A 72,089-nucleotide genomic window follows, 5' to 3' on the forward strand; every position below is an offset into this window, starting at 1 on the left:
GAGCTCATTAACCCCAGGAACCACCAGCCTGGCCCCGCCCCTGTCTTGCCCATCCCCCACTCCTCCCCCCCTATCTTTCTGGCCCAGACCCTGTATCTTCCTTGCAGCCTCAAATAGCTGCGTTTCTGAAATGTAAAGTGCAGTTTCTCTTCTAATTACAAAAATAACAGCTGACAAACACGTGCCAAAGGCCCCCTCTTTTCCTCCTGAGCTAACAGCCCCATTAGGACAGATCCTGTTATCTTCTGTGCCCTCTCCATATATTTTATGGAACAGCCTCAAAAGTGCTCTGCAGCTCGTTCTCCCTCCCCACCCCCCTCTCTTTTTCAAGGCGATGGCTTTGTGAAAGCTGAGGGGAAAAATAAAGCCTTTTACTAAAATGTCACTCTGGGAAAAGGGGGGGAAATTTTCTAATAGGGCCATCGAAGGCTTGCCTTTTTTTTTTTTTAAGTGTGATAAATTTGGCCTGTCTTTAAAAGACAGCTCAGTGTTGCTTATCAACCGTGATTTGACCAGATAGCCGTTTCAAAAAAAAACAGACACTGGTCTTTTTATAATAAATGAAAGCAATAAAACCAAGAGCTGGGCCAGAACTATAATTAAGAATCAGGAGCTGAAAACAGTGGGTGTGTCCACGGAGGGCCGAGTCCAGTCTTCGGGAGGAATGGGCTAGACCCCACGGGAAGGGGAGGGTGACTCCTCTTGCTCCCGGTCAGGATGGTGCCCCTGATGTCCCCGCCCTCCCCTTCTTTCTCTCTCTCATTTTGGGAGAGCTCCTTCCCTGGACAGATGGGCCTGAGTGCAGGGAGGAGGGGACCAGGGAGGGGCTCATCACCAACCCCCAAAGCCAAATCGAATGCCTATTTGAAATTCAGCCAGAAATCCCCCTCCTTGCTCTGTCTGTGCACAATAAACATCCCAGACTCGGCTACTCCTAAAGAGCTATCTGTTTAACACAATCTCCATCTCAAGCGGCTGTTTTGCATTTCCTTTTGGCTTTATTAAAACTGATTTTCTATTTGCACTATAAAAACTGATCTGATTAAATTTCCATTTTTCCCCAAAGAAAAGACTCTCTTCTCTCTCCCTCTCCTTCTCTCTCTCTGCTGCTTCTCTCTCCTCTGTCTCTACTTGCCTTCCTGTCTTTTCTCCCTCCCACTCTCCCTCTCCACTCCTTTTTGCTTTTCCCAAACAAATACTTCTTGATGATTCTCCTTCATCCCTCTCTTATCCCCCCCCCCCAACTGGGTCCCCATGGCAGTTGCCATGGGGACAGCCATGGATAGTGTTCCTTGGGAAGGGAGCAGGAGGGAGCATCACCCTGGGACTCTGGAGAGAGGAGAATGAGGAGGCCTCTTTGGAGGGTAGGGGGTCATCTGTGAGACTTCAGCCACCTCCCACATACCCCTTATGAGGGGCCTCATACTCAGGGGGGGCCCGTGTGGCTGGATGGTGTCAGGGCTGCGTACCAGCTCTGTGTGCCACGATTCTAACAAAGCCAAGGTTGTGGGTTCGATTTCCCATTGGCCACTTAGCTCCTTCATTGTGCTCAGGGCCCCAGTGTGAATTTCTCACCCTGACTAAGCTGTGTGTGACAAAGGCCACTGGAGGATGGGCCAAGAAGAGTACAGCAGACAGTATGCAAACCTACCTGCGCTATATGAATAACAGACAGCACCCTTCCTTTCGCTTGTGTACTTATCTCTCCTTCTTGACAACAGAGAACCCCATGTCTTTTGCATCTCTGTGTAATTATAATGACAGCTATCACTCATTAAAGACTCACTATGGTATGCACTGGGCCCTAGCAGGTCACACACAATCTTTGTCATTCTTCCACCTGTCCCCTGAGGGAGATGCCATCTAAGAGAGCTTAAGTAATTGGCTAATGGGTAGAGGCAAACCTCAGAGCCTGTGCGGGTTTTTTTTTTTTTATTTTTTTTTTTAGTTTGAGAGAGAGAGAGAGAGAGAGAGAGAGAGAGAGAGAGAGAATCCCAAGCAGGCTCTAAACTGTCAGTGTAGAGCCCAATGTGGGGCTTGAACCCACAAACCATGAGATCATGACCTGAGCCAAAATCAAGAATTGGATGCTTAACCAACTGAGCCACCCATGTGCCCCACTCAGAGCCTGTATTTGAACCACTGCATGACACTGTCTCATGAAAAGAAAGGACCCCTTATTAAAAACAAACCCAAAGTGCCCAGGGGTTGGCAGAGAAGAGCTCAGGAAGCAGCATCTTGGACTAGAGGGTAGGCTAACAAAGTAGTTCACCTTGCCCCTTCTAAGGGCCCTCCCCCCCCCCCCCCCCCGCTGTGCCCTGCCTCACTGGGATTCCCCTGCCTCCGTGCTTGTAAAACTCCAGCCAAAGCTTGGACACACATCCCTTCTTCATGACACAGCTGAGGCAGGGCACAGCAAATATAAGTGACAAGTACCACCTGATTTCCCACTGCCCCTGAGCATCTGTGCATGCATTATCATTAATCAATGGTTAGATGGATGAGTGAATGAATGAATGAATGAATGAAGAGCTTGTTTACTCATTAGACAAAATCAAGAGGCACGGATTAAGTTTCCTACAAGGCTGGGGCGATCCACTCGGTGCCAGATTCCAGTCTAAGAGGCCACCACTGTACCTACTCCAGTTGGATGGCAGGTACTGACTTGCGCACAAAGAAAGCCCTCACCTATCAGATGAGACCCTGTTTCCCCACACTCAAAGGTGGCTTTGCTCGCCAGAGCTGCCCAGTGTAGTATCTTCTCCATACATTAACTACACCATGCATATGAGAGTACATACATGTTTGTAACAGTTAATCCATGGTTACCTCCCTCTCTGGATCTGAGCCAAAAGATTCAGACCCACCACATCCCCCCATGCTAGGCTCAGCTCCCGTCTCCACACTGTGGCTCACTGTGGCCTCCAGCATCAGGCGTTCTCTCTCTCTTTCCACCACCACGGGCTACCCACGGACTTCATGCCAGGCCCAGAGAGCCACTGGGATGACTGGCAAAAGACCTGCCCTGCAGTGCAGCAGAAGAGGTGAGTTAAGCTCTAAAGCACCATGATATAGGTAATATGGAGGAGATGCAGAGAAGAACCCCAGCTATCAGGGAAAAGTGCTGGGGACACACAGGGGAAAGAGAGAGACCGTCTGTTGAGAGGCAGGGGTAAGTCTTCGTGGAAAAAGAGGCCTGTGAATCCCCAATCTTGAAGGATGGTTATGATCTTGACATTCAGAAACACAGAGAAGGCTCTTCCAAGATGCTGCTGGAAAGCATGGGAGTTGCAGGCCATCCCGTTTGCCCAGGGCACAGTATGAGCAGTGGGGCACCGGGAAAGAAAGCCAGAGGTTGGCTGGGACCAGAATGTGAGGGGTTTGCCTACCACAGTGCAATGGGAGCCCCTGAAAGCTCAGTGCCTTTCTCTTTCGTCCCCATAGTGCAAATCCTCCTTTCCCCTTCAGTGTGCCTTTAAAGGCACACTTCCTCCAGAAAGCCTTCGCTGATCTCTCCAGGAGAGCTCTCTCTGCAGCTGAATGAACCTGCCCTTACACTCACTACCACTTGCTTGACATTTAAGCCTTCCTAAGTACCAGCCATGCTGAGCTGCTCAGTCACCAATGCTCATTACACATGTGCTGTTCCCTCTGAACTGCCCTCCCTGCCTCACCGACCACCGGCTCCTGCTTGTTGATCCTGTGTGCCCATCCTGAGGCCAGAGCGGCCATCCCCTTCTCCAGGAAGCCCTCCCTAACCTTGGCCCCTCATCAATGCCACCCACCCCCCCGCGCGTCTCATGCTTCTTGCCTCCATTGCCCCTCTCTGCACTGATCCTTGTTTATGCATATTTCCCCTCCATCAGAGTATGGGTTCCTTGAGGGCAGGGACTATTTCTTTTCTTTAATTTTTTTTTAATGTTTATTTATTTTTGAGAGAGACAGAGCGTGAGTGGGGGAGGGGCAGAGAGAGAGGGAGACAGAATCCAATGCAGGCTCCAGGCTCTGAGCTATCCTCACAGAGCCTGACGTGGGGCTCAAACCCATGAACCGTGTGATCATGGCCTGAGCTGGAGTCAGCCGCTTAACCAACTGAGACACCCAGGCACCCCTGGACTACTTCTTTTTTCTTTTCATTCACTACAATCAGCACGGTGCCTGGCACATTTACAGTCTTTTTTTAGGCAGGGGAAGAGGGACAGAATGAGAGCAAGAGAGAGAGAGAGGGAGGGAGAGAGAGAGAGAGAGAGAGAGAGAGAGAGGAAGAGAGAGAGAATCATAAGCAGGCTCCACACTCAGCATGAGCTTGAGGCAGGGATCATGACCATGACCTGAACCGAAATCAAGAGTCTGAGGCTCAAATGACTGAGCCACCCTGGCGCCCCCATTTTGGGTCTTTAATAATTATCTGTTAAATGAATGGGTGGACCCCTGAATGAATAGAACACTCCCTTGTGAATATCCTACATAGTGTTTTGGTTTGCTTCTTTAAAAAAAAAAAGTTTATTTATTTTGAGAGAGAGAGAGAGTAAGCATGCATAGGAGCAGGGGAGGTGCAGAGACGGAGAGAGAATCCTAAGCAGCCTCCACGCCCTCTGTGCAGAATTCGACGCAGGGTTCGAACTGTGAGACCATGACCTGAGCCAAAATCAAGAGGTGATGCTTAATGAACTGAGCCACCCAGATGTCCCTGTTTTGGTTTGTTTCTTGAGTCTCTGTGGATACATTGTTCCTCCAGTTTGCAAGTTCCCTAAGGACTGGGACCCTATTTTCACACCCTCAGCAATTAGTACAGTGGTATGCTTAGAAAAAATGCCTCCCATATTTTGACCAAAAAAAAATATATATATATATAATATATATATGTTATATATATTATATATGTATGTATAATATATATATTATATATATGTATGTATAATATAGATAATATATATTATATATTATACATTATATATTATATATATAATGTATAATATATATAACGTATAATATATAATATATATTATTATGTATTATGTATATGTATGTATATGTATGTATATGTATGTATTATATTATTATATTATATTATATATTTTATATATATTTATATATATAATATAATATATAATTATATTATTATATATATTATTATGTTTTATGTATATGTATGTATATGTATTATGTATATATATTATATAATATATAATATATATTATGTATTATAATATAATACATATTATATATGTATATCTGTATCATGTGCCTTGAACCAAAATCTGTGCTTGAAGTCTCTGGAAGCTTCCCAAGACAAGCAAAGCATGGTTTCTGTGCCCATGAACAAGCCACCCAGTCAGAGGCCTGGGGCGAAGAGAAACCACTGGAACTTAAGTCTCATGAGGGCAGGGAGCCGTGCCTGCTTTGCTCATTCCTTTATCCTGCGCCTGGCAGATAATAGCTGTAAGAAATATAACCATGCACAGAAAGGTGCCTTAAAAACTGTAAACACCACACAAAGGTTTCTTCTGATAACTGCCTGCATATAGGAAACCACAGTGAGGAGAATGCAAAGGAGGAGGAGGAGGAGGAGGAGGAGGAGGAGGAGGAGGAGGAGGAGGAGGAGGAGGGGGAGGAGGAGGAGGAGGAGGAGGAGGAGGAGGAGGAGGAGGAGGAGGAGGAGGAGGAGAGAAGAAGAAGAAGAAGAAGAAGAAGAAGAAGAAGAAGAAGAAGAAGAAGAAGAAGAAGAAGAAGAAGAAGAAGAAGAAGAAGAAGAAAAAGAAGAAAGGGGAGGAGGAGGAAGAGGAGGATGGGGGGAGGGGGAGGAGGAGGGAGCAGTGGTGGTGGCCAGGGTCACAGGGGAAGCAGCGGTTTGTTAGAAAAGACGCGGGATGTGGTTTTGGACATTTTGTGGTGACAGCAAGACATTTAAGGAGAGATGTCCTACAGCCTGCTGGATTTATGAGACTAGAGTTCTGGGAAGAGGTCAAGACTGGAAATGAAAATCTGAGCATCTTGGAAAAAGAGAGGATAGCTGCAAAATGAGCTCATGCAGGAAGTAAATCTAGCAGCAGGAAAAGGCAGCATGGTGAGGCGGGGGCGGGGGGGGAACCCTTGGGGGACAGCCCCAAGGATGGAGACAGAGGAGGCAAAACCAGGGAGATAAAGCAACCAGAGAACAGTAGTGGATAAAAGGACAAGAAGGTTGAGTGCTATCTGACTTGCCTTTGGAGATTTGGGCCTTTTTTCTGACAGCTTTCATCTCTGTCTTTTCTCAGGGGCAATACAATCATGTCCTGCTCTGAATTCTGGCTTGGTCCCGACCGCCTTCTGAAGGTTGTCCCCTCCCACCACACACGCACTCACCTTCCCCTCACACCCTCTCTCCAATCAGACCATCAGTGGGGACCACAGAGTATCATGGGTCCCCACCAAATCATAGATAAAAAGGGAAGAAAACAAAGGCATTCACAAAACATCACATCCTTTGCTCTCATGCCACAGATGAGGCCCAGAGAGGGAATGTAACCTGCTTGAAGTCACACAGCTAGGAAGTGGCCAGTAGGACAAGATACCAGGCCTCCAGTGTCCCAGGTTAGTGCCCCTGGATTTCTGGCACAGTGCACCCTACAGAGAAAGCAGAAACCCAGGGGGAGAACACAGCCTGCCTAAGATTCACAGCTGGGCTAGGCTGTACCAGAATCCAGAGACTGAATTTTCTGTCCACACACTTCCCACTCCACAAGCTGCCTGCTGGTCTCCCAGATCTTCAGGCCAGCCTTCGGGCCCACAATGCTCCCTAGAGCAAGCAGACACAACCTCGAAAGTTGAGACTGCAGGGCAAAGATCGGAGGCTCAAGCCCTCACTGCACCCTGCCTCTATATATCCCCTCTGCTCAGCAAAGTTCCCCAAAGATGGGCTGCCTTTAAGGGCTAGGGACTTTTGCTCCCAGAGCAGCAACTGTTAACCTCCCTTCATCCACACCTAGAATCTGGGCCATTCCAAAGACACAATTACACAGCCTTTACCATCCCAGCACCCAGAGCTGCTGGCTGCTTAGAAACCCCTGGCCCTCCTTGTCCTGAAGCTGCCAATTTCCTCATCAGTATTTTATTTGTCTGTTTTGCTCATTTTTAAGCTGGTGGCAATTGCTATTTAAATTGTTTTGTAAAGTGTCTTTGCATTTACAATGCCGGCTGTCAGCAGCCCCACAATAGGAAATGAGATTTGGCATCAAAGGCAAAGGCGCTACTAAAATACATTTTAATAAATATGTAAATCAATTAATCAATCACCCATCCAGGGAAGGAGCTTCAGGAACACAGGCCGGCTGAGAGAGGAGTTGGAGAGAATGTGGGGTCCAAGGTGATAGAGGATATTCAGTGGTCAACGAGCCTGGAAATTATGGGCACATGTGGTCCTGGGGCCCTGGCCTGGCTTCCCACCCTCCCAACTCTGCCTAAATGGGGCCCCACAGGGTGTGGCACAGCAGCCCCACTAAAAAAGATAGGGTCCCATCAAGATAAAGAAAAAAATCAGCTCCGGGGCTGACTGAAAAACCCCCACCACCCCCAGTATCTTCCCTATTGATGCTGTTTCCTAGGAAGTCAAAGATGAGAAAGTTCTCGCAAGGCTTATGTCTGTAAAGAGGACCAGCCTAGGAGATTAGCATCAGAAAACATCAGGAAAAAATGACCAGCTGTTCTTTTCCTGAGATGCCACCAAAAAGAGAGGAGCTTAGCTGTAACAAGAAGCTTGAGTAGTTAGGGAGAGAGGGTTGCTGTCCCCCAGGAGAGGGTCCTGCCTAAGGAAAGTAAACAGGACGCAAGGGACAGTATTGAGGGGACAGAGAAGATGCCTACGAGTAAAGAGCTTTTAAAGCAGGAACCCAAATACACACTGTAGCTGATGAGCAAGGCAGGGGTGTCTGGTGGCAAGGGCCTGGCCACATAGTCACAGAGCCTCCGCTTGTACTAAGGTGTGTTATCAGAGGCATCCTTCTGGCCAATAAGATCTGAGCTTGAGCTGGCATGCATCTCCAAACCTTGGCCGGACAAACCCTATAGAGCCTCTCCCAGCCCATGGTGTGGGGTTTACTAAAGAGAGCATCTCAGACTTATGGGGAGGTATACCCTCATGTAGCTTCGGTATGACCTGGGGCAAGTCACTTGTCCCCTCTGGGCCTCTGTCCACTCATCTAAACAGTGTAAGAGCTGAGCAAAATGAACTCGAGACTCAAAAACTCTCTGACCCGATTTCCCCATCACTGTGGAGGTGGAACCAGTATCCTCCCATTACAGCTGCCAGACCTTTGCGACCATCAGCGAAGACTGGCCTGACCCAGACAGGGAAGGGACTGACAATCTGGGGTCTGAAGACCAGGGTGGACCCGTCTGAAGGGCCAAAATATGCCTACCCCCCGCCAAGTGACCAGGATATGGGAAGAGTGATGTACACCCCCAGAGGAAGCTAAAGAACCCCACGCAGCTTCTGTACTCGCTCCCTACCCCACCCCCACTGCCTCCCCTGGAAGAGGTAAGCCCTCTGATTGAAGACCTGTCTGGCTCCCAAATTACCTCGTTTTTTAAACTGATGCCACCTGAACCAGAGGGCAAACATTCCCATTAGGGCTGAGAGTGTGCACACATATCCACCCTGAGTGCCCGGCTATGTATGCAAATGGCATACACGTGGGTGGTGTTTCAGTGAGCACACACAGATGCGTGACTTCGGGCACGTCTGCATATACTGCTGTGCCTATACATGTTGCTCAGTGTGTCCACATTCAGGCAGGCATGTGTGTTTGTTACATACACGTTCATTCCATTCACACGTGTGTACCTTTCAGCCGGTCTGCATGTGCGAACGGTGCTTAAGAGCCATGCTTTCAAAATACCCCTGTGGTCAAGACAGGCTGCAGGCTAGGCAGGGACTGGTGGACATTTCTTGCTTATCCTGCTCTCTTCTCCCGGACAGTCCACTTCACAGTGCTGCCCGACACTGCTACCAGGCAGGCTGCCACCAACCTGTGCCTGCTTCTTCCCAAACCCACGGAAGCAGAGGCTTGAAATAAGGCAGTTTTGAGTACGGAGCTGTGGGGATCATTTGGCCACGGACCAGACTCTGCTCAACTGCCAGTGACCTGCTACATGCGACCAAACACAAGAGTGGGGACAGCAAGTGTCCAAGGAATCCCTTCGGCCTTTCCAGAAAGATCCAGGAATCATTCTAAAAGGTGCCAGGCAGTGTGTCTCTGAGCCCTCAGGGCCACACCAGGCTCCACCGTGCCACCCACACACAACTGTTAGAATGAGCTCTCTCAAAAGCCAACTTGACATCTTCCATGGTACCCCTTCCGTGGCTTTCCACTCCCCACCTCCAGGTTGCTTTGCACGACCCAAACACCCTGATGTGATGTCTCCCTCTCCAAACTCTTCTCTCGCACCCCCTCTATACTCCAGTGGCCCCCAAAACATGCCACAATGCTTCACACGTCCATGACGTTGCTCACACTGAGCTCCTCTGCCTGAGTGGGACCCTTCCAACTTCAACTTGTTCAACATCTACTCAGCCTTAAAGAGCAGCTTGCAGGAACCCCTCGCTCACCCATCCAGGCTCTTCTTCAGTGTTCCTGTAAGTCAGCATGGCTATGTTATAACACTGTGCTATACTTCCTTATTATCTGCTCACCACTTTTTCTTCCCTGCTGGTCTATAAAGATCCTGAGGCAGGGACCGCATCCTAGTCATTGTGGAGATGCAGGTAGGAATGCCCACTGAATGACCTGATGGCTCTCTCTAGACGGCTTTGCAATGAGCTGGTTGAGGTTGGGGGCTCCTCATGGCTTTCAGAAGCTATAATGCTGGGCAGCTGGCATGCCCAGCCTCTGGTATGCATTCCCTCAAGAGCAGATGGCACCATGCTTAGATTGTTTTGCAAAGTTGCTCTCAATTTCTCCCTATAAAACAGTAGAACAACAGCAATGCATGGCAGTCCTCTCCTAGAGCACAACCCATATGCATCTAGCATGCCCAGCCCGAGCATGTATTAAGCATGCTTTTTTTATTCTGATGCTTTGACATCTGATTCTTATTGCCTTGTTAACACTGGAGGGACTGCCCCTCGTGAGACAAGCTAATTCCTAGAAACAGCAAACACATAGAGGGCACCTGTCATATGCAAACAAACCAATCCAGAGCCCAGACCCCAACTGCCTCCTTTATCGGGCCCTCACAGGGCTCTTACACTGCAGGCTGCTATCACTCTGCCCTAATAACCCCAAGGCCAGGCATCAGACGACTAGGAACACCCCTATGCCCCAGAGCCCACTGAAACTATTCAAACTAGCCAAGGCCAAGCTTGTTCACCCCACCTTGTCCATTCCTTCCCTCGAAGACCACTCAGAGTGTCAAACTGGTTACACCTGATGACTGCCTCAACTGGTCACTCCACAGTCCCAAATATGCTGTCCCCCTTGCTCCCCATGACTCCATCAATCCCACCCTGAAGGTGACACCATTTCTGGGGACACTTCTGAAGTGCCAACTTCATTAAGATTGATTTGGCCTGCCCACCATTCTGACAGGTCCAAAAGCAAACACGGCGGGGCCATGGGGGAGATTTGGTCATAATTACCATCTTTAATTACTGCTAAAACATCAATTGCTCTTGTTCAATTAGCAGTGCGGTTTCAGGCATGAGAAACTTTGCAACACAAAATAAGCTGAAAATTGATTTCTGAACACTTAATGCAGATCTGAAATTGCTAACCTGATAAGGTTGTCATAGAAGAGCCAATGTGTCCGAGGAGGAACTTTGCGGGCTGTAATTGCCTCGCTAGGAAGATTAATAACTTGTATACTTACATCTTGTTCATCAAGTAGGAGGCACTGGTTGGGGGGAGCCAGAGCGGTGGGTGGGTGTGAGGCATGAAGGCAGAGGGAGGGTGTTAACAAGGACAACGGCAATTAGGCAGGAGAGAGCGGCAGCCTGCACCCAATGGTCCGTGAACGAGGACATGGCCCTCTGGGATGGCGCGCGGGAGGGGCCAGCTGCCTGGGATGGCTGCCAGGGAGAGCCGACCTCTGCAAAAATGGCAGGTATCGTTGCAGGCTGGTGGGGAGAGGGCGCCCGGGTCCCAGACATCTCCACTTTCTCTCCGAGCCGTGGAAAAAGACCTCAAGGTCAAACACCCAAGAAAGCTCAACTGGCTTATGAAAGAGCTTTGTCTGTTCAGGCCTCCAGGCAAGGAAAACAGTCCAATGTAACAGACAAGAGGAACCACAGCTGGGCCCGGTATGCAAAACTGCTGCCCCAACTGCTCTCATCATCTTCTCTCATTCAGATGCGAGGGTTTTCCTGCCGTGGAACTGAGTGCATTTCTTGGTGCCTATCACATAATGGCTTGGTGCATATCATCTGTGAGCTACCAGGTGCTCCACAGACTGTGCAATTGCTGTCGTCATCATCGTCATCATCATCATCACCATTATTATTCCTCTGGGCTTGTGGTTGATGTAATGGCAAAGGTCAAACATCTGAACAGTCTTAGGAAAGTCCCCTCTCTCTCCAAACCCTGTCATTGAAGCTGAGGAAAATGTCCCTTCTCGTCTTATGGAACTAACATCTACTGTGCACTGGTATGTGCCAGGAACCGGACAAAGCACTAGACAGAGAGTTGGGTCAATGGATCAAGAGATGGATGGATAAATGGGTAAATTGATAGATGTTGGTAAGTAGAGCAGATTGGTAGGTAGGTAAACGATAGAGACAGGTTATTGCATTTAATCCTCTAAACACACTAGGGGGTAGGTGTTACTATCCCTATTTGATGGATGAGAAAAAATAGGACTTAGGGAGATGAAGTAACTTACCCTAAAGTCACATACCTACTAAGTGGTAGAGCTGAGATTCAAAGCTATACCTGTCTGAGGTAAGACACAATACTCTCAATCTTTACTCTCTGCCCCTGAAGTGTCCTTTAAACTGGTGCTTTCCCCAAACTGTGCTGGCTCCCCTGACAGATATGACTGGGAACCAGAAACGTCCTTGCCCAAGTCAGTCTACATGTAAACTTGGAGACAGACATTCATCCGACCAGCTGTGCTATGTATGCAGTCAACAAATACCCAGTCCTGAGCAGCAAACCAAACACTCTCAGGAGACACACCTGCTAATGCTAGGCTTAGCTGGAGCCAGATTGTAACCAGTCCCCTCTCTTTAATTTTCTTAGAGCACAAGCCCATGACCCCTGTAGATCCAAAATTCAACTCAATTCAACAAATGTTTATTGAAGACCTCTTGCCTACACCCAGAGATAGAAAGAAGAGTAGACTTTCCAAACACTCACTCTCTGGAAGAGGGATAGGAAAAGGGACGATTGTATCCATGTGATCTGTGCAGAACAGATGAATGAGGTGCCAAGTGCACAGGAGAGGGGGGGAGCAGTTGAAAAAGTCTTCCTAGGGGAGGTGATGTCTGAGCCGGCTTTACAGCTGGCCAGGAGTTAGCCAGGCAGACAAAAGAGCCAAAGGGATCTCCAGACAGAAACATAGCGATGTGAATGGCCATGGTCTGTTGGAGGAATGAGAATCTGCTTGACGTCTCTGGCCTTAATGCCTGAGGTTGGGTGTGGAGTATCACGGAGAGATGAGGCTGGAGAGGAGGAACCAGGTGATGAAAGGGCTGTAGGCCACACTAGACTTTATCCAGTAGGTGTGAGGGGTCAGCATTGCATGGCAGAAGGCTCTCTCTGGCTGGAGGGGAAAGGTGGTATATTAGTTTGCCAGGGCTTCCACAACAAAGAACCACAAACTGGGTGGCTTAAACAACAAAGACTTATTTCCTGGAGGCTAGAAGTCCAAGATCAAGGTGTCAGCAGGGGTTGGCTTCTTCTGAGGCCTCCCTCCTCAGTTTCAGTTTGTTTCCCTGTGTCCTCATGCGGTCTTCCCTCTGTGCATGTCTATGTCCTAATATCTTCTTCTCATAAGGAGATTGGTCATATTGGATTAGGGTCCACCCACATGACCTCATTTTTACTTAATTGCCACTTTAAAGACCCTGTCTCCAGATAAGGTCATTCTGAAGCACTGGAGGTTAATACTTCAACAAATAAATCTTGGGGAAACACAATTTGGTTCGTAATAGAGAGACAAGAGATAACTAGACCAATGGGAGCCTGTTGACACAAACAGGACAAGGAGGGGTGAGGCCTGAATCCCCCAAAGCAAGAGGGGGGAACTATGGTGTAGAGAGAAAATAAATAGGCTGTGTGGGTAACCAGATGGAAGGACTCCCTTAAAGTTGCAGATGCTCATAGGGTTAGAGGCTATGTCATGGGGCCACCTGCTCCAGGGAAGTCTCTCTAAAATGTTCATTTTCAGGACTCCTTGGGACAATATGGTGTGCAAATCTGCAAAGCAAACCTACACTCAGTGCAAACCATTGACACTGAGAAAACTATTACATGCTGGTTAGAGAGGTGGCCTACTCTTGGACAGGACCCCAGACCAAAAGTCAGGAGGCCTGGGTTCTGGGACCCATTCTCTTTAAGAAAGTCATTTCTGTTGGGGACTCAGTTTTCTCCTCTGTAAAAGGAAAGGGTTGAACTAGATTGTCTTTTACGTTAACCTTGCATCTTATTATTAAACTTACTGACCTTGCAGCTTATTATTGTAGAAGGAACAGAGTGGGAATGAGTCACAGGAGTAAAGAGAGGCCAGAAGAATAGGGCAAAGTGGGAAAGAAGGAGCAAGCCCCCCACTCATCACACTGACCACACTCCAGGGACAGTCTTCATATGCTCAGATCCAAAGACCAAGCCAAATCAGTGCCACCTTAGCCTGGAATGAGTGTTTCTACCAGTCACTTAAGAGAAAATATTAATTGTAATAAGTAAACACTGGTACAACAAACCAAAATGCTTTATAACCTAAACTACTTCAATGCTGATGACCCTAAAAGTACTCCCCGACCCTCTCCCCCTGACCCCAGACTCCATATCTCCCTCTTGCTCCACGTCTCCCTCCCACTTCCTGGTTTCAGTCAGTGGTACCATCTTTGACCGCCCTCCATCTTGCCCACATTACCAGTTAGCTCCTGAGTTCTATGGCTCTGTCTGTCTCAGCAGAGGATCTTCGCTCTATCCCTCCTCTTTCTTCCCTTCCAACACTACCCCAGTCTTGGAATTTTCCAGGTGCACAATTGTTCCAGTTTGTTCTCAGTTCCCAGGACTTGCTCCCTCATGCTGAGAGGCAAGAGCCTCCTAACTGGGTTCTTCCTCCAGCCTCACTTCCCTTGGTGCTTCTTGCATATTCTTACTACCAAGCCCCATCCCTCCTAGGGCCTGCCCAGGTGCTGACTCATGTGAATGCCACCCAGGTCCTGAGCCAATGAGAGCCACTGCTCTGTGGGGGAGTTCCCAGGTCAGTGGGGAAAGGAAAGGGAGAAGGGTGGGGGACCAAGTGCAACTGCCACCCACTCTGCATATCCAGTCTCATGTGGTACTATTCCTCAGCATGCCCCACTCCATCCAGGCGTGGTTTAGGGGCTTCCCCCCAAGCTCTACAAACTCAACCCCAACCACAAGTCATTGCCTAGGTTATGCTTGCCCATATAAACCCTCATGCCCACAGTCCCCTGCAAAGGAGACAGTCCAAGATTGTAAATACTCTAGTGTGTTACTGAAGAGCCTTCAACCATAGCTACTTGACCAGTGAAAGGAACTGATCCAAGGTTTCATAAAGAGAAAAAAGTTCTATCCAAATAAGGACAATGGTTATTGGCTGGACTAACCAAATTGTCTCAGAAGTTTGAATAGGAAACTATAGTGAGAGCATCAGTCAACTGGTAGCAAAAGTAAAAACTGAAAAGACATAGAAAAAGGCATTAAGGCAATAGAGTTATTAGTGTGTTTTGAGTAAACAGAGACTACGAGCAAATAGAAGCTATATGCTAATTAGACCACCAAAATAAAGAATGGTATGGAACGTCTGGTTGCTGTTTCTTCCTTGAAAAAAAAAAAAAAAAAAAACACTTCTCTTGAAAATCACCTAAAAGCAACAAGAAGAATAAGAAATGAACTCTCTTTGACAAAGCTAGCAGAGACCTATCAATATAGACACAACACATAACTGGGATGCAGAAAGATGCTAAGAGAAAACAGTGTGGCACAGCGCTCGGGTAAAGCTGGCCAAAAATACCCTCCAAGGTAAGTGCCACTCTCCAGGGGAGGGAAGGATGGAAGGAAGGTCTCTTTCTTTACTATTTACTTTATTATTACTAACTCTCTTGTTAGTAATAATAAGGACAGGTATGTGGGCTGAACAGTGGGAGCTTTCTTGAACCTATTTTCACAAGCAAAGGTGGAGTCAATGATGAACCATATAGAAAAGTCGCATTTGCAGAAAGCAGTCTCTTAGTGAAGTGGGTTAGAGGAGAGAGGCTCCACATTATGAGCATATCTGTAGTTGTCATTGCCAGTTGGCTAGACAGAAGGAAAGCTTAAAAGATCTTATACTCATGTCCCTGTAGGAAAGTGCTGGTAGCCTACAACATGGCCATGCTCTCCCTCCTCCACTCCAGAAGCTGATGCAAACAGCTGGTCCAGGAAAAAGTTACTTCATTAAAAGAGGAATTAATAACCAGAAAGAAACTACCATAGAATTTATAATGTAAAGATATTATAACACAAAAGTAGAGAAGAGAGGAAAATTAAACAGTAGACAACTCTCACCAGAAAAATGAACATATTATGATAGGAATTTTTAAAACTCAATGAAGCAATTACTTCTACAAACCAAGAACACAAAGAAGAGATACAAATGTTTAGGGGAAAAAGTATGGCAAGGCAAGCAAAGGATGTAAGTCATGAGACGGTAGAGCTCAGAAAGAAAGTAGAAGACAATGTAAAGCCAATTACAGTCACTGATGAAAGCATAGGAAAGTGATATGGAGGACAGAATTGAAAAAAAGAGAAAAATCGGTAGAAAGTTATAAGAGGCTTAAAAAAGATGACAGATAAATGGTAGGTCTGAAAGGTAGACATATATATAATTCATATCATTATGAAGAGAACATATATTTAAAGATATTTATAAGAATTTTCCAAAAAAGATAGAAGTAAATCTACCAATTAAAAAGTTCTCTTATGTCCCAGGAAAATACCAGCAAAGAATGATCAAATCTAATAAATATTCTGGACTTCAAAGATAAATACTCCTCTGGAACATTCAGCCCAAAAGATCGAGTTGCTTTTAAGGGTGAAGGAAAACAACCAGGGTAACCTCAGACATCTCCACAACATTATTCAAACAAAGAAATAACAGAATAACTGAAGATGCTATATCCAAGCAAGCTATCAATCAAGTGTAAAGGTAACATTACGAACATGCTGGGGAGCCTGGGTGGCTCAGTCAGTTGGGTGTCCGACTTCGGCTCAGGTCATGATCTCACAGTCCGTGAGTTCGAGCCCCGCATCAGGCTCTGTGCTGACAGCGTGGAGCCTGGAGCCTGGAGCCTGCTTTGGATTCTGTGTCTCCCTCTCTCTCTGCTCCTCCCCTGCTCATGCTGTCTCTCTCTGTCTCAAAAAAAATAAAAATAAAAACATTTTAAAAAATTAAAAAAACAAACAAACAACATTTACAAACATGCAAGAACACAAGAACATCAATCTTGTGAGCTTGAGGAATCCACAAGAGGGAAATCTCAAGCCAATCAAAAGATGAGTGGAAGAAAACAGAAAGCACAGCAGCAGAACTGAAGTGACATGAAATCATGTAACTGAGACTAAGACCAACACTAAAGCAATGTGCCAATTGTGGTTCTAGAACCAAGGATAAAGGTCTTAAACCCTGATAATATAGAAATTGCATAACCAACAAAACCTGGCTCAGGGAAAGGAAGAGAAGGTAGAAAATAGTGTAAATATGTTGATAACATTTTGCTTACAACTGGCTATCAAAGACATCATTAAAGCTAATAAAATAATAGACATGTATGAATATTTAATAAGAATATTTACACGGTATAAGAGGAAAACATTCAGAAAAACAGTAATAATATGATCAACTAAAGTGGTGGGGGGAGATAGGATTTAGTGGAAATATAGCAATTTTATCATTCTTGAGAAAGCATTCAATAAATACTAGGGAATACACACACACACACACACACACACACACACACACACACAGACACACACACAAAAGGTAACCACTTGGGGGGAAATAAAAGCCTTTCAAATTATTAGAAGAAATATACACATAAAAAACAAGCAAAACACAATATGGAGTAAAGGATTCAAAAAATAAATGAAGCAGCAATAAAACCAGAACGTAGAACATAAAACATGATTTAAAAGGGGGAAAAAAAAAGGGCACCTGGGTGGCTCAGTCAGTTGCAAGTCTGACTTCAGCTCAGGTCATGATCTTACAGCTTGTGGGTTTGAGGCCTGCATCGGGCTCTGTGCTGACAGCTCGGAGCCTGGAGCCTGCTTCAGATCCTGTGTCTCCCTCCCTCTCTGCCCCTCCCCTGCTCATGCTCTCTCTTTCCCTCACAAATAAATAAACATTAAAAAACTTTTACAAGGAAACAAAAACCTAAAAGCAAACATGTCTGTTATATTAATTTATGTGAATGCGATCATTTTACTTATTAAAATATTTTTATTCTCAGACTGGATCACAAAAGTGAGGTCCAAATTTCTTAAGTCTCTTAAAGCACGATTGCCTAGAGGCTCCTGGGTGGCTTGGTCGGTGAACCATCTGACTTCAAGTCAGGTCATGATCTCATGGTTCGTGGGTTCGAGCCCCGCATCAGGCTCTGTGCTGACAGCTCAGAGCCTGGAGCCTGCTTCGGATTCTGTGCCTCCCTCGTTCTCGGACCCCCCCCACCCCCGACTCATGCTCTGTCTAAATATTAAAAAAAACAACAACAACATGCGATTATGTGATTGCCTAGAGAGGTTGAAAACAAAGGGGTGAATATAGAACACGCAAGCACAAACTAAAAGGAAGAAAGGAGCACAATTTTAGGGGCTGATTAGATTGAAGTTGGGGACATGGAGTAAGACACAGAGGGACATTAAACTAAAAAGACAGAAACGTTCTAACAATAAAGACCACCATCCCCAGTGATGACTGAACAGTTATGAATACTTATATTTCAAACATCACCACGTCATCCTTCTTTAAGTAAAACTACGCGATACACAAGAAGAACAAAGAGCATTTTAGTAGTCAGAGATGACACTTGGCCACCCAGCCCATGCCAGAGGAAGTAAACAAAAACTAACAGGATACAGGGGAGAAAATAATCAAAGTACTAAAGTTATCCTGATACCCTGAACATAATACCTTCCATACCCTGAAAACAGAAAATTTAAAAACTGAAAACCTTAGGCTTCAAAGACAACCTCAATATACTCGCCAAAATAGAAACCATTCATACCATATGCCGGGATTATAATGAAATAAAATTAGAAGTTTTTCAATAAAATTCTTACCACTCTGAAATTTTTATTCTTTCTCTTAAAGAGCACTTGGGACAAAGAGGAAGTCAAAGCTGAAATTGGAAAATACCTTTAAATGATCCTAATGAATATGTTATGTCAGAACTGTGCTAAAAGCATGTTCATAGGTAAAAATGAAAATAAATTAATTAGGCATGCAACTCAAGAAGTTAAAACACAGACAACAAATTCAACCTAAGGAAAGCAGAAAGAAGACATTAGTTATGTAAAAGCAGAATACAATGCATGAAATTAAAGAACTGTAGAATTAATATATATATCTCCAAGAGGAAATTTTTATTAAAAAAAAAGCTCATAAAAGAGATAAGCCATTAGCTAACATTATCAAGCCAAAGGGAGAAAACAGAAATACCCAAAATAAATAATTATAATGGGAAAATAACCATAGAAACTGATAAAATTTAAAACATAATGACACTATTTTGCTCATTGTTATGCAAAATAATTTGAGAATATGGAGAAAAGGATAAGTTTATAGGAAAATATAAATTGTTAAAATTAACTGTAGTCAAGTGACATAATCTAAGGGATCAATTGTTACAGAAAACCAGAGACAAATGTCAAAGCTGTCCCTCCTCCCCCCCCCCCCCCCCCCACCCCGCCAAAAGAGCACCAAGCCCGGGGACTGTCACTGAAGAATTCTAACCAACCTCCAAGAAATGGATCATTCTGATGCTCTGTAAATTCCTTCCCCACATACAAGTGCATACAATTTTTTTGGAAATGGTATAACACTGACATCAAAATCTGACAAAAAACACAAAAAGAAACTATAGCCCACTGTCACTTATGAATATCATAACAAAATAAGTTATATAAAACATTAGACAACAGAAAATATATATACGTGAAAGCACCAGTTAGACAATATAGAAGAAAAAAAAAACATCTAGAAGAGACAGAAGAGAATCAGATACACAAAACAAAACCAGGACATATGGAAGATCAAGAAGGAAAACAAACCTGGATAACACATATGACTTGCAGGTGAAGACTTAACGTCAAAAATATGAAACCTCCCTTTATGTTAAGATACAGATTCAATGTGATCCTGCTCCCCCAAATATCAACAGAGTTGGGATTTATTTTTTAAATTTTGTTTCTTTGTTTTTGTTTGCTTGGGCTTTGGGGGGCAGAACTCAAAAGATGATTCTGAAATAAATAATGACTTCTAGAAACAAGTAAGAGAGAATTGCTAGAAAAAATATTTTTTAAGGGGTAGTGGGCGGAAGAAGAGGACTAACTAGCCTTACCAGGTATTAAAACAAATTACAAAGCAACAAAGCTATAATAATTAAAACACCATAGTATGAACATGAACACATGGACAAATCAATGGAACAGAAGAAGCCCAAAGACATCTTTCAAAAGGGAGGAAGATAGAGGTTTGTTTGTTTTTTTAAATAAAAAGCATTTGGGGGCACCTGGGTGACTCAGTCAGTTAAGTGGCTGAGTCTTGATTTTGGCTCAGGTCATGATCTCACAGTCATGAGATGGAGCCCCGTGTCGGGCTCCAGGCTCAGTGTTCAGCCTGCTTAAGATCCTCTCTCTTTCTCTCTCTCTCTCTCCTTCTGCCCCTCTGTCCAGCTCTCTCTCTCTCTCTCTCTCTCAATCAATCATTAATTAATTAATTAATTAATGGCATTTAGCCATTGGAGAGAAACATTAAAAAGTAAACTTGGGTTCCTTTTTTCCTTTCTTAAAATCTTTAAGTAATCTCTAGACCCAATGTGAGGCTCAGACTCACAACCCCAGAAGCAAGAGTTGTGTGTTCCACCAACTGAGCCAGCCAGGTGCCCCTAAAGTTGGATTCCTATCTCACACCTCACACCAACATTAACTCGAGAAGAATCATATATTTACATTTTTTACAAAATAAAACCAGAAAATTCTGGAAAAAAAAAAGGAACAATCTTACAAATATAATCTTAGATTAGGGTAGATCACTCTAAATATGACCCAAAACCCAGACCCCATTTCATAAAGTTGTTTCACTTGACCTTATAGAAATCAAATTCACCAAGTCTGGGGGCTGGTGAGGTGGGAAGCAGCAAAAACAAAGCCAGGAAACCAATGATAAAATGGAAAAAAAATTGTGAAAACCATATTACAGTTAATTTTCTGAAAAGAGAAAGAGCATCTTATAAATCAATGCAAAACTGGGCAAATGTTACAAACTAATGTTCATCTAAAAGGGGATGGCTCGGGGCACCTGGGTGGCTCAGTCGGTTGAACGTCTGACTTTGGCTCAGGTCATGATCTCACAGTTTATGGGTTCAAGCCCTGCGTCAGACTCTGTGCTGACAGCTCGGAACCTGGAGTCTGCTTCGGATTCTGTGTCTCCCTCTCTCTCTGCCCCTCCTCCACTCATGCTCTGTCTCCCTCTCCCTCTCAAAAATAAATAGAATTTTAAATAAATAAATAAATAAAATAAAAGGGGATGGTCCCAAACACAAGAAAAGACGCTTGCCCTCACCTGTAATAGGAGAAATGTTAACATTGTGACACCTTTTTTTACCTACTAGATGGCCAAAGGTGAAAAACATTTCAAAACCCCTTTGTAAGAAAGGGTGTAAAGACACAGTTGGCTTTTCGTGGCTTTGTTTTTTGTTTTTTGCTGGTAGAAGTGTAATTTGATATAGCCTAGATGAGGTTGTTCCTAGCGAGATCGTTGACCCTAGGCAAGTTTCATACCTTGAGCTTCAATAGCACCACCTCTTAGGACTTTCAGGATGAGAAGGCATACGGATGCCAGCACAGCACTCCATAGAGATACTGGTACCTCACAGCTTGCTCAGGCTACACACTCTGCCCCCGTTAACTCGAAGTGAATATTCTTTCCACAGCTTAGCTTGTTCAGAGGCTCCGCTCTTTGGCGGGGAAGGGGTCCTCTTCCCAGAGCTAGAGGAGGGAACTGGTATATCCCAGATGCCCAGCTGTGCCTTAGAAAGGGCAGAGGTCAAGCCCGCAATCCTGGGAGCCCCACGTTTGCCTCCAGAGCAAGCCTCAGCCCAATCTGGCCAGCTGCTAGGGTAGAGAAGAACAGCTTAGAGACTTGGGCCTGAGAGCCACAGGCAATGGGCATGCATACAAAGCCTGGGGCAGCACAGTCCTCAGACTGTATTTTGAGGCTGCTGACGCCCTCTCACTGAGCATCCCCAAATGCTCAGTTCTAGCCCCACCACCAGCCCCATATGCCAAGGGTTGACTGAACTCTCTGGCTTCCTCCCAAGCGAGGGAATGAAGGGAAGTGCAGTTGGATGCCATGGCAACCAGCTGCTGGAGGCCAGCCTCCCCATGGCCCTCCCAACCCTCCAGCACACACTCTGCTGGGGGTAGGAAAGCTGGCGTCTACTTGAATTAAGAGTCTGCTGGTACCAGAGAAAGGAGGCATGTACCTGGAATCTCTTCCAGCCTTGGCTGGAAACTCACAATATCTGTATGACCAGATTGCTTCCCTTCTCTGGGCTCAGCTTCCTCATTATAAAATGAAGGAGTAGGACCAGCAAGCCCTGCACCACCTTCCAGCTCTGTCATTGTGTGGCTCTGGGATCTCCCCAAGAGCCAGCCTGGAGACCAACAAGACTGCTCTTTCTGGTAAACTCTCCAGGGAAAGGGAAGGGCAGGAGGCCCTGCATTCTGACCTTGCAAGGCCTGGTTAGGGGGATGGACCTCTTCCTCTGCAAGCATCTCCATCTAGGAGGAGGCCTTCATCCATTCATAACAGGGTGTTACATGGAAATGCTTCCACCATGACACAACAAATGCCTGTCTAGTAGTAGAAATGGCAAAGTAGATGTTCAAGAACCAGTTGGAAAGCTCTGATCCACAGAGAGGGGGCAAAGGTTGGAGAAAGTGGGAATGAAGAGATGCGTCTGGACAGTAGTTTTATCTCAGCACAGGGGAGAACTGCGCTAAGTGGTCCTGATTCTTCCCCAGGCAGGAGCAGTGAAGAGAGGCACCCAATCTGGGGGGCTTCCAAATATGACTCCAAGAGCTTGATAAAGGTCCCTTGCACCTTGAAGAGCCCCAGGGCCTGGTGTCTAGCTTTTGCCAGGATATCTAAAGAGCAAGAGAGCCAGGCCCAGGCTTAGCTTTCATGGCAGAGGAAGAACCGCTCCTGGGGTAGAAAGCCCTGCACCACCAGGATCTGTCAGGGACACAAGATGCTTCTGCATTTCCTTGAACCGTAAGTGGGAGGGAGGGAGCCATCAGGAAGCCATTTTGTATCCTCCACGACAGGCGCACCTGGTTGGGCTAAGGGACTCATGCAAAGAATAAACACCCACTGGATGCAAAGGGGAAGCTCTGGGGAGGGGGGAGGGTGTGCAGCTGGAGGGTGACCCATGGAAGGGAGCCGCAGTCAGAGAGGAGCCTTTGAGAAACAGCACAAGAGAATGAGTCGGCTTCAAACATCTGCTAGGTCCAGAGAGCACAGAGCCATTGCGTCTGTTGACGGCTTCATCGGGAAAGTGGAACGGCTACTGGAGACAAGAAATAGGGACTTAGTACAGCAATCAGACATTACACAGTTGTGTGAGCTGGTGCAGGGGTCCGCGAGGGCTGCCGCCTCTGTCTGACGGCGGGCCTGACGTCACGATAGATCAGGAAGCAGGGGAGATCCTGCCTCTACTGCCCCAACCTCGACGGGCTGCAGAAGGAGTAGGGGCCTCTGGCTGTACAGCTGCACGCGCGCCTGGCCCAGGACTCAGAGCGGTGCCAGGGAAGATGCGGTGGGAGCTGTCTGTGGTGACCTCGTGGAGGTGAGCCTCGAGACCGTTGGTCACATGTAGGAACGACACTGGTACATGGGTCCCTGCACTGACCTTCACAGCTGTGGGCTTTCCACCCGCCTCTCTTGTGGTCAATCCTAATCCAGAATCATTCAGGGAAGGGGATGCTGGGACACTTCATTCCAGTTGAGTTATGTCGCCTAGCACAAAACCACCACAGCCACCCTCTGACAGCGTCATTCAGGTCAGAGCTTTCTCCCTTCCTCCGCCTCCGTCCCGGCCTCCCAATACCTGAGGGGGCAGGAACAGCAGCTGGCAACTGGGACAGAGCCAACTGAAAAGGAAAAGAAGCCCAACCCATCTTCTCCAGGACAGTCAGTTGGACCTGCTGCCCTCAACATTCAACTAGAAATCAGGAGCTGTTACAGCACCAACCAAAAATATAAAGTATTTGGAAATTAATCTACCTGAACATTCAAGGGGCTTTTACAAAGAAAAGTTGTAAAACTATTACAGGGTGGGGCACTAGGGTGGCCCAGTCAGTTAAGAGTCCAACTCTTGGGGCGCCTGGGTGGCGCAGTCGGTTAAGCGTCCGACTTCAGCCAGGTCACCATCTCGCGGTCCGTGAGTTCGAGCCCCGCGTCAGGCTCTGGGCTGATGGCTCGGAGCCTGGAGCCTGTTTCCGATTCTGTGTCTCCCTCTCTCTCTGCCCCTCCCCCGTTCATGTTCTGTCTCTCTCTGTCCCAAAAATAAATAAAAAACGTTGAAAAAAAAAAAAAAGAGTCCAACTCTTGGCTTCAGCTCAGGTCATGATCTCAGTTGGTGAGTTCAAGTCCCGTGTCAGGCTCTGCAATGGCAGTACAGAGCCTGCTTGGGATTCTCTCTCTCCGTGTCTCTCACCCCTCTCTGTCAAAACAAATAAAATAAACTTTTAAAAAACTTATTAAAGGGTAAAACAGAAAATTCTAAAAAGTAAGAAGAGAACATTATCTCCAAAGTAATTCATACATTCAATACAATTCTGAATAAAATTCTGGCAGGCTTACTAAGTATTTGTTTTTAGTTTGTTATGAATGAATATGAATATCTTTTCTGTATGTCAGTTCTTTGATATTTCATTTCCTCTTTAGGGAATTACCTGTTTCTATGATCACCTTCTTTCTTAAGGGTGTTACTTTACTGGGTTTTCTTGATTGAATGAACACTCTACGGAAATGACAAATATTTTCCTGTCATGTTTATAGAAAATGCCTCCAAGTATGTTGATTGCCCTTAAATTCTGCTTACCCTGTTTGGACATCAGGAGTTTTACATTTTTATGTGGTTAAGTCTGCTGGTGTGTATATGATTTCTTCCATTAGTTTTAAGGTTAGACACAGAAATCAGATATGTATTCTAGGGTTTTTTTTTTTTCATTTAACTTTTATAGTTAACTTCTTTAAAAACAAAAAAAAATAGAGATGGGGCGCCTGGGTGGCTCAGGTGGTTAAGTGTCTGACTCTTGATTTCAGCTCAAGTCATGATCTCACGATTCATGGGTTCGAGCCCCACATCAGGCTCTGCCCTGACAGTGTGGAACCTGCTTGGGATTCTCTCTCTCCCTCTCTCTCTCTGCCTCTCCCCTGCTCATGCTCACTCTCTCTCTCTCTCAAAATAAATACATAAACATTAAAAAATGACTTAAAAAATTGAGACATAATTGACATCTAGCGTTAGGTTAGTTTCAGGTGTACAACATAATGATTTCTTAAGTGTATATATTGCAAAATGATCACCTGTTAACATCTGTCACCATACACAATTACAAAGTTTTTTCCTATGCTGAGAACTTTTAAGATCTACTCTCCTAGCAACTTTCAAATATGCAATAGAGTAGTAGTAACTATACTTGCCCCCGTCATACATTAAATCTCCATGACTTACTTATTTTACAACTGAAAGTTTGTACTTTTGGCACCTTTCACCCATTTGTCCCGTGCCCCCCCCCCCCACTGTTAGCCTCTTTATCCATATGAAATATATCCTCTGATGATATAAACTGTGCATCTGAATGTCTGTCTGTCTTCCTCTCGCCACCCCCACTGGCTGTATAATTTTTCCCAGCATCTTTTGTTTGTAACAAAGTGGATAATTTTGTGTTACCTTAACACCTGGCATCAGACTTCCTCTTCAGGGACAACACTCACTGTTTAGAAGGTTCTCTTGATAAATGTGGAATAAAAGGTGAGCCCTTTCAACGTCCAAAGGGACAGCGGCACCAAAACTTTGGATAAGGGAGAAAGCCACTCTGAATGAGATTCAGAAGGACTTCATGGTTATTCACATAAAAGAGAGATGAAAGGGAAGGAAAAACACACAGGGAAGGTGGTGAAAAACGTGCTGGAAGATGGGCAAGATGCAGTGAGCCAGGGTCAGTGAAGCATATTGAAGATGAGGCAGCCATATTTGCACTTTAGAAGCTGATGCTTGTTGGGGAAATGGAATCTCCTTGTATTTCAGCAGTACAAACCCTCCCTCTTACACACCCTCAGGCTCAAGATTCCTTGTGTGGGTGAATTTTTCCAGCTGGAATCCCCTAGTAGATTGACAAATTCTAAATGGAAGAACAAAGAGCTATGTAGTTTTCTAAAAGAACAAAGAGGAGGGACACACCTTATCAGCCACTGGAAATAGTCCACCCATGGTAACTGTTTCAGTCAGGACGGGCAAGATTTTGCTGCAGAAACAAAAACCTCCTGGTGCAATCACTTACAACAGCCAAGGTCTGTTCCTCACTAATGTTACATGTCCATCGAAGGTCATGTGGAGGATCTGCTCTGTCTCATCCGGGCTGACAGTGTCTACCTGACTGGAGCATTACAGTTTGTCACGGCAGGGGGAAGGGAGCGTGGGGAATTACACACTGGCTCGAAAGCTTCCTTCCAGAAGTGACATGTGTCACTTCTGCTCATATTCCATTGTCCAAATCAAGTCATAGAGCCACAGCAAGCTCCAAGTGGACAGGAAAGTGCCACCCTACCATTTTCCTGAAAGACAGGAGAGCTACACTATTTGTGAATAGTGCTAACGACAATGACAATCATTTTTTTAAAAAGAAAACCAGAGGGAATAATGCAAGGACTAACAAATGAATAAAACAGAAGAGAGAATACACCAAAAAATGTGTGTGTGTGTGTGTGTGTGTGTGTGTGTGTGTGTGTGTGTGTGTCTATTAGATCGGGCATATGACACAGGTGAAATCATAAAGACTGGGGGAAAGGTGGCTTGTTTAGTGGGTTCGGCTCACCATACAGATGAAAACCGAGTTTAAACCTCTTCTACTACATGAAAACTTGTACTCCAGGAAATTAGACCCCTAAATGTGACCTGCAAAACTATAACACTAGCAGAGAGTAGATGAAAAGAATATCTCTGTGACCTTGGTGAGGGAAGATTTCTTTAATAAGACCCCAAAAGGCTCAAACCATCAGGCAAAAAAGAAATGATGCATTTGACCAGAATAAAATTGAGGCTTTCTGTTCCCTGACAAAACCAAACATCACAGTTACCAGGCAGGTGGCCGGCCAGGAGAAGACACTGCAACAACCAAAATGAAGAACATGCATATATCTAGCATATATCTAGCAAATATCCAGCAAATACCTAGCATATATCTAGTAAACATCACATATTCGAACTCCTTCGAATCAAATCAACAAGAAAGAACAAAAAACAGACACAACTGAGAAGGGAAAAAATATGACCAGGCAATTCACGTATGGTGAAATCGGCGAAGTCCCTCACTGCCACAGGTACACTGGGAGGCATGTAAATGCATGGTCATCAGAGAAACTCAAGAACCAGCGGAGCATCCCTGTAAAACCTGGGGACAATTAGAAAAGCAGATGACACTAAGTGTTGGAAAAGATGTGGGAAAACTGGGCACCAGTGGCACTGCCAGAGGTCTGCTGAGAGCGCTGATTGCCAGAGCCATCTGGCAGTTCTGGGTGGAAGCGACTGTGGTCAGCCAAGCCCTCTCCTGGGGGTGTGCTGAACAGAGACCCACAAACTCCCACAGAGACCCACAAGAGGACGTGTTTGATACTATCTGTCACGGCAAGGAACTGACGCAGCCTGGGTGTCTGTCACTAGGAAATCAAAGCAACTTTCAGTGGGTGCATAGGCAAAATACTATGCACCATCCAGAAGCAGTGAAACAGACGTATATACAGCAGCATGAACTAATGTGAAAAACAGACGCGAACAGAAAAAGTAAGGAACAGACTAAAATCTATCTGTGTATGAGACACGGCAGAGATAGGGAAGTAAGGATGGGGGTGAGATGCAAAGAAATAATGAACCAAAACAAAATAGCGGCCTTTCACAGATGAATGATGATGGGTGCCATGTACTGCAGAATATGATGAACTCAGTCCCGTGCGTCTCTGATCTGGTAAATGGAAGGAAGGAGAAAGCAGCCACTCGGAATTACCACGCTGGCCAGCAGTGCTGCTTCCACTCCTACTCCGTGGGTTGGAATGGCTTCTCATGCTTCACCTGCAGATCCCTGGGCTTGGCTCCCAGGCCTGATGTGGGGCCTGAGGGTCTGTGTTCCCTGCCAGCTCCCGGGTGATACTGGTGCTGCTGTCCAAGGAACCATATGCTGACCAGCAAGGAGTCAGAAAACCATCCCTCCTGCCTGGGAGACTGGGAAATGTAGTCTAACTCTGCCCCAGGAAGGACAGGAAAGTGGTCTAGTAAACAGATGGCCAGTGTCTCCCACACGGTCACACCCTCACTTTCAGCCAGGCTTCTGGAGCACCTGCACGTCTCGCTCGCTGGCTCCTTCCACACGGGCTTCCCGGCTATACCATAAGCTCTGTGAGGGCAGGGGTCATGCCTGGCTGTGTCCCCTTCCCCCAACCCCTCACACCTAGCTAAATGCCTGGCACATAGCAGAAACTCAATAAATGGCTGTTGATTCTACATTGGACATTTAAAATTTCTGAGCACAAAAATGGCCAGCAAGAGTCAGAATAGGGATCTCACCAGCAACTGGGGAAGAGTGGCTCAGAGTGGGAGTAAGTAAGTATCAGCAGACGCACGTGTAGACTAGGGAGGCTGGAATGGAAAGGAAGTCTCCTGAGGGCCTCCACCTGCTGCCAACTGCCTGAACAACTAAGTTTCTCTCATCTGATCCTTCCCCCTGCCTCCCTCCTCCCTCCGCCCACACCCTCTCCTCCAGCTAAAGTCAGAAAGGACAGCAGGGGCAAGAGCAACTTGGACCCCACGGACTATCCTGAAATGGCTGGGAGCTGGGAGCTGGGAGCTGGGAGCTGGGAGAGGGGGCAGGAATCTAGTCCTGCAAGTCCAGAGTGGATTAATCAGGTACAGCTACGGATGAACATCAGGTTGTCTGGATGCAAGGCCATCTGCCACCCCTCCCCCAAAGGGTCAGGGCAAGACGGGTATCTGGGGAGGAGGAGCTCGGTGGCTCTTTCTGCCCTCGTGCCCCCTTCTCTTCTTTCTGAGCCCTGCCCTCCGTGCTTCTGCTTGGAGAACAGCTCTGAAGCAGAAGCCTGTTCTATGGCCAAGTCAACACATCGGCTTTGATCACAGTCCCCATACTGCAGTGAGAAGCGTGAACTCTCTAAGACACAATTAAATGCTGAGATTCTAGAACGTTATTGACACCTTCGTATGATTTGTTTTGTTCCCCTTCCCTAGTGTTTTTTTTTTCCCCTAAGGGGACTGGGGAAATAAGTGATTTTAATGGTGATATTTCACTCTGGCACAGCGCATGTGCAGGGAAGATTATAAGACACAGTCTTCCGATGTGACTTGGTGAGCTGGCCGTGGGAGGGCTGCTCTCCTGTCTGCCCAATTCGAAGTGACTTCCTTCCACCTGTATGAAGCCCAGACTCTCCCAGACCCTGGGAGCTGGGCACAGAGGAGATAGCACATCTAGAACATTGTTCAAATTTTCCAATCATCACCTAGGATTCGGGCCACAGGGAAAAGACATCCTTTATTATGCCCGAGGCGCTGGGGAAGCAGGGTCTGGACCTGGGGTGAGAGTAGGTCTGTGGCCCATCAGCTAGTCCATCCCTGAGGCTGCTGGCTCCCACAGCCCCCAGGCTGAGATTGCTTGAGCACCCCGCCAGGGAGGCCCGTTCCCAACCCCAGACTGACCTCTCCTGGCCAGACCCTGCCAAGCAGCTTGGAAAAGAGAAAGGATGAGGAGTCATCCATGTGTTCATTGTTTTCTTACCACCTTCCCCCCAAAGAGAGGGAAGAAAGGGGACAAAGAGGAAATCAGAAGGAGTAAGTTGGCCCTCCCACCCTCCAGCCTCCCCCTCTCCCCCAGACTCCCAGCTGTCGGCCTAAAATCACAAAGCCTTTTCGCTCAAAATCCAGAGAAAAAAAAGAGAGGAAAGCGGAGGGAAGAGAAGAAGCAGCAGTGAATTTCAAAAGGAGGGCTAATTTGTGCAGAGCCGGACAGCTGCATTTGCATAATGAAATGTGCAGAGGATGTTTGGCTCATGTATTTTTTAGAAGGTTTAACTTTAATTTTATTTAGCCTAAGAAGGGCATGTCACTCAAACTCCGCTGGTCATTTATAAAAATATTTCAATTGCGTTTCCAAGGAGCTGTCTTTCTGGCCTAAGTGGCTGGTGCCGGAGGTTGTGAATGCTAATGCAGAGGTCGGGAGATCGATGGGGAGGGAGAGCAGGAGAGAAAAAACTGGGAGGGGCAGAGACACCCAGAAAGAGACACCGAAGACGCAAAGAAGAAAGGACAAGCAGGGAGACAAAGAAAGAAAGAGTGTGGAGTGGGACAAGGACCACCGGACTCAGAAGAAGCAGGTCAGGTAAGTATCCACGGCAGGTGTGGAGATGGGTATTCCTAGTGGACCACACCTCGCTCATGCAGGTCAGCCCAGCTCTCCCAGCCCATGGTGTTCAGGTTTGTAGTTCAGGTAGAGCATTGCTACTCTAATCTCAAAACAAAACAAAAAAACCCCACAACTGTTTGCAAGAAGAGCACACTAGGACCAAGCTGACTTCCTTCCACCCCTGGGTCCTGCACTGGAGGTGTTTTCTCCCATCTGTAATTCTGAACTTTAATGAAGAAGCTTGATCGTGGGCTGTTTGCATCGGAAACGGGCAACGGAGGGCTGAGCTGAGCATAGCTGTTACACTTCTTCCCTCTTGCCTTTCCGGCAACAATTACCCTTCAACTCCCCTCCCTAGTTTCCACACAAACACCCCAGCCTCCTAAATAAAGTGCTCTCAGACTTTTCACAGCACATGGAGGAGATGAGGAGTGGGGAGGAAGGGGAAGCTGTATTTGCAGAACATCTTTCTCTCGCTGCCACTGGCTTCAAAGTGCTTCAGAGAGACGCTAGAATCTCAGACCCAAGCCAATCTCTCATTCCCTGATGTGCAACTGAGAGCTAGGGGAGGGAGGAAATCCATCCCGGAGGCAGCCAGGCCCTCGAGTTAGAGCTCCGGAGGCCTCATCTCACCGCCTCCCACCTTCCCTTGCCAACATGCTGCCCAAAGCCTGGCCTCCCTCTGCCTCCTCTCCTGGCCTCAAGGACTGGAAGGGAGATCCCCAGAAACCTGCTCAGGAAACGGCTACCTCACACCTCCTCGCAGGCTTTGTCAGGTTGTCTAATCTGAGTGTTTGGTTCTCGACTGGATCTGGGGACACAGTCTGGGAACCAGGCATTCTGGCCCGGGAATACCTCCGATGGTCCCTGTCTTGGAGATCACAGTGGCTGATCCAGAATGTGGGGCAGGGGCATACACTGGAACTCGCCCCTCAGGAGGCACCCCAGTCCCTACTGCAGAAAAATAACAATCATACACAGCCCAGGTAGTCTGGGGCTGGAGCCCAATTCCCGGAGCTCATGGGGGTGGCAGGGGGTGCAGGGTACAGAGGATGGCCTGAGAGGCAGGGGTTTTGGAGTTGGGCCATCGGGGATCAAATCTGCTTGAATTAATCACTTGAGCAAGTCACCTAACCTCTCTGATCCCCCATTTCTTCCTCTGTAAAGACTATCCACCTATCAGATTACCATGAGGCTTTGACATCATGCATTACGACCGGCCTGAGGTGGTAACAAGGTTTGAGGGACATTCTTCCAGGCACCTAGTTGGAAAGGCCCAACAGCAAAGCTACCACACTAGTCCTGGGCACCTCGAGAGGCAGAAAGAGAGCAGGAGAGGAAGGCCAGCTCCAGCCCTTGAAGAATGTCTCATAACAACTACCATGGACTACTCATTATTGTGGTGGTCCTTGTTAACAAAAGAGCTGGGCAACGAGTGGGGAATCAGACACTGCTGGAAAGCAGAAGAGGTAGAAATCATCTAATAGTCTCCTGATATTTTCCTTTTTCTTTTAATTCTTTTTAACATTTATTTATTTTTGAGAGAGAGAAAGAGCATGAGCTGGGGAGGGGCAGAGAGAGAGGGAGACACAGAATCCGAAGCAGGCTCCAGGCTCCGAGCTGTCAGCACAGAGCCCGACGCGGGGCTCAAACTCACGAACCACAAGATCATGGCCTAAGCTGAAGTGGGATGCTCAACCGAGACCCCCAGGCACCCCAATACTTTTCTCACACTTTCAATTCGAAGATAAGAAGTCTAAAGTCCAGATAGGGGGACAAATAGCCAACTGTAGGTCACAAAGCTGGTCCACGCAGAGCCAAGACCTGAAGCCACCTGTCCAGGTCCTGGTTTCCTCTCATCTTTGATGACAAGACTAACAGCTTCTGGTCTGTGAAACCCCTTCCCCCTCCCCCCCTCACCCCCACACACATGCACACAGCAGCCGGGGCCAGAAAGGGCTTGAGTAGGCTTCCAGCACACCAGTCCCAACATGCAGAGGGAGGAGGGAGCTGAGGTGAGATTGGGGTGGGAGAAGCACCAGGGGAGGGGGCTGGCGCTGGCCGCCGCAGCCCCTCGGGAGACGCCTGCATATGGCCAGGCGGGCCTGGCAGCCGCGCACACTAATCCTGCTGTCAGCCAGGCCGGGCGCCGGATTAGGAAATGTCACGTTTCAAAGGAAATTATTTCCATTTTCTCCCTAGGAAAGGAAAAGGCAGAAAGACAAGCAAACTCCCAGGGTCGTGTGTTGGGAGACAGGCCAGCATATGGACCTTAGACAGGCGCCCCCACCTCCTTCTCCTCCGGCCCCTCTGCGGACACCCAGAAGTGACAGCCATCGCCTCGCTGAGTTCATCCCAGCCAAGGACAAATGGATTTCACAGTTTATCAAGGGAGGAAGGGGCGTGTCACAGACTCATCAACCGTGACCCACCTTTGGTCCCTGCTTTCCTGCCTGGTCTCAGCCACAGCTCTCTGGCCAGAGCTTCCTCACTGGGCTGGCTCCCAGGCCCTGCCTCCGGGGATCAGCAAGGCTGAGAGAGATGTCACCCTCGATCTTCTGTGCTGTTCGGTGCCTGCCAGAGCCTCTGCCCCACGGGGCCATGAGACCCTGCCTCTTATCTGGGGCTCTCCACTGCACAGGCAAGACAAAACCCCAGGACGCGGCGGATGAAATAATACATGCTCCCTCTCCAGATTTCGCTCTCTGCTATTAACTTTTTCTGCTTCTCTACCTTCTCCAGCCTCATTTGAGACAATAATAAACGCTTCTCATCCTCACCGCCACTGAAAGTTATGGGGCTTCTTAATTACAAAAGTAATGTCACAATATTAGCAATTAATTAATTCTAATCTGGCCCGGAAGAGAGGTCGGGCGTACAATTGCCCCGTCCGCCTCTGGAGCCGAGGACCACCCCAGCGGATATTGTGATTGAAATATATTTGTATGGAGTTATTAGATACTATCTGCAATCAATCCATTACCATAAACTTAAGCTTCCACGTTCTTTCATATTAAATGAATTTTCATATCACATTTCCCAATAAGCACTGCCTCAAGTCAACCCTTATTTATCTAATAACGCCATGCAAATATTTTATTATATTTCAATGAAATGTGTCGAAAACTATTACCTTGTGCTGCCTTTGGGGTGGGGAGGGAGCAGCACTGAGTGGAGGTGGGGAGACTTCCCTCAGCATCTGCTCAGTAAGGAAGCAGCCCCCTCCCCTCACCGACACCCATATTCATTCCTCCGTCCCCACTCCAGGCCCCCAGCCCCTTTGGGGAGGTAGGTCTGCAAGCAAAGTGTTTCCTAGCCCCAGACAAACTAAGGACTTGCAGGGCAAATCGAAGCCCCTCAAGAAAAGAGGGGGCCCCTCCTCAGCTCCAAGGAGTGTCACCCAACGCCCCCCTATCCTTCTGGCCTCGGCTGGAGACCGGTGCTGGATGGTTGACGGTGACTCACACGGAGCCCCCACGCTCACAGGGTCCCATGCTTTGTTGACTTGTCTGCTGTCACCGTGTTGAAATTCTCAATCATTTTTTGAACAAGGGGCTCCACATGTTCATTTTCCACCGAGGGATCCCACAGATGATGTAGCTGGTCCTGTCGAGGATACACTTTACCTCCACCAGGACTGCATTTTGTACTTCTCAGACACACTGCCCACTCTGGGCTGTTCAGCCAGACTTCTGGTCGAAAGAAGCCCTTTCCAGTCCTGCCTTTTCCGCCCGTCCAGACTCCCTTCCTGACAGGGAACCTCTCCCAGAGATCCTGGCATCCTGCAAACGGGGACCCAGATGCGTGAGCCCAAAGCCCCACACCCAACAAGCAGAGAGTATACACTGTTTCCCAGATCCTGGACCCCTGGGTCGGGATGACTCCTACTGCATTGCTGGGGACACAGTCATGAGGCCATTCTGGATTTGGGGACAGGTGGACCTGGTGACAGTCCTAACAGCATCTGGCTCCAGCCCTGCTCACCGTCTCCTAGGATCCTGCCCCTGCCCCACACCAATCTGTTGCTCCCCCCACTGTGGCTGCCAGAGTTCAGGGTGAGCCTGAACCCCTGTGTCCCTGTCCCTACTGTTCACAGTCTTTCTAACTGATCTAGAAGGACTGGCCTCTTGGTGACCACAGCTCCCAAATGGCCATTTGGTTTTTTAGCTTTATGGTCCCTTCAGCTGGGAAACACATTTCCCAGGGACTGGAGGGCATCAAACTTACACATCTCCTTCCCTGCTCTGGTCTTCAGTTTTATCAGCTGCAAAATGGGAAAGTAGTATCTTCCATGGAAATCTCTCAGAGATTTCTAGCTCAAGCAAATGTGTCTGGGGTAAGATGGGTCCTCAGTGATCTGTGCATTTCCCCAGGCTTGTGGTACCCTGTGTAAGCTCCTCACAGGTCATCTCTACTCCACCACATAATTCTCCTTTCTCCTGGACACTTCATGAAAACTCCCGTCCCCAGTCAGAAAGTCAAGGATGCTCTTGCAAACTCCTGAACGGGCAGAGAGATCTGACTAATAACAGGGAAGAGGAAACAGTTCCCATTAAGGGGTCACTGGTGAACATCAGACCCCCCACTATTGCGTGACTGAGACCTCAGAACTGGCTTTGGCCCCCCAAGCCAGCCAGGGGTGGAAAGTTCAGCCCAGCTAGCCGCAAGCGTTTACTGAGATTAAGCTTCCTTCTGCCCAGTCCCACCTCTGTTTAGGTTTCTCATGTGCCTCCTTCTCTCTCCCAACTGACTCGTTTGAATCTATACCAGTAGTCTGGAAGGCCATTTTACAGGTGAGGAGACTGAGGCACACACAGTCTTCGGCAAAACTGAGATTCTCACCAGGATCCATCTGGCCACTCTCCATGACTCAGTGCCCCGCCTTTCACTTGAGCATCTGCATTTTAAAAGAGCCTGTTCACAGGGGTGCCTGGGGGGCTCAGTCAGTTATTAAGCATCCGACTTCCGCTCAGGTCATGATCTCACAGTCTGTGGGTTCAAGCCCCACATTGGGCTCTGTGTTGACAGCTTGGAGCCTGGAGCCTGCTTTGGGTTCTCTCTCTCTCTCTCTCTCTCTCTGACCCTCCCCCACTCACACACTGTCTCTCTTAAAAATAAATAGAAACATTAAAAAAATAAATAAATAAAAGAGCCTGTTCACAAAGTGAAACCTCAACTCTGGAATCCTGAAAGGGCTTCATTCCCTCAGTCATCCAACAAATATTTACTCTCTGCTGACAATATGCCAGGCATGATTCTGGGCACTAAACTCACCAGATACAAGCCTGTGCCTCCAGGAGCTTATGTTCTGACCTTTGGATGCAGCCCTCTGAGAGATCTAGAAGCTGTACTGAGCTGGCTCCTAGCTTAGAGGGGCTGCCGCTCAGCACCAAAGCACTTAAGTCATGAACCAAAGAGAGAGGAGCCCAGGGCCAGAGGCCTGCCCTCCTCCCAGATTGGGCAGTGTGCCCTGTCAGTGCTTGCCATGGCCTCTAAGGAGCTGACCTAAGATCTGAGGAAAGTCACTGCTTACAGGAAAAGGAATTCCAGGTAATAAGATAGAGGCGAGGTGCCATGATGGAGAATCTTCTGGAAATGCCTGAAGTGGTGCCCTGTAGGAAAACCACTGGCGGGTAAGGCTAGCTTGCACCCAAGCCTTGTGTGTGTGTGTGTGTATGTGTGTGTGTGTGTGTGTGTATGTGTGTGTGTGTGTGTGTGTGTGTGTGTGTGTGTGTGTGTGTCAGAGAGAGTGAGACCTGTCATTCAATCCTAAACACCCCGAAGGCAAAATCACCAACCACTCTTCTTCAGGCACCCCCATCCAGCTGTATTCAGGGAGCGTAAGGGCTCTGAGTCCAGCGGGGGGACTGACCGCCAGACAATCTGCCTGACTGGCGGGCAGTGCACAGACCTCCCTCAGGAGGATGCAGGCTCCTCCTCCTCTCGATCTGCTCCCTCCCTCTCCTCCCTGCTTCCTCTAATCATTCATGGTGACAGATTGACAGAAGTGCCCCTACCACATAAAACTGCCTCTGGGCACAAGTACAAAACATAAAACATTTAGGGAAAATCATCCAAGAGGAGTTGGCACCACAAAAAAACTGCTTTAAACACTCGACTATAAGCCACCAGTTTAAAACTCTGGCAGAGCTGAGTCCTGGCATAAGCTTGGCCGGCTTCACAGGTCTCCATCCTCTGTGTCCCCCTACCCAGGGCTCTCCAAATCATAGTCACCTTTTCCTGGACTCCCTTCTCTTCTCTCCCTCCCTCTTGAAACTAGCCAGGGGCCCCTCGTCCCTCACAGGCACATCCAAAAAGTCCCAACACCGAAGGACACAAGAGGGGGACAATTCCCTTTTGGGGGATACTCTCTCACCAACCCCCACCACATGTACCTGCTGACGGTACACAGGTCTGACCAGGACTCACCTTTTGACCAGTGCACTAGCTCCACAGAGGCTTTCACAAAGCCTGGCCTCTCTCACCAACCTTACTACTTGCGTTGCATGTACAACCCACAGCGTAAGCAGTTTCGCACCTTTTACCCCACTGGCCCCCACAGCAGCCCATGTGGCGGGTTTCTTGGGAAGCACGAAAGGCCCAGAAGCAACTGTCAAGAGTTGGCAGGTGGCAACGTTGGGACAAGCCTCTTCTTCACAGCCTTCCCATCATACCCAGCGGCCTCTCGGCCCCCACTCAAGCACCGTTTGAGGCTCAGAGGTGGTCTCCTTGGGGCCTGGGTACAGGATCAAGGGAAGACAGGTGTGGCTCCAGGAAGAAGCAGTGCTGGGGAGGGAATTGAGAGCCTGCCTGGCTCAGAGGGGTAGGTAGGACCTGCCACCGAGGCCTGGCTGTCCTGCTCCCCAGTCACCTTGGGCCAAGTCCTCCTTCCAAGGGACCCAGGTAGGTGTCTGCTCCCAGGCAGCAGCTGAGTCCAGGCCGCCCCCTCCCTGCTGTGGTGCTCCCAGGAGCTTTTTGAGAAAAAGGACCTCTAAATGTATTACCTGAGCTATGAAGGTTCACAGACAAAGATGGGGAGACAGGGCATTCCAGGAAGAGGAGACAGCATGGCACGACTGGGGCCACATGTATTTCATGGCGGGTGCAGTATAGACCAGGGTAGGGCAAACCACAAGAGATGAGGTTGCAGAAACCAACAGAGGCCATACCACACAAAGGCAGGTGAGTATTCAGGTGCCTGGGAGCCTGAGAGCAAAGGGAATCTACTACAGGGTTTGGAGCAATGGAGTGCCAAGAATTCTCTAGTCTTAACAGAGGCAGAGCCTTGGAGTGGGCAGGACTGGAAAGCGGCATACAGATTTGGGAGCTAAGGTAGCAATCCAGGAGGCAGCAGGGATGGAGGGAAAGCAAGCACTGATGAGTGTCTGCAGATGTAGATTTGGCAGGATCCAGTGTTTTAGGGGATGCAGTGAAAGCTGACTTCAGGGTTTCTGGCACGGGCAGCAGGGGAGAGGGTGCCCAGAGCCTAGAGCACTGCCTGGCACACAGCAGGCATGCAGAAAGTACGTGCTGAATGAACGGATTCACCAGGTGAGGGATACAGGAGGGGAGCGTGTTTGTTGGGAAGGGAGGGGGTATGGTGAGTTAAGTCCGGAAGATCAGCTACAGAGTCTGACCCACAGGGACCAGGGTAGAAGGTGCCAGAGCCACCAGCTGATAGACCAAAGTGGAAGCCTTGGGATGGGCCTCAAGCACCCAGAGAGAACTTATCAAGTAAAAGTGAAGGAGGCAGAAAACTCAACACTGAGAAATAGCAAAATTTAAGGAAACAGGCAGGAAAAGGAGTTTACAACTCAGACCACGAAGAAGCAGGCAGTCAGAGTGGTAGAAAGGGAATCAAAGAAAATTGCACCACGGAAAGAGAGCATTTCCAGAAGGTGTGGCCAGCTAGGTGGGATGATGGAGACAAGTCAAGCAGAGTAAGAGCTAAACCTGCCCGTCGCATTTAGTGACACGAGCAGGTCACAGGTGGCCTCAGAGGACTGATGGAGGAAATTGATGCCAACACAATGAATGGAATACAAATAGAAAATTATGACAGTGTTTCAAAAAGTCTGGCTCCATAGGAGAAAGGAGAGATGGGCAATAAACAGGGAGGTGGGCGAAGTCAGAGAGGGCGGTATGTTGTTTGTGTATGAGAGATGAATATGCTTAAATGCTGCTTGGGATGGGGCGCCTGGCCCCATCAGTTGAGCTTCTGACTTCGGCTCAGGTCATGATCTCGCGTTTCGTGAGTTTGGGCCCCGTGTCGGGCTCTGTGCTGACAGCTCGGAGCCTGGAGCCTGCCTCAGATTCTGTCTCCCTCTCTCTCTGCCCCTTCCCTGTTCACACTCTGTCTCTCTCAAAAATAAATGTTAAAAAATAAAAGTATGAATATGGTACTTTCCAACAACAACAACAAAAAGAACTTAAATGATACATGATAGATCCAGACAGGGACAGGGTGCTTGTAGTTTTAGCAGAGAAAGTTGCTCACTGATGGCGAGATAGAGTCCTGGCAGGACACAGAAAAGTTGGTCCCCAGTCCGCAGGGACAGAAAGACCCAGGAAAAGCTCAGATACAGATGGACGACACCGGGATGGGGGAGGGAGAAGTTTGTTGAAGGCACCACAGTGGAGGGAGGGGCTGCTGCTGTCTCAGTGGCACCAGAGGTGGGATGGGAAGGGAAAAGAGGATGTGGTGTTGGGGAAGTTCAAGAACAGTGAAGGAAGCCGGAGACAGCTTCTTGGAGAAATGGAAAGAGGGCTGGCTACCTGAGGAATCAGAGGAAGATTGCTGAGAGAACCAGAGACAGCCAAGGTGAAGTGCCAGTGTGCTCAGCAACGTGTGTGTGTGTGTGTACACGTGTGTGCACATGCGTGTGCATGTGTGCATGTGTGCATGTGACCAGGGGCACTCGTCACCCCAGACTGAGGAATGGAGAAAGTAGACCATTGGATTGATCCAGGGTTTAGAGTTTTTCCAGGTCATGAGACAGAAACAATGGAGCAAAGGATCTGAGGATATTGCAAAAGGGTGGTCGAGTTGTTTAATTCTACATGTAAAATTGACTGGGTCACAGAGTGCCCTGACATTTGGTTAAACATTATTCTGGGTGTGTCCACAAGGGTGTTTGTAGATGAGATTAACATCTGCATGAGCAGTGTGAGTAAAGCAGGTTGCCCCCCTCAACGAGGGTGGGCCTCGTCCAATCAGTTGAAGGCCTGAATGGAACATAAAGACTGACCCTCCCAAGAGTAGAGGGAAACTCCTACCTGACGATCTTCAAGGCAGGGCCATGGTTCTTTCCTTCTTTCAGACTGGAACTTAAGCATCAGCTCTCCCTCGGTCTTGAGCCTGTTGGCTTTCAGGCTACAACTATACCATCGTCTCTCCTGGGTCTCCAGCCTCCTGACTGCAGATTTGGGGATTTCTCAGCCTCCATAATTGCATAAGCCAATTCCTTATAAATCTCTTACATAAATATGGATATAGATATACAGATACAGTGTCCCATTGGGTATGTTCCTCTGCAGAACCCTAATACAGTGGTTAAATAGTGGGCCAGAGAATTTAAGCTGGATAGGAAAGGAAATGAGGGCAGGGAAGTTAAAGAAATCAAGGGACCCTCAAAGAGTGAAGAAAACAAAATAAAACAAAACAAACACACTGTAAAAAAAAAAAAAAGAGAGAGAGCACAAGAGAGAACTCAGTTGATGGGAAGTTGTGGTCAAAGCACAGATGTACAATGTAGGATTTCAAGGTAGGGGGCAATTCTGGGCAATGAGATCCAGAGGTCACTATGGGGGTGACTGCCATAAGTAGAGCAAGGACAAAGGCCAGTAGAGATGTGAGGAAGGAGAGGCCAGGAGTTTGAAGGATTCTCCTGTGTGGGCACTGACGGTCCCAGCAACCGGGGAGCCCTCGGCACGAGGACGAAGATGGAGGCAGATGCCACATGTTCCATGCAGGAGGGACAGTCACCATTACTGGGACAAGCCGCTGGGATTGGGGGGCTCTTGCTACTGCAGCATTACCACTCCCAGGTGGCAGCCAAGGATGGAGTGAACGAGAGCTTTGGCGGGGTATGGCTGGCCACTCGGTCTCCGTCAGAATTCGTCACAATGTTTCCCTGGCAGATTGGATTGGCACAGGAGAGGAAGATGGCTGAGGAAGAGAGAGAAAGTGGGGAGGGAGGAAGACAGACTTTTCTAGAAGGACGCAGCCACAGCCTAGACTGATCAGGGCTCCACCCTCACCTACCCGTTTGTAAACAGGGGTGTGGCCCAAAGTCTCCTCCAGGCTCCAGACATTGTTACTGAGGAGCAGGGCCTGGGGGTCCTGGGTCTGTCACAAACGTGCTGTGGGCAGGGTCATTTAACCTCTCTACATCTCTGATGTCCCCTTCATTGACATGGTTCCTTTACTCCTTCGTTCATTCTGGAACAATGCATCGACCCCCTAATACATTCCAGCGCTTCACCAGGGACTGGAATTGGAGAAAGGAGCACAATACTCCCTTGTCAGCTCTCCAGAGGGAGGCTGGAGACTGAAAGCATTGTTGTGAAACAAGATGCCCTTGGAAGTCCTTCCTGGAACTGTCAGCAGCCAGGGGGACAAGGGGGCCAGCCCCTCCCAGGGGACGAGTCCTCCACTCCAGTCCCTCCCCAGCAGGACTTCCTCAGCCCGGCTGCTGGGCTGTGTGGATGTGTGGCTTCCCCCACAGACGGCTCGGGCAGTTTGGGATGACTTTGAACCCACACAGCCCTGACCTCCCTGCCTCCCCCAAAGCCCAGAGGAAAAACTCTGTGCCCTTAGAAGGAAGCAGGCAGTCGGGAGACAAGGGGATTAGAAGGACTGAGGTGTGCAAATAAGAAGGTCTCACCCTCTGGGGCCCTGGCCTGTCTAGCACTGTTGCTGTTGCCCTCTGGGGTGTCCGGCTGGCCCCCATGCCCTGTCTCTGCCCCTCCCTCCCTCCCTGGCCCCCTCACCAAGCCCCCTGCTCCCCTGGCAACTCCAGCTCGGGTCACCGTCTCTCACATCCATGTCTGTCTTTTCCATTGCCCTCTCCCTGCCTTCCCCTGCTCCCTCGGTCTCTCTCCATCTGTACCTCCTCCTCTCCTCCCCTCCGCAGTCTCTAACTCTCTCAGGCTCTGCCTCCACCTCTCTGTCCTTCCTTTCCTCCCTTTTTCAAATCAAATCAACAAGTATTTATGGAGTCTGACCCTCTTGCTCTCTCCCCTCCCCTGACTCTGTCTCCCCTCGGCCTCTATTCCCACCCACGTCTGCTGCCCTGTGGTCCGGTCCACTCACCCGGGAGGCCCCCGCAGGAGGCTGTCAGCGGCAAGCCCGGGGGATGAGGAACTAAAACCAAACCAGCGTCCCCACTCTCTCCCCCAGCTCCTCCTCCCTGCAGGCAGCCCAGGGAGCCTACATTATTTAGAGAAATTATTTAGCATTCTGCTTCTGTCATTCCTTGCCATGGCGCCAGGCCCTGATATGTGATAAAAATATCAACGTTAAATCGACTCTGACAACTGCTGTTTACTTGCAGTGTCACTAGAGCCTAGAGCTGGGGGCAGAGTCGACAGCTCCCTGCAGGACCTGAGGCGCCACCAGCAGCAGCAGCAGCTCCGAAGAGTCTCCAGCTCTCGGCCCCCCGGCAGGCCAGGCTGCAACAAAGACCAGGGAGGACAGCCGCGAAAGGGCAGCCCCTTGGGATAGACACCGTGCAGTGACCACCCTCCCCCCAGTCCTTCCCACGTTGCCCAAGCTTCTCCCCCTGGAAAGCGTTCATTTCACCACTAGTAGCAAAAAGCCAATAAAAACCCAGTTGTGGCTTTGAAACACATCCGGCACTATGTGAGCAGATCACATGGTATCTTCTTAAAGTTTCACGTCAGTTGTGGCGGAGGGAAATCACACCCCTGTATTCCGGACTTTGACGCTGAGGTTGGGAGATGTCAAGCAGCTTTCCTGAGGGCACACAGCTAACAAGCCTAGAGCCTGGGTTAGGACCCGCACAAGCCCTGTGCCCTGGCAGCGGGCATCCAGTGTGCAGCGATCAGAATCCAGTGTGGGTCATGGACCAACAGACGACCATCCTCTGAAGGCCAATAGGACAGACCCCTCTCCCCAGCATGTGACCACCAACTTGATTTGAACTACTTCAACCTACCTGGATGGTGGGGCGGGAGGGGAGATGGATGACGACCTGCCTTGAGGATGTTGGACAAGAGTTGGTTAGACCTTTGCACCTTCCCTGTTCTTCCCCCGTGCGTCACCCCCAGGGCTAAGCCATGATGCATGGGCAGTGTGACAGAGAAAAGAGAGAGTACAGAACTCCAGGGAGTAAGAGGCAGAACACCAAGGACAGCAGGAAGAAGGAAGGACAGAATCTGAGCAGGAACCCAAGGCAGAGAGACCTCTGCCATCACAGGACACTCACATGACCAACATCACTCTTATGGGTCTCTCTTCATGGGAGCAGACGCCATGCTGCTTCCTTTTTTTTCTGAATTAGCAAAAGGCTGAGCCCATAGCAACTGCACAGAAGATGTTTGCTGGTTAGGTTTTCTCTATTAAGGGCACAGAGTGGAGGGTGGTAACGGCCTCTGTGGGCATCTCAAGGATAATGGTCCTAGAAGAAGGTCTCACCTACTCCTTGTAGAGAGGACTTCCAGACAGCACAGAGTCAGCATTGTGAAGGGGTCGCCAGCCAAGCTAGCGGATGTGGGCTGCCTTCATGGAGACACAAGGTCCAAAATGAGGGAGATGATATGTGATAAAAATATCAATGTTAAATCGACTCTGATGACTGCTGTTTACTTGCAGTGTCACTAGAGCCTAGAGCTCTGCAGAGCCCAGTCTCTGAAGAGAAAGCCCTCCCCTGGGAACTGCGTTCAGTGGTGAGTGCTCTAGAGAGATCTGGACAGGGGAGGGTGACCAGGATGCAGACGGGCTTCAAATGATGGTAGAGAGGGATTGAAGGAATTGGGTGCATTTACCTATAGAAGAGTCACAAGGACAAAGTATCCAATATTTAAAGAGCTGTTAGAGAATGGACTTGACCGTTTGACCCAAAACGTGTGGAATTCATTCTGTTGTTGAGAACTGTAGGGAAAAAAAGATGTTTTTGGCCCCAGGTGAGGACCCAGAAGTTGGGGCTGACAAACATGTCACACAGCAGTGTTTTTTGTTCACATCGTGACTCACCTAGAAACTGAACATACCTGTACCACCCACAGGGGGAAAGGAATGGATGAGGTTGCCCAAGTAGGAAACCGGCAACAGGACTCTGACCACCCTCATGGCAGCCCGTGGCAGGGGCAGAACTTACAAACACACTAATGGGAAAGTTCTGCTGTAGCAATAGTGAGCTTCCTATCCCTGGAGGTGTGCAAGGAAAGACCGGCTCAGGGCCTGGGGGAGAAAGGGAGCTGCAGAAAGGGTCTGAACATTAGAAAGCAAGTTCAACCCTTTCAGCTCAGAGCCTCCCGGCTCTAGGCCTCCGGGAGGGCCGGAGGGCGAGGCACAGCTGCTCCAGGCACACGCACTGGCCCAGAGCAGGTCAATGTCTTCCTGCTCCTCGGAGAGCGGAGGATTTCTACGTCAGCCAGCCCCTCACCATGGTGACCTGTGTCGGTCACTCGCCGCGCCGTGGGAGACCCAGGTGACCCTGGGATACGACCATCCCATTTGCCTCCCAGCCCTGTGTGGGATAAGACCTCCAGATGGACTAATGAAAATCACCCCAATTGAGTTCAGTTGAGCAGAAGAGAGGAGGATAGAGCCCATTAATTATCCCTAGGCCGGCCCTCATGCATTATCCCAAACACAGAGAGGGGCCACCTCAGACAGACAGTAGCAATTAGTGATGTTGTCAAAATAAAGATCCATGCTCTGCTCACAGAGCGTGAGATGACGAGATGGCCCCAGGGTGGCCCGGCAAGACTGTCTCAATACATCTGGTGGGAGGCCAGGGACTGCAAAGCCAGACAGTCCTGGGCTTCTCTGCTTACTGGCTGTGTGACCTTGAAACGGTGACTTGGCTTCTCTGAGCCTCTACCTCCACAGCCATAAAACAGGTTGAATAGAGCCCACTTGATAGGCTTATGAAGAGGAGTTCATGAGATAGTGTTGCGGCATTGCTGTGGACACCCTGTGTGACCTTGGGAAAGTCATTGCTTTCAGAAAGCCCCCGTGTCTCCCCCTGTAAAATGAGGGATTTTGTCCATAGATTGTTAAGTCTCTTCACACTCTAAAGTCCTGCCCTCTGTGATTGAGGAACTCACAGCCAAGCCTGGGGTGGGCCAAGAAAAGCCATCAGTCCCTGCAACCTGAGGCCTGTCTCCCTCCCTCAATTCTTAAACTCACTCCCTTAGGACAAGGGTCTCAGTTTGCCTCCCCTCCCAATCCCGACCCCTAAGCACACCCAGATACCAACTCTCCATACATCCATCAATGTCACAAGACCTAGAAGTCACTTGCTTTTGACTTATGATTGTCCCCAGCCAGGTGCCTTCCACCTCTGCCCTGCACAAAAGACAGCCCACTCCTTGGAAGATAAAAAGCCACTAACGGTTTCCCTCTCCACTCCAGTATTGATTAGAAGAGTACGAGGCTATTGGTGTTTTATCGACAGGCAGCTGTCTCTCTCGCCTGGGGTAGACGGCCTTTAATAAGACAGAGAGAAAGAGAAAAACTCTGCTGGGTCATGGAGTCAGAGACCGGGAAGGCCAGGTGAGGGGTGGGCTGGGAGCTGGATGATTTGGGTTACAGTTCTGCACTCCTGGGACAGGGTCTCAAGGGCCACACGTGCCCATCTCCAGCCTAGCCCAGCCAGCATATGAGGTGAGGCCAGCGGACCCACACATCTCCCCAAGCTGGACACTCTCAACTCACCCTGTACCCTGTGTTGGACATCACCAATTCCCTCCCTGATCCTAGAGCCTCCTTATTCCCACCACATGTGACCCAAGAGGCTCACCTCCATGGACTGTACCCCTCTAAACTCCCTCATTCACCAGAGGAAACACTGGGAAGGGGCTGGAAGGTAGAAGGAAAGAGTGGTTGGGCTATCTACTCGTGGCTGCCTCCCTGGTAGGCTCTACCTAAGACCCAGCTCCTACAGCTACAGCTGCCTCTATAGCTACAGCTGCCTCTCAGGCCCAGGTGTTGGTTCCATGCCCCACTGGAACCCTGACCTGACCCACTCCTCAGTCTAGACCAGTCAGGGACCCTGTCCTCAGCTCTAAGCTGCTGTGAGAACCAGAGGAGCACAGTGGGCAGCAGAGTATATGAGGCACCCTGGGAAGGACAAGCAACAAAGAGGGTCACCAGACAGACATAGGAGCCAATGCCTACCTAACTTACAGAGTCAAGGATCTCTCGCCTGCTCCCCTTCTCCAACCGAACCGTGTCCCCCAACCCACCCATTCTTTCTCTCATTCAATAAATCTTTAGTGAGCCCAATCAACAATGTAGGCACAGCGTTAGGTACTGAATTATAAAAATAAATTAGACACAGTTCCCGCTCCAAAGGGCTCACACTCTGGTGGGAATCAGATAAGCATATAGAATTAGGGACACAGAGTCCTGAAGGTGCTGTGAGAAGGGACATCACAGGGCACAGTGAGCAATGTCCACCTCTTTCCAAGAACTGGACGCCAGATGGGTGTCTTTTATCCAATCCATCAATATCCCTGGAGACAAATTTTCTTTATTAGGGGCCGTTTGGATTTGGACCTCTGTGGAAGCTGGAGAATGACTGGGATGATATATCTGAGCCCTCACACAGCCAAAACCCTGGGAGTCCCAGCCCAAGGCACCAAGCCTCTCAAAGCGCTTGACCTTGCCCTTGGCTTCATTTCCTCTGAGTGGTAAGTATGATAACCAGTAGCTTCACCATTTCTCCCAGAGGGTCACTGGCTTAGAGGAGGGGGCAGGGAGCAGGGCCTCAGAGAATATCCCACGGCTCCCTCAGCTCCCAGATAGGGCAGGTGTTAGCTCAGGAGTCCAAAATCACCGATTCTCCTCACAAGGATGGGATTCATTCCAAAGCCTCCCTCCTGGAATGTATTCCATCAAGGAAGGGGCCTGTTTGAGGGATCACTGCAGCTCAGAGAGGAATTTACAGGATTAATCTTTAATACTTGCCAGCATCAGTAATTTGGTTATTAAAAGAAGAAATAATAAAATAACAAGCTGATCCCATACCACTGGATGAGGTTCCCTCCTCCCAAACACAAATGCTCACACACATACACACACACACACACACACACACACACACACACACACACACACACCAGCTGTCACAGAAAAGCCTATGCTGGCTGCAAGGGACACCAGGACTCCTGATCTCAATGGGCAAAGGTGGGGTTGGTGGGGGTGAGGGCACAGGAGGATGTTTCTTTAGGCTTCAAAGACAACTATTTACCACAGATGGACAAAACTAAATTAAGCAATTCTAGAGCCTGAATATAGAGTTTGGGGAAGACAGTCTCCCAATGCTACTGACAATAAATATTAAATAAGTTAAAATCACCCAAAATAATAGAAAATCAAATTTAATTGAATGTTGTCATGTAGATCTATTCAAATATAATCAGACTGTAAATTATACTCCAAAGACTTGAAAACCTACAGTGTGCCATCAAGAGACTTCACTTCCAGCAGGAAACGTCATTCTCACATTCAACAAACATTTATAAGGAAGCTACCATGGGCCAAGCACTGTGCCAGACACTGGGATATAGCAATGAGCAGGAGACTACCCCTGCCCTCTGCATACTCACAGGCTATAGAGGAGAAGCAAACGTGGGAGAAGAAGATACTGGATTTGGTAGGCAAGTATGGTGGGCTAGCCCAGGCAAAAACAGAGCACAAGAGAAGGACAGAGGAGGGACAGATCCTCTGCCAGGAGGAATCAGAGAGGGGTTAATAGACAACACCTTGTGTTGACCACCGACATGGTCATGCCACACACACACACATGTGACCACCGACATGGGTCATAAAGGGCGGTGCCTGCCAGACAGAGAAGGGATAAAGGCATTCCATCCAGAGGGAACAGCATATGTAAAGGTGCAGGTGTCCAAAGAGCAAGCAAATAATTCCCTCGAGTGAAGCACAGAGTGTGAAGGACCCTGACAGGAGTGAAGGCTAGAAGGGTAAGCTGAGGCCACATCATGAAGGACTTTGAATGCCAGGCTAGAAGGTTTAGATGTTTTCTAATAGCAAGTGTCAAGCCAATAAGGCTTTAAACAAGAACGTTTTAAGTCAGCTGTGTTTTAGAGAGATGTATGGGGAGAACAAAACCTGCTTCTCTGAAGACCATGAGATCCTGGAGGCTGTGAAGACCAAGGAATCCTCTGGGAGTAGCATCCCTCCACCAGGGAAATATAGGTCAGATGTCCTCCTTCAAAGAGAGTGCTCATGAAACAAGCCCCATAAAGACACAGGGTCACAATTTCAGGGGTCCTCGATGGAAACCACCCCTTCCATTTTCATCAGTGGTATGCTTCGGTAAGGCTGATGGGCAGACCCTCAGAGGGAAGCGGTTCGAGGTCTTGGAATAGCTTGGCTGGTGCAGGGCCTGGCCCTCCCCCCTGGAATGGACAATGTAGAGAAGGACTCTGGGGGAGCGGCCAGGGCTCAGGACGGGCATACAAATCTCCAGATCAGTTTGGTCGTGAGAAAAAAATCAGGTCATCAAGGCCTCAAGAAGCTCACAACACAGAACAGATAGAAGGTTCTTCATCACTTGCAATTAATATTTAAGTTACACGGTGATAAACCTAGGCAGATTTCCAGTGATGGTGGAATGAAGAGGCCAATAAATTCTCTTCCCAAAATCTCAGACAAAATAGTCAAAAACAAAACAACCATTTAGGGCTCTGAAAATCAACCAAAGGCAAAACAACAAATTGAGAAGCCTCTGCTCATGAAAAGCTGAACTCTTAGTATGAAAAGTGAGAGTCCGGCCTGGGATTGCTCCCATCCTCACCCCCCAGGTGTGGTTCTTCCTGGGTGGGGCTGACCATTAAAAACAAGAACGGCCACTGCAGGTTTGGAACAGAAGGTAAGGAGCCACAGCTCTGCCAGACTGAGGTTGTAGTCCCAACTGGGGCAATCAACAGAACAGAAAATCAGCCAGAAACCAAACAGGAAGCATCCAGAACCAAGAAAGCCACAGAGGGGCTGGAAAAGTGGACTCCAGACAGGAGTGATGTCTGGAATCTTTGGAAGTTGCACACTTAGCAGATGAGAGCAGGATGCCCTCAGAAGGTAAAAACAGGAAGACCTGAAAACCACCTGTACTTTGTTTATTTTATTTTCAATATTTATTTATTTTTGAGAGAGAGATAGAGTGCAAGCAGGGGAGAGGCAGAGAGACATGGGGACAGAATCTGAAGAAGGCTCCAGGCTCTGAGCAGTCAGCACAGAGCCCAACATGGGGTTCAAAACCATGAACTGTAAAGATCATGACCTGAGCCAAAGTCGGACAGTGAACCCACGAAGTCACCCAGGTGCCCCTCCACCTGTACTTTGAATGTGGCTTCCCAGACTGTATAGAGGATGCCTTTCTGGCTCAAGACTTTGGCACACACCTCAGACCAATTACTGGCTGACCACCAAGCTATGCAGATATGGAGACAATGCTTAGAAGCCAGGTTAAAAATAAAAATGTCTTTTTAAAAACTGAGTAGAGTTATCAGTAGCATGTACCACTGGGGGACAGATTCCCCAGATTAAGTCTAAATAAGTTACTTAAAAAAATCCATAAAAATAATCCTCTCAAGTAAAAAAAAGTTTGTAAAACATATCACCTAAAATTTCCAGTTTTCAACAAAAAAATTATGACATGGAAAGAAACAGGGAAGCAGCTTATACTCAGGAAAGAAAACACACACACACACACACACACAGTCAATAGAAACCAACTCCAAGCAGGTATAGATATTGGATTTGGCAAAGCCTTCTAAGCAATTCTTGTAACTGCATGTAAGGAATTAAAGAAATGCATGATGACAATGGCTTACCAAGTAGGGAATCTCAATAAGGAAATGGAAACTATGAAAAAGAACCTAATGGAAACTGTAGAATTGAAAACACAGTAACAAAAATAAGAATTCGCTGTATGAGCTCAATAGCAGATTTGAGACGTTAGAAGAAAGAATCTGTGAACTTAAAGATAAGTCAATAGACACTATCCAATCTGAAGAACAAAGAGAAAAAATTAATGAAGAATGAACAGAGCCTCAGACACCTGTGGGGAAGCATGAATTGTACCAACAAAGCTGTAATGGGAGGCCCAGATGAGGGGAGTGGGAGAAAGGGGCAGAATCAAAACAATGTCCGATTTTGAAGCCTTGTCACCACTCTGTTTTCGATTTGGGGGAGCAGGGTAAGGAAGGTCAGAGGGCTCTGGGGGTGTGGAGGGAGCCCTGAAAGCCTCAGCTCTGAGCTGCTTCTCAAGGAGGAGAAACTGTGCCCACCATGTGCTGGGCACCACACTCACCCTTACATCAGGCCACTGGGCCTCGCCAGGTGGGAGTGGCTTTGCAGCCACAGTCTCCAGATGCAGAAAAAGCTCAGAGAGGTAAAGAACTGCCCAGCTCACAAAGCTTCCCTCTTCTTCACACCTTCCCCTCTGCACCCCGATGCCCCTTCTCTCACACTGCCGTGCCCTGTAGACTCAACAGTTGGGGGAAGGGCTGGCATGACTCCAGGCTGAGAACGGCACTAATGAGGGTCAGCTCAGGACGGAGCAGACCAGGAAACGGGGGAGATCACAGAAGCGTCTAGGAGCCTAGAGGATCTTCTCCTCCTTCCACAGGGAAGTGGGCCTCTAGCCAGGAAGGACTGTCCCACCCTGCATGGAGCCCTGCTCTCCCTGTAGGGGGTTAATTCACCAGGCAGGGGACTAGGGCTAGACAGGATTCCCAAGCTCAGGCCCAGCAGCCTCCTTCCTATATTTGGCTAGCAATCAGGCTGGGCCTTGCCTTTGGGGGGTCAGCGTCACTCTCCAAATCCCTCCCTCTCAGCTCCACTCATGCTTCCATTCATCGTGACAACTCTCCTGAAAAGTGGGGGCCATATGAGCACTGTGAGGCCCTGGCAGGTTACACAATTTGCCTGACATCACACAGCTGATGGGCCTGGATTTGCACCCTCATAAGGCTGACTCCGAACCCCTGATCCTCTCTATATATCCCTGGGGACCTTACTCCAAACTCCTCTCCCAAGGGGGCTGGGACCAGCAGGGTGCAAAAGCCCCACACTGGACACAGGGACAATGTCCCTGTCAGGGCCCTTTGCCCACCTGCAGCCTCCATCCAGAGCCACAACCAAAGAAAGGAGATTTAACTGCCATGAGAAACACAGAGATTCGGATCCAAATATTTACCACTCAGGACCTCCCTCCCCTGTGGACAAGAGCTCAGCAGGCACACTTCTCAACCACTCCAAGGGCACAAGTGGTGCATCTCTTGACGTCAGTATTTCCGGAGTGGGGCCGTGGAAGGCACTCAGTAAGGACTGTTGAACCACCATTACTGGCCTCCTTTTGTGTCTTCGTTTATGTCAGTCAGAAGGCCAAGATGGTCAGCCATTCTGAGCCTTAATTTCCTTCCTTCTTTAAAATAGAAGGAATTGGGCTGCCTGGGGGGCTCAGTCAATTAAGTGTCCCACTCTTGATTTCGGCTCAGGTCATGATCTCACGGTTCATGAGACCGAGTCCTGTGTTGGGCTCTGTGCTGACAGCACGGAGACTGCTTGGTATTCTCTCTCCCCACCCCCTCTCTCAAAATAAATAAACTTAAAAAAATAAAATAAAATAAAATAAAATAAAATAAAATAAAATAAAATAAAATAAAATAATAAAATAAAATAGGAGAAATCATGTCTACCACAGTGGAGTGGTAGGGTAGTGAGGATAAGGACATAATAAGGATAACTATTAATAACACTAGGAGCAGGGGAGGCAGGAGCAGTGGGGGCTGGGCAGGAGGGGAGAGGGAAGGAGGGAGCCACAGTGCTGGCTGAGGACTTCAAGGGGGCAGGGCTTGGGAGGGCGGGGCTGGAGGAAGGTGTGACCAGAGGGCCGAGGGGGGTAGGCAACAAGGGCTGAGTCCCCTGGGGTTCAGTGCCCCAGGCTGCTGAGCACACAGCAGCGAGTCCTCAGGCCCAGCCTGTTGCCCGTGCACTCCAAATTAAATAAAGAACTGCAACCCCCCTTTTATTTCCTCTCTGACAGCAACTTATTGCGAAGGCTGCTGCTTCTGACATTCTAATATTCAGAGTCACATCCTGTGGGATAAACCCATCGCTGCTGTCTGAGCCAATGATTTGTGCCAGAAGAGGAGGGAGCCGGGAGAGGCAGGCAGAGGCTGGGCCTGGGGTTGCTGGCAGGAAAGGGTGAGGAGGAAAAGTGTTCGGGGTCCCCTGGGCCGGCCTAGGCACCCCGCCCCCTCTAACAGGCATCTGACCTGGAGTAGGTAGGGCTGTCTAATCATTCTCCCAACATCTACCAGCACAGTCAATAAATGCTTCTGAGCACCCACCACATTCCATCTGTGCCAGGGACTGTGAAGGTCCCAGACCCCAGCTTCAGGAAGCTCACACCCACTCTGCGGGATGGGTGGGCAACGCTTACCCAAGCGCACCGTGTGGCCCGGCGCTTAGAGTCAGGTGCTTTGGAGACACCCAAGACCGGGTTCACATTCTCACTCTGAGGCTTACCAGCAGGGCAGCTATAGGAAACATTCCAACACCAGACCCTGTATTCTGACAGTCAGAATAACCATGTGGTCTACCTCCTAATGTCATCCAGAAGATTAAAATGAAAGAATGCATCATAAGCGCCGACCACCCCCAGTGCCTGGTGCAGAGTAAATAATGCTTATGACGGTCATGAAAGTGATACATGGGGCAGGATGAGATGCTGCTAAAAGAGGGTGGGGGGCAACAGAGTGCTGTGGCAATGCTGGGGAGCACTTGCTCCCAAATCATGAAATCCTGGTCAACCAGGAGCTCCCCATGCAACGCCCCCACCACCTTCCCTTGGCCTCAGACACATGTGGGGTCCTCCAGGCAGCTCACAGTATAATGGGATGCTTCAAGGAGTCTTCCGTGCATGCCAGCAGAGCACCAGACAGCCAAGCACATGCAGTATGGAAGCCAACAGGTACGTTGACCACACTAATGGGGGTGGGTCACTTCCAGGGGACTGACTGGGTGAAACCAGGGTGGTCCTAAGCTGGAGTATAAGAGAAAAGTCTCCATAGGATGGGAGACCAAGCAAGGCACGGTGAAAAAGGCCCACCTGGCAGTCTGGGGAATGAGTTTGGCGAGGGGGGGAGGGTTGGTGAAGGCGGGCACTGCTTCTGCGGCCAGCCTGTGGCTGAATTCAGTGGGGAATGGGTGACAGAGATGCTGGCTCCATTTGAGGAAGAACAACATAGAAACTTAAGGGGCCAGGCATGTGGGGGCCTGGGTGGGACAGGGCCAAGCCAAGAGGTTGGGAAGAAGCAGCAGAGGGGCCGGAGAGAGACCTCATGCTCCAAGTGAGGGCTTGTGGGATGTGTGAATACAACATAGATTCGGGTCAGGCCTTCCCAATTAGCCTTGAAAGGGGGAAAAAATATTCTCCACAGGCCTGAAAGGAAGAACAAAAACAAGGCAGAGAGGAGCTCTGAGAATACCCTGAAGAGTTGCGGAGGACTGCTCTGGCCTTTAAAATGCAGGAAGTATGGTAATCTAATAAACATGGCAACAAAGCGTTTGTCACCAAGCTAATTTTATTAGAACAGATCTCAAATGGCTAATTTCCTTTTACTAATGAGCAAATTAGTTGAATCTCTGATCTGCTTTTAAGGCACTTATACTAATAAAACATGAACGACAGTGAAATTTGTTGTGAGGTGTAGTGACACAGGCACTTGGGTTGAGGGAATCTCCAGGCATGGAGGCTTGTGCCCACGTGGTCCTGCCTCTGTCCAGTCTGTTGAGGCCAGTTCAGAGCCAGCCCCACCGCCCAAGGAGGCGGGGTGCCTGGCTGTCTGCGCCCTGCCTCCCCCACCTCCTGGCCTGGGTGTGTCGTATGTACAAAGAACGTTCTAAGACATTCCCAGCTGTCTTGTGATCCCAGCTGGCTCCCACCAAAGCCGAAAACTGCTCTGCCGAACCCTCTTTCCCAAGACCAGAGCTGGGGCTCCTGAATCCAGCTCTCCAAGTCAGGTATGCAGAAGCTGGGGGTACTGGGAGGCACCATGCCCAGCTTTGTCCTGAAGCAAAGAGGCTTCAGCTGGGCTCCGACTGGGGCCGATATTTGTGGCAAACAGCCAGGGCAGGCCTGGAAGGACCCAGCACAGAGGAGGACCTGGGGGAGAGGAAGGCCCTGGGCAATCAGAGACCAGAGAGGCTGTCTCCCGCCTGAAAGATGGGGTGAAAGGGTGGGGATAGGCCAACTGCTCTGAGCTGAGAGGAGGGTCCCCTGCATGCTTTGGGGGCTCTGTTGGCAGAGAGAGAAAGCCTAGGCAAAACGCCCCTGCAGCAAGACCAGGGACAAGGGCTATCAGGTGGGTCCTGCCCACTTGACAAATATGGGACATCCACCTGTTTCCACCAGACTTTGCAAAGAAGTGGGGGTGGGGGGAATTCCCAGGAATGAGATCCAGGACCAGGCAGGTTCCCTGGCCCAACCCATGCCCTAGGAGTTGCTTTATGCCAAGTGGGCTTAAGACAGCTGGGGGACTGGGCAGTGGGCAGCACCTGCCAAGCTACCTGGCTGGAAGGCCATGAAAAGCCAACAAAAGGACCAGAAGACCCTCCAGTTCCAAGCCAGCACAACCACATACGTTCAGACCCCAACTCACCCATTAATTACTGGTGGTATAATTTGAGCCCAGTTACTCAGTGTCTCTGTCCCTCAGTCATTTCTCTTTAAAGGGGAGATGCCCATACTCACATATCTGAACTGGCATGTGGGCTCAACGAGAAAAAGGGTCAGACACACGGCAAGTGCCCAACAAAGGTGTGCCCCTTATTTCTGCAGGCTGCGTTTTGGACACTGCTGCCCCTTCTGGGCTGTGCAGAAAGTGTAAGGACACTATTGAGTTGACAGGGAAAATGAGGGGCAGGGGACTCCCAAGTCACACGCTTGGATGCCTGCGTAACTGAACTGCTGAATGAAAGGCGCAGCCTCAAAAGAAGAGAGGGTCTCATCACCAGAAGCAACCAAGAATCTGGCAGGGATGCCCCGAGGACCCTTGGTCCCTTCTGGGACTTCCATGCAAGTTGCCCTTATCCAGCACCCACCAGGAGTCACGTGTCCCACAACCACTCTCCTGGCGAATCTGGCCCCTCTCTAAATGTCCCCCCAGACATCTCCTGTGCTGTGGTCTCCATCTCAAAAAGGAGCTGAATCAGCTCCACAAAGTCCAAACTCTTTGCTAGGAGGTTCAAGGCTGGGAGACATGAGGGACAGCACCAGGAGGTAAGATGTGTGACAGGCCCAGGGTCCTCAACACGATCCACATACAAGCTCTTGTGGCCACTTTCCTCTGTGTGAGTCAAAAGCTCTGACCTGTAGCGGAAGCCACGGCCACGGCCACACCCGCGGCCACGGCCCTCATCAAGGCTCCTGGCGTCTCTTCCTGTGCCAGGCCACCCCCCACCTGTCCGTGCCCCTCCTTCTGCCCGCACTGTCCCCAGGGCCACCGCTCTGATGTGCTCCGGTCTCATTCATTATTCAGCCATTTCCTCAGTTCAGAGGCCCAGGGGCCAGAGGGCTGGCAGTGTGTGTGCTCTTTCATCTCCCAGGGTGTACACAGAATGCAGATGCGACAGGCTGCGGTTCAGGATGTGGACAAAACTCAAGCCTGGGTCTGGGGGCGTCCTCACGCTTTATGCTCTAGGACCGCGTCCTCTCGCGGCCCTCCCCTGGGGTTACTCCATGGGGGCTTTCACCCCCACCCTGGGGAGCCACAACCGGACGGAGCTGGGATTTGATCCAGGGGGGCGCTCTTTACAAGCAGCCAAGTGGGGAGACTTGACAGCTTTGTAACAGCCCTCGGGTCAGCTGACAATGAGCTTTGGGCTGAAGGCGGCACAGAAGCCTGGGCCACCCCTGGGCAGAAGGAGAAAGACCCCTCCTGAAGTGGTGCCAAGATACCTGCTAAATATAAAGCCATCCGTGGTGCCCCGGGTGCTGCTTCGGTTGTGTGGGAGGTGGCCGGGGAGGGCAGGGGTCTCTCTCACCCTCTATCACGGGCCTGTGATGTACATGCGGGAAGGTGACGTTGCTCTGCTCCTCCCCTCTCCAGCTGCAGGTTCCTCTTTTCCCACATTTCCCTTCCAGGGTACACCAAGCAACAAGTTAGCCTTTAATTACTTGAATAAATGCAAGGGTTGGAGGAAGAGAGAGAGATACAGGGTCAAATTGCCCGGTCTTAAATATTTCTCATCCCTTTGCCTATTCTGGATCCATCTCCCCGACAGTTTTGACCCACCCACCCCACCCAGGATCAAACCTGGAATCTTCTATACACATCTGAGGCTTCCCTGAGTCTCGGCTTGGATCCCTAGGCCAGCCAAAGGAGCGGGAGCCAGCATGGCCCTCAACTAGCAGGGGAGTGTTAACAGGAAGGCCCCCCCAATGCCTCAGAGAACAAAGTGGTGGGGGGCACCCAGAAGGGATGGTTTCCTCTCTCCTGCCCCTGTGGCTGTTTGTATGGTGAAGTTGCTCTTGGTCTTTCCCCTCCACAAAGCCCCATTTCAGAAACGAGGAAAGGGGACCTCAAAGGAAAAGTCTCCCCTTGAGACCACCGGAGGCAGAGAGGGAGGGAAGGAAGGAAGTCAGGGAGAGCTGCCCCTCACAGGCTCCAAAGTGTAGGTTTCTTTATAAAAATCTGAGGATCCCTGTTGAGCACTCAGAAAATTAGGACCTGGCAAGGGAACAGACAAGCTCTCAAAAGTATGGCTTTTTCATTGACTCCTACAACAAGGTTGCTTTTTTTTTCTTAATTTTTTAAAATGTTTATTTATTTTTGAGAGAGACTGTGTGAATGGGGGAGGGGCAGAGAGAGAGGGAGACATAGAATCCGAAGCAGGCTCCAGGCTCCGAGCTGTCAGCACACAGCCCGACACACGGCTCAAACTCACGAACCAGTGAGATCATGACCTGAGCCGAAGTCAGCCGCTTAACCGACTGAGCCCTCTAGGCACCCCCAGGTTGCTTTTTAAAACCCAGCCCCAGGCCTGCCTTCCTTCCCTGCACTCCCTGCTATAGCTCCTGGGAAGTGCACCAGCTTTAGCGTGGAGGATGGGATGAGCTCTAGACTGGCCAGAACCCAACCTGGCCAAGACTTTGTGCGGGGCCTAGAGATCTGGAGTCTTCCATGGAGCAAAGGCTGACACCCTCGCCTGGGCCTTTCCAGCAACCCCAGCCTCTGAGCTCAGGCCAGTCCGTGCCCCTCTCCCTTGGGGTGTTCAATCAGGCTCCACTTCTCATCACAGAGCATCACTGAGCACTTGTTTATCGTCCTATGTGGGTGCAAACAGCCGGGACAAGAGCCATCCTGCCATCTCCACAACCCAGTGAAAGGTCACCAAGACTTTCCTGCTTTCTCACACTTCCAAATCTTTTCTTAAAGAGAACCCAAGACTCCAGGGAAGGATTTAGCTACTATGTAAAGCATACCACCACCAGATGCAGGATGAATATCCCCCTGGCTCCGGCCAGCAGGAGGGGGTACCTTTCAGTTGCTGGCTCTAAAATCCAACCCAAGCAAGGACCTCAAAGCAGGCCAGCAACAGACCATAAAAGGAGGGTCACCCATCTAGCCTTTACAGTCTCTGGGGATCCCATTCATGGGACTCGGGGTTTGAGGAGGACATGGGATTCATAGCCTGTCCACCAGCATTCTTTGGACTCTAGAGCTGAGACGGTCTAAGAGAAGGGGGCACAGAGGCTATACTAGTGCCCACATGACTTCTCAGGGCCATATGTTCTAAAGGAGAATCTGCCCAGCTTGGGAGGCCTTACTACAAGACCCTTACTAACCCTCCACCCTCCTCCTGCCAAATGTTAGCTACCCTTCCATACCATTACTGCCCCACCCTACACACACACACACACACACACATATGCACCCATGCATGCACACACACACACACACACACACACACACACACACACGATCAATAACGTGGTCTGGACAGCCCACCCAACCTGAAATGAGTTAGATGAGCAGGACCTTAAAGAAAACATGGAACAGTCAAGAACAGCAAACCAGGAATCCAGAGGCCTGGGCAAGGGAGAGCCACTTTGCCAAAGCCCAGTTTCCTCATGAAGAGTGTATATAACATCAATAGTATTGACAACAGTATCGATCGTTGGCTCCCTGAAAAGCACTATGCATTAATCATCTCACCTGACGACAAGAGATGGGCCCTGGCCGGGAACTGGGACCTCTGAGCTACGGTCCCTGTTATATGCTAACAGCACTATCTCAACCTGGGGTCCTTTATCTGTACAATGAGAGGCGCTGACTTCAGTCACTGTGGTCTCTTCCCACCCTCACATCCTGTGTGTCCCCTGCCTGAAGTCCCAGCCTGCCTCAAAGTAGTTTGGGAACCACATGAAACACTGTGGAGGTGCAGAATGGCCTGGAGAACATAAGGAGTGACCCCAGGAGGTGTAATGGGAGGAAAGAGAAAAGACTTGCCTAGCTCAGCCTCCAGCGGGACATGGCAGAGCCCTGGTTGGCTGGGCCAGCCTTCTCTTAAGGGCCTGGGGCCACCTGCACTCTCTCTGATCATAGCAGGTTTGAAGCTGTTTCAGTTTAGGTTGGAAATGGTAGGCTTTTTGTAGTTTTCAGTTTAAGATATTCAGACCCCTCCCTCTGCTCTTTTCCTTATTAAACGTTCCCTCACTCAGCTTATGTAATATCCAAAAATCAATTGCTTATTTTACTGTCTGTTTATAAATGAAAGTGGGACTTAGTGGGGGAGCCCACAAGCCAGGAGGCAGCCCCAGGCTGAGCCAGCGGCACTGGGAGGGAGAAGGCCCAGGCAGCTGGCTTCTAAGCTCAGTTGTAAGGGAGCTGAATGCTTGGGGTCTCCAAGGGCCTCGGGGCTGGAAAAGACCCCAGAGCTGAACTCTCAGTTGATGAAGCCACTCTCTCCCCTGCCCTGCTCTCCCTCACCCCCAAACGGGGCCTGGAGCTCCAAGTCCTCTTGAGGCCACAGCTCAACCAATGGACTGGGGCTAGATCAGCCAGTTCCAGCAATAGCTGGGCTTTAAAAGAAAGCAATTCAAATTCATGTGCAGGCTGCTCACACACTCCTGAACCAGCATCCTATGGTACCTGAGTACCAAAAAGGCTCTATGGCTAGGCATGGTCGAGTCTAGAGATCCAACGGGGCAGACTTCTAGAAAATTCCAAAAAGAAGATTAAAAAAAAAAGGCAATGGAAATAACTGTGGAGATTGTAAAAAGATCAGTGCGTGCCAGGGGGAGGGAGGAATAAGTAGGTGGAACACAGGGGATTTTTAGAGCAGTGAAATTACTGTGTGTAATACTATAATGATAGATGCACAACATCATACATTTGTCAAAACCCACAGAATGTACAAAGTCAAGAATAAACTCTAACATAAACTATGAACTTTCGTTAATAATAAATGTATCAAGGGGTGCCTGGGTGGCTCAGTCAGTGAAGTGGCCAACTTCGGCTCGGGTCATGATCTCACGATTTGTGGGTTTGAACCTCAAATCAGGCTCTGTGCTAACAGCTCAGAGCGTACAGCCTGCTTTGGATTCTGTGTCTCCCTCTCTCTCTCTGCCCCTCTCCAGCTCATGCTTTCTCAAAAATAAAAATAAAGGTTAAAAAAATAAAATTGGGGTGCCTGGGTGGCCCAGCCAGTTAAGCCTCCAACTTCAGGTTGGGTCATAATCTCATGGTCCATAAGTTCAAGTCCCACACTGGGCTCTGTGCTGAAAGCTCAGAGCCTAGAGCATGCTTCAGATTCTGTGCCTCCGTCTCTCTCTGTCCCTACCCCACTCATGCTCTCTTTCTCCCTCCCTCTCTCTCTCTCTCTCTCTCAAAAATACAAATAAACATAAAAAATAATTTTTTAATAAGTAAAATAAAAATAATTACATATCTATACAGGTTCAACTGTCACCATTGTGCCACACTAATGCAGGATGTTAATAATACAAGTGTGAGGGGGAGGGTGGAGGAGATATACGGGAACTGTCTGTATTTTCAACTCAATCTCTCTGTAAACCTAAAACTGATTTAAAAAATTAAGTCTATTAATTACAAAATAATAATAGCCAAAGTGGAAACAACCCAAAGGGGGTGAACGGTTAAACCACCTGTGACAGTTACGTGCACATCAGGGAACACCACTAGGCAGCTAAAGGAATGAAAAACTGATACACACACACACATCCTCAGTTCTAGTGATGGAGCCACTCATCTGTTGTATGACCATTGCAGGGTCTGGGCCCCAGTGTGACCCCAAGTGGACCTTCTCCCTCAAGCCCCTCTCACTGCCTCACTCTTGTCTAAGTCAGCAAGGATGAAACGAAACCAAATTTAATTCCTCTCTTGTCCCCAAGAATGATAAGCTCTCCACAGACCCTCGCTCACTGGCATCCCTGATGGCTTCTCCCCTCCCTGCCAAGCACCCAGGGTTTCTCCTCTGGTGGGACTGAGCCAGGGCCTGGCCCTGCAGGACCATGAGCCCATGTACCAGCAGTAGCAGCCACCTTCCTGTCCCTCAAGGCTCTAGCCTCTCTGGAGTCCCAGCTCCTCACCTTCTCCTTCTGTCCCTACTTTCCTTCTGCTCTCCTGACTTATCCATACATCACCAGGAATGCAATACCCTTAAAAAAAAAAGCATTTTGCTCTGAACTAACAGAGTCAGGCCTCATTGTTCCCAATATCACCAAGCAATTTCTGAGCTAGGGGAGTGTTGAATGGGAGCAGGAAGATGGGCAATTGGTCAGGGTCAGCTGACACAGTGGGGATTGGAGGTTGAGAGCTCCAGGGAGGTGGGAGACAGGCTCAGCTCACAATCAGTAAAGAAGGACACTGGATCTCCAGAGGTGCAAGGAGAGGTGACACCCTAATATTTTCTGTCTCTTCTCTTCCGAACCCACTCATCATGCTCAACTATGGATTCACCCGGAATGTAACTTCTTTACCAATTGACAAAATCTCCCTTAAATAATACCAATCTGCCCTAATAGCTAGACCCTCTTCGCTGCAAGTTTCAACAGCAGAAATTGCAGCCAAAGGGAGTTTGAGCATCTCCAAGACCCAGAGAACATTGACCAGTCTCGGCCTGCCTAAGGAATGACCAAGTGTCCTTCAAGGAAGGTCCCCAGGTCCCTGATCTAGGAAACCACTAACCCAACTCTGAGTTATTTGCCCCTGCACCTGCTCCATGACATTTGGCTCTTACACAAAGCAAGCCCCTCTCAGGTTCATTTAGCTGCTAGATACATAACACAAGCACCGCACTGAGCTCTGCATGTTAACAATACAAACTACACTTATCAGCAGGGACTGTATTTATTTATTTATCTTTCCATTTTTCAGTCCCAAATACTGTTCCAGACACACAGTAGGGACTTCATCAACATTAAGTGAACAGAATACTGGGACGCCTGTGTGGCTCAGTTGGTTGAGTGTGCGACTTCAGCTCTGGTCATGATCTCACAGTTCATGAGTTCGAACCCTGTATCGGGCTCACTGCTGTCAGCGCAGAGCATGCTCAGGATTCTCTCTCTCCCTCTCTCTCTGCCCCTCTCCCCTACCTCACCATTAAAATAAAAAGCGAACAAATTACTCTGGTGGCTGTACAATTCTGGAAACAGAATAGTTAATCGACACCAATTATCTAAAGGGACACTAAAAAACTCTTAAAGCAATTTATTTCCACAGTCCTAGAATAGTGCTGTCCAATACAGCTGTCTGTGATGATGTGGGTGTTCAATATCTGGGATGCCCTAGCTACTAAATACAGGATGGGGGGCGGGGGAGCACTGAGCACTTGAAATGTGGCTAGTATGACTGAGAAACTAAATTTTACATTAAAAAAACTTTTTTACATTTATTTATTTTTGAGAAACAGAGCATGAAAGGGGGAGGGGAAGAGAGAGAAGGAGACACAGAATCTGAAGCAGGCTCCAGGCTCTGAGCTGTCAGCACAGAGCCTGATGTGGGGCTTGAACCCATGAACCGCAAGACCATGACCTGGGCCAAAGTCAGATGCTCAACTGACTGAGCCACCCAGGAGCCCCTAAATTTTACATTTTAATTCGTTTTATATTTTTATCTTTTTTAAATAAGACTTTTTAAAGTTTATTTATTTTGAGGAAGGGGCAGAGAGAGAGAGAATGAGAGAGAGTCACAAGCAGGCTGCACACCCTCAGTGCAGAATCCAATGCGGGGCTCAAACTCACAAACCGTGAGATCGTGACCTGAGCCGAAACCAAAAGTCAGCCACCCAGGTGCCCCCATTTTAACTCATTTCAATTTAAATAGCCACACGTGGCTGATGGCTACCAAACGGGACGCTGCGGATCTAGTGTCTCTGGAGACGGAGCTCATAAGCAAAATGAACATGGACGTTGCCGTTGAGAACTTGGTGCCACCGCATGGTGCGGTAATAAAGAGCATGGGCTCTGGAGCAACACTGTCTTGGGTTCGAATCCCCGCCTCACAGGTTACTAGCCAGTTGCTTAACTCTCTGTGCTTCTGTTCGTCGTAAGAATAACACTTACCATGGAGGATTGCTATGAGGGTCAAATGAGCTAATACATTTAAACAGTGTCTCCATATAATGACTATTCAGTAAATATTGTTACTAGTACTGGCACACAGTAGGCATTAAAAATATTTGTTGATTCCGAATGTGCATCTACAAGAGAATATTTGGTAACGTCTATTGAACACTTACCAGATGTCAAGCAAAGTGCTAAGAACTTGACAATAACACTGAGAGCAAAGTATGATTGTCCACATGTTATAGGTGAGAAACTCAGGCTAAAGATTAATGAGTGTGCCCAGCTTCCAACTGACACTGTGCCTGATTCCAGAATCCCTACTCAGTCTGTTTCTTCATCTGTACAGTGAGAATTACGATAGTATCTATATGACAAGTTTGGCAAGTAGGTAAATAAGATAATGCATATGGCCTGTGCTTAGGATAAAGCTACGGGTTGGGGACAATTTGCCCCCCAGGGAACATTTGGCAATGTCTGGAGACATCTGGGTTGTCACAACTGGGAGAGAGGACTTGCTACTGGTGTCATTGGGTAGAGATCAGGGCTGCTGTTAAACACCCTACAGTGCACAGGACAGCACCCCCACCCCCACCCCCACCACCACAAAGAATAATCTGGCCCAAAATGTCAGTAGCACTGAGGTTGAGAAATGCGGGTCTAGACACACACAGATTGTGTTCAATCTGTGCTAGCAATGAGAGAAAGAAGGGAACTGAAGCCACAAATTTCAAAAGGCAAACCTTTTTTGTTCAGAGCCCAGAAGAGCTGTCCCGGAGCAGGATAGTAGGCTCGGGGAAATTATTCAGTGCTTCAAATCACAGAGAGCTACCACTTGCCACATGAAAGAGCAGTGTGCCTGGCACTGCAGGGCGCATGCTTGAAAATCAAAGTCCCCACTCTCTAGACACTTGCGATGCAATTGCACCAATGCGAGGGAGAGAGAGAGAGGAGAAGCCAGGGGGCTAAGTCACCCAACACAACAAGGCGGGGGTGGGGGTGCGGACTGTGTGAAATCGCTCTATCCTGTTCCTTCATGTCACAGGGAAGAGCCCAGGGCCACAGGCAATGTGGACAAAAAGCACAGAGTTCCGGAAGAGGCAGGAACTCCATGTATCCCAGTCACTCCCTGTACCCCAATTTCCCTGTATACCAAGTATGAACGATACGTTCTGCTCCTTGATTTCAGTGCAAGTTGCCCAATCTCCAACTAAGTTAGCGTGTCAACCAAACACCGTCGTCCACACCACTACCCTTTCCTGGGCTCTTACTATGCATCATCCATGGCACTGAAAGCAACATCTCACTTAGCCTCATGACAACCCTAATGTACAGATAAAGTAACAGAGCCTAGATCAGACTGCCAGACTCCAGGGCACAGCTCTTAATCACCATGTTGACCCTCTTGGCATCAGACCAGAGCCTGAACAATGAATGAAACGGGCCCAGGTGATGCTTTCCCCGTCCACACAACACAAGCGGACTTGCCGACCCTTGCTGTGCCCTGATGCACTGCAGAAATTGTGAGCGTCTCCCAGGTCCCAGCACTGTGCCTGGCGTCCAGGATTGAGATGGGAGCATTAGCTGCTTGAGCTCCATGGATGAAAACCACAGTCACGACTTCCTCCTACTGTGCACAGGCCCCATGCTTGTCACTCACAAACCCGGTTGGGGCGATGGAGATAACACAAGTGATGAAATGATAACAGCATGTGGCTGAACCAGTGTTGGAATCAACAGGACCCTCTGGGAGTTTGGAGCTCACAGCTCGTGTGCTTAGAGATCAGGAGGAGGAGAGACAGAGCAGAAAGGGCTTCATCGACCCCACGCACTTGCGCTGAACTTGATGGGAGGGGAGGAGTTCTCCTGACAGACTGGGAGGGAGAACTGAGGACAAGGCGTTCCCAGCAGAGGGACTTGGGTGAACAAAGACAGAAGTGAGCAAGGCAGCCGAAGTGGGGAAAGGGGAGGATTCCAGCTTGGTCAGAGCAGGGGGGACGAGATGGGACCTTCTTGTGAGGTAGACAAACAAAGAGGGGGCTAGGCAGTGGGCGTCCAAGAGCATTTTAGATGGGGGCAGATTAGTGTTAGTAACGCTTCAAAAGGGATTTGCAAGGGAATTATTTACGGTGGTAACAAGCAAGCACTCATTTAGCGCATATCCCACATTATACAAACACAGCACTGAGCTCTGCAAGTGAAGGCCCTAATGCCACTCTAAATTAAATTCATCAGTGTCTTAATTAAGATCTATATTTAGTTCTTAATTAAAGGGGAGAGAAAAATCCACGATGTTGCATGGCAGAGATTTGAAATGGAGATAAATCATCTTTCTGCCAGCGTGTTGGGCACATGCCCACCCACTCTCAAGACTCAGCCCCCCTGCCAGGACAGGTAATCTTTTAATCCTCCCCTCCTTCTTCCCTTCCTTCTTTCTTTCCTGCCTCCCTTTTGCGTTCATTTCTTCTTTAATTTATTCCACATCTACTTATTGAGTCCCTATGTGCCAGGAACCGAGATTTGATTCTAGGGCACAGTGGGAAATAACTTAGAGACAGTCCCTGCCCTCAAGGAGTATAGACTCCAGAGAAGGACCCCAATGCATACACACGTGTCAGCTTTGGGACCCTCTGGGTCTCCCATGCTCTCCAGGTGCTTCCAGTGGGAAGAATCCCGGTGTCCATGGCAGATGCTTTCATCCTATCAGCCAGAGAGAGCCTTGAAGAGTAGCCGTTTGGGTCCTCCAGTTTCCCTGCCCCCACCGTGCTGAGCAAGCTCTCATGTGAGTCAAGGGCAGACCCTCAGGACCCCTGTTCCACTCCCCCATTCTCTCTAGTAAAGGATGTAGGCTGGTTGTCAAGAGGATGAAGGGGTCTGTGAGCTTCCCTTCAACCTTAAGATTCTAAGATTCTCTGACACCCACTGAGCCACTGGCCCCTGAGAGTGGCTTCACTGAACAGGGTTTATGAAGGAAGACCACAGAACACAGAACATCACGGTCACAAAGACCTCTGCTGCCAGGCAGTCTGAGTTCGCCAGGAGGTCAAGTGACTTGGTTACGTCAACAGAACTGGCAAAAGGGCAAGAGTAAAATACACATCTGTCTGGGGCCAAGGATTGTATCCTACAGGACACAAACATGGGCATGACAGAGTTCCTGCCCTCAGCACCGCTGATGGGGGAGAAGGGGAGACAGCGCAAATTAGAAGGGGGAGTCTTGAAGTTGGCAGGCTAGAGATACAGATTATCGGTGAAATCTAACCCTGCTGTGCATCCTGTCCTCCAGAAAAAGGTTCTCTCCAGGCCCTTCCGGCGCTCCGTGCCAAGCAGTGATGCAGTGGGTGGGGAAGGAGGGCCACCCAGATAGTGGTGACGGCACAATGCCACTGCACCACCTCAGAGGCTGCCCTCGCTCAGGAAGTGACTGGAAGCGTCAGGCAAGATGCGTTTGGGCTGAGTGTTCAAGATGTCAGAGTCTGTTAGGGAAAAAGGGGGCAGAAGGGTATCCGGGTAAGGGAAATAGATTGTGCAAAGGTACACCATCAAGAAAATGGGCGAGTTAAGAAAATGTGAGCACTTTTTGGGGCGCCTGGGTGGCTCAGTCGTTAAGCCGCCGACTTTGGCTCAGGTCATGATCTCACGGTCCGTGAGTTCGAGCCCCGCGTCGGGCTTTGTGCTGACAGCTCAGAGCCTGGAGCCTGTTTCAGATTCTGTGTCTCCCTCTCTCTCTGACCCTCCCCCGTTCATGCTCTGTCTCTCTCTCAAAAATAAATAAACGTTAAAAAAGATTAAAAAAAAAAATCTGAGCACTTTTTATGTGGCGGGTGGACACCGGGCAGGTGGGGCAGGAAAGGTTGGCTGGGGCCGGCCTGGGAAGGCCTTGAACGCTGGCATTTCCCTCCGACACTCAGCCGGAAGAATGTTCAGTGCTGCGCTCCCCAAAGAGAACGTGGCGGTCCTTGCACGAGTCCGGCCAGAGTCCCCGCGGAAAGAGCCCGGTAGCGCCCTGCACCTCCGAGCAGAAAATCGAAGGATAAGCACCCCGCTTCACAGCACGCCTCAGGATGGGCAGGGGTCGCGGTTGGCGCTGGAGCTCGTGACCTGCTGCCCGAGAGGTGGCGCTGAAGGCCGGAGCCCCGGCGGGCGCAACGGGTCTGGGAAGCGGCGGGGGCGAGTGCCGAGCCGGCCGGGAAAGTCGAGAAAGTTAACTTGGCACAATCCGCGCATCAAAGCGGTGCAGCTGCGACTCGCGGAGCCTGCACAGCTTTCTTCTCGCCGCTCTCTTCTCCCCGATTAATCAGCGGCTACAGCGCGGTGCTTTGATCCCCGAAATCAAACCCTTCGTCTGCTGGGTGACTTGATGTTATGCTAATCCGAGCTGATTGAGCTGAGATAATTACACTTCATCCAGGTTTCCTGGGAGTTCCGAATAAATATTGATGCACATCTGTCCCCCGCTCAGGTGTAGCAAGGAGCTTTGCTCTGGCAACAGTTTCGGCCGGCCCAGGAAGCGCGCGCACCGCCTCCAGCCACCAGCCTTCGCCCGCCTTCGCCACTGCGCCCAGAGGCTGCGATCCCCCGCGGGATGCCCAGAACCTAGCTGCGCTGGGCCCTGGAGGCGCCCTGGGAGGTGGCGAAGACCTGGAGCTTTAAGATTCCGGGGCTGGGTTTGAGTGTCAGTGCCTCGCTATGGGCTGTGTGGTCTTGGACAAGTCGCTTAACCTCCTGAGCCCCAGAGCCTACAAAATTTTCCAGACTGCGGCAGAGATTAAATGAGATGCGTGGAAAGAGGCTGAACTGGGCGGAGTTGCACTTGGCCTTGCGGCGGCCCCCCCAACCCCACCCCACCCTAAGAGCTGGGTCTGGGTCTGGCGGAAGGGTCTGGGAGGCCAAGCGTGTTAGCCAATGCATCGAGTGTTGCGCCAACACTCGAGCGGAGCTGCGTGCTCCAGCCGGTATAGAAATGAATAATAAAGCAAGCAAGCATTTCGGTGGCGCCGCTCCTCCCCGCGGACTAATTAGGTCGTGTTTGTAAAGCACTTCGAAGACAAAACGCGCCCCAAGTGTTAATTATCATTAGCCCCGTCCCAACACGCTTCCCCGAACACAGCGCGGGAAGCCTAGAGCATGCCCCTTGCCAGCCTGCTCGGCAGCGGCCGGGAGGGACTCGGAGACCCCAAGCGCGGGGAAGACCGCCAGTCCTTACGCCCCACCCGCCCCCACACTCCACCCCACCCCTCCTGGTTCTCGATCCCTTTCCCAGGCCCTCTGGACAACGACGGGAGGCGAGGACAGAGACGGGGGAAGGAAAAAGAGCGGGTACAAGGCACAACTAACTGCAGATATATCCATCCCAGGAAGGCATCGCTGAGGGAGGAGTCTTATGTTTTGGACGCATAGGAGTCTGCCCAGGAAGGGGACAAGGTGGCCTCCTAGTACTGAAGCTGCAGAGACCTAAGCAATTTGTCATCCCAAATCTTGCAGGATTTGTCCCTGGCTGCCTCCAGAGCGACGCCCCCCTTGACCAGAGATCCTGCTGCCCAATCTCCACCTCCTATAAGGCCAGGCCAGGGCTTCGGAGGTCAGGGAAGCCCAAACTGAACTCAAGGGGGTTCTGGATATACCAAGCAGAAATTCTGGCAGAACCCACTCTTGGAATCCGAGTTAGACTGCCCCAGGAAGTCCTAAAACCCAGCCGGAATATTATGCAGTCCTTCCTCCCTTTATGGAATGATGATTATAAGGACCAGACCAGTGAAGGGTCTCTATATCACACAGCCAGCTAGGAGCAGAGCCAAACTCCAGTCTCCAAACTTCTCTAGGGCTCAGTTTCTTCTACATTGTTCCCCTTAAAATAACCACCAAAATACTTGGAAAAATAATAAGGATGCGCAGAGTTCACTATCATTTTCAAAATGCTGAAACACACATTGTTTTTTTAGTAGGTCCTGAGGAGCTACAGAGGCATCAAGGGATTTGGTCTAGGTCACACCCTAACTGGTTAGTGGCCATGCTGAGGAAGGAGCCCAGGGGTGCCCTCCCCAGATCCTGGGCAGTTACCTTCCAGCACACCTTCTTAGAGAAACTAGAATCATTTCTTCAAACGCATCCAATTCTGGGGGGCCTGGCTGGCTCAGTCGGGAGAGCATGTGACTCTCAATCTCAGAGTTGTGAGTTTGAGCCCTACATTGGGTGTAGAGATTCCTTAAAAATAAAATCTTTTAAAAAAAAATGCATGCAATTCTTGCCTTCACTGTTTCTTATGCTGCTTTCCTAAAACTGAGCATTTTTCTATCAATAAGCATTTTTGTCAGAGATGTTTCCTGTTAACTTCAGAAGCTGGTGGATGGATCTGAGCCTCTAGACCTCTTCCACACAAGCCTGAAAAGACAAGCCTCTTGAATGGGTGGGGGTGGCAGTGGCAGATAGAGGACAATCCCTACCCTCTTGGAAAGAAGACTCTAAACTCCACGAAGCACCGATTGGACTACACCTCTCCCTTCCTCCTCCATCATTCCTATCACTGTGGTTGACGACATTGGTTGAATTCTGTGCAGGGGTGAAACAAAAGCAAGCAGCCTGAGGCCTGGGAAAAGGAAGGAGGAGCAAAGAGAGTTCATGCCCTTTCCTGACACCAGGGCCCTCCAACATTCATGTGCATGGGGAGGGAATGACCTGAGGAGGCCCTTACAGGGCAGATTCCCCACTCCAACCTGACCGTCTGATGTAGAAGTCTAGGTGAGAGCCCCTAGAATCTTCCTTAAACACCCCACAGACTCCCCACCCCCAGGCATCCTAAGCCACTCTCAGAACCCCTACCCCCCAGGAGCTGAGCATTGCACCAAGACCCCCAGAGGTCAGTCATGTGCAAGTGCAACAGCAAGGCAGACACTCAGACAGAAAACGATGAGGCCCAGGAAAGGAGAGCCATCCGGAGCAGGCCTGGTTGGGGGCTGGGAAAGCTTTGGTGCCATCTACAGGAGTGTCTTGGGTTTCAGAAGCAGGGTGCAGAGGGGCTAGGGAGAGGCTAGGGATGGCCTGAGGGCAGAAGGAACAGAGGCTTCCCCTGAGGACCTCTGCTGGATGGAGCAGACCTGGTTTGCCAGAGCCCCAAGTCCTGCCACTTGTCACTAGGTCAGTGGGTGGGAGGTATGCTGCCATCTGGGAGCTTTGGGGGGCTGCCTTATCTGAGGCCCATCGGAAGTGTTTTAATTTCTTTTAAAATCAGAACAAAACAAATGAGCTTCCAGAGAAAGAATTTTACCATATAATATCAATTTATTTGTCTTTATATCAACGTGGTCACAAAATAGAGTTATTTACTTATTTTTAATGGAGGAAGAGACCCACAGAAGGGAAAGTGCCTAGGGGTCACAAGACATAAGGCAGTCTGGGGCAGGATGATGAGGAAGGTGAAGGAAGAGTGACTTCCCCGGAGCCTCGGATGCTTCCCGCAGGGGAGATATGACTTCCCCTGTCCGCCAGATTCCTACAGTCGGCCTGGCCCCTCACTGGCAGTGCCCAGGGCCCAGTGGAAAGAGGTGGCCTTTGACACGGCCCTAAAGCTGCCAGGTGATTATGGCTGACACTGGGGCAATGCTCCCTAAAGAGACCTCAGCCCTGCTGGGGGTCCTGCTGGGGATTAGCTGGCCGGGCTCAAAACTGGAAGGGGGAGGGACGAGGAACCGGATTCAGGAGAGGGAGGGCCCAGCCTCAGGCACCTTCGGAGAGAAATAAATGAATGTAAATGAGGTCCGAGCGAGCACATTTATTTTATAGTCAACATTTGGGCACTTTTTGATCCCGAGCTGGGCATTCGTCCTTCTTGTCCAGAAGCAGAGAGGGAGGAAGATGAGAAGAAAGAGAAGAAGTGCCCCTCTGCCCAAGGCTTGCTCTGCTCTGCCTCTTGCCCCAACTATGTACCTCCCATCCTAATAGCCGGCAGGGTCCCAAACTTTGTGTGTGGTGAGCAAGTGGCCCCACCTGGCGTCAGAGGCCAGGTTCACTAATCCAGAAATTAAAGCGCCCAGAGAAAACAGGCTAATCAAATTATACATTCCTGAGAACCATTTATAAGCCAGGTACATTCTTTAATCTTAATTAGAAATCTGAGCAGCTCCCACCGTCTCTGTAATCAACATTTAGACAGCGCTGACCCCCATAGTGCTAACCTTGAGAGCCATACACGAGTGCGTGAGAACAGAGCTGGGGGCTGCCTCCCCACTGGGAAAGGGGTGTTCGTGGGGCTGCAGGCAAGGTTGAATCACTAGGCTACCCCCTCAGCCCCCACATCCTGCCCTCCCCATGGACACGCAGACACAGAGCCTCAATCTATCCAATCCGCCCTTCAACCACCCCCACCGCTAGCCAGGACCAGGTTTAGAACTTTTTTATCTCTCACCTGTCAGTTATAACACCTTTCTAGCTGGCCCATTCTCTGTGCTACAAGCCTGTGATCTTGCCACAAAGCACATCTGACCATATGCTGATTCCTATAGAATGCTCTTGAGTTTCCTTACAGCCTTTAAGATGCAACTCAACACACTTCTCCCCCATTCACAGTGTCTTAGTGGTCCAGCCCCTGCTACCTCTCTATCCCAATCCCCTGAGATATGAAAGGGTTCAGAGGATGCTACCTCAAAACATGCCACTCTGGCAGAAGGATTGTTTTAGACTGAAAGCAATTTATTTTCTTATTATTTTTTTAATGTTTGTTTTTGAGAGATAGAGACACACAGAGCATGATCAGGGGAGGGGCAGAGAGAGGGAGACACAGAATCTGAAGCAGGCTCCAGGCTCTGAGCTGTCAGCACAGAGGCCGACAAGGGGCTTGAACTCACTCATGAACTGTGAGATCATGATCTGAGTCGAAGTCGGATGCTTAACCGACTGAGCCATCCAGATGCTCGTGGACTAAAGGCAATTTTTAAAAAGCAAACACGGGGCAAACTTTTTGGTCTCCTCTACACCAGGAAGGGCAGGATGACTGTTAATCAATGATGACAATGCTAGACTCTTTTCAGCGCAGGAAGGCACCAGAGTAATCTACATAAGAAATCTTGCTAAAACCACCTTATATTCCATTAGTTTCCCCCACATTATTTACCTTCCCACAGCCTGCCACCAGTAAGAGCCTAAACCCCTGTTTTTTTGTCTTGTCACTTCTCTACAAATTTATTGTTCTTTGTTAAGATGCTATATAAGCCCAAGTTCTAACTACCCATTTGAGTTATTCATCACTGAGTTCTCTCGTGTAATGCAAGACACATGTGTTAATAAACTCTGTTTTTCTTTTTTTTTTAATGTTTATTTATTTATTTTTGAGAGAAAGAGAGAGGGAGGGAGGGACAGAGAGAGAAGGAGACAGAGAATCCCAAGCAGGCTCCATAATGTCAGCACAGAGCCCAGTGTAGGACCTGAACTAACGAACCACGAGATCATGACCTGAGATGAAACCAAGCGCCCCAGTTTTTCTCTTGTTAGTCTGTCTCCTTTTGTCATTCTCATTTTCAGGGCCTCAGGAAATGAACCCAAGATGGAAAGAGGAAAAGAGATTTTTCTCCTCCCCGACAAGACTGAACTACTAGCATCCCCTGCATACAGCAGGCACTTTGATCTTCTGAGCTTTTTCACATGTGTACCCAGCCAGGAATGTTTTCCTCTGGCTTTAACAACCTAGTCAGCTCCTATTTAAACTTCAAAACCTTACAAAAAAAAAACATATATCCACACAAAGGCTTGGATAGGAAGGTTCACAGCAGCACAATTCATAATAGCCCCAAACTGGAAATAGTCCAAATGGGTCAGGGAGATCTGTGTCTGGACCAAACAGCCTGGAAAATCCAGACCCCTAAAATACAATTATCCTAAGGAAAGAGGGTGTCCCGGTGAGTGACCAGGGCCCAAGGACCCAAAAGGGCACAGGGCCAACCATGTGTGTGGTTCCTCCAGACCCAGAGATCCTTGGGCAGTGTTTATACTTTTGGTAACAATGGCTGACTGTGTGGGTGCTGAAGGTTTGAAGACCAAGTCTGGAGCCCCACTGTGGTCTGGCAGGGGCCTTAGGATTGGAGGACAAGAGCCTGTGGGCCCTTCTCATCAGCTATGAGAAGCCACAGTCAGTCACAGTAGCGCTGGGCCCTCAGCTGCAGCTCTCTCCGTG

Source organism: Panthera leo, chromosome D1 (genome assembly GCF_018350215.1).
Source record: "Panthera leo isolate Ple1 chromosome D1, P.leo_Ple1_pat1.1, whole genome shotgun sequence".
In the NCBI taxonomy this organism is placed as follows: domain Eukaryota; kingdom Metazoa; phylum Chordata; class Mammalia; order Carnivora; family Felidae; genus Panthera; species Panthera leo.